We start from the raw sequence: 72,089 nt of genomic DNA on the forward strand, positions 1-72,089 counted from the left end.
CTGGATGAACCTTCTGTAGAAACCAGCATGTCCGAGGAAACTCATGATTCCTTTGACAGAGTTTGGAGCCTGTAAACTCATCATCACCTTTATCTTTGCTTTGTCCACTTCGATTCCTTTTTCTGAGATTTGGTGACCTAGAACAATCCCATCTCGCACCATGAAGTGACACTTCTCCCAATTTAGCACGAGATGCTTCTCTTCACACCGCTGAAGGACCCTGCACAAGTTTGACAAACAGACAGAAAATTAGTTCCCATAGACGCTAAAGTCATCCATGAAAACTTCCATTATGTCCTTAGTTAGGTCAGTGAAAATAAACATCATGCAACGCTGGAATGTCGCAGGAGCGTTGGAAGCTTGTACGATTGTAGGTGCTCTTTCCAAACTTATCCATAACCTAATGTAGAGAGAACAAGCGATCGATAATGGTAAACCACACTTAGAAGACTAGGTACTTAAATCATCTTGCCAATCAACAGATATCAATTCAATAGATCCCAAAATCCATATCTAAACAATCTATGCATGTGCAATTAAGAACATTGGCGCAAAGGTTATAACTTTCCAACTATCCTAATCGATTCATCCATTCTCAACTCAACTTCTATGAGCCATCCTAACAGCAAAGGAGAGGTCGATTTTGATTTAGAAAAACCCTAAAATCGATCTATCAAGCGCAGAAGAAGAGAAGGACATTTTTGGCTGAGAATCACATTGTGATTTCGCCTCTTACTATTCGATTGGTGATGGAAGAGTCCTGCAATTTAACCAAACGACTCGAAATCCAAGCAAGTATAAACCAAAAATCTCAAACAAGTTGAAGAAGTTTAAAGAGTTTTAGATTTTAAAGGGGAATAGAGAGAGGCGATGGAGGAGGCGATTTTGGTGGAAGTGGGAGAGAGATGGGAAAAGTTCCCTTTTTATAGGTTTCCACTTCGTGCCCCATTTCCCACTTGCTAGGGTTTTTCCTCAATTTTACAAAATAATTTTAAATCTAATTTAAAAAAATCCAAATTTTTTTTTTGGGTCCCGAGAAACTTTAGCGGAGCAGCTGTTCCGAATCAGGAATAGCCGGAGACTGTTCTGGTTGAGTAGTTCGGGGTTTTCTGATTTTTTTTATCCTGCAAATAAATTAAAAGAACACAAAACAAAATCTAAAAGAAATATTTACACTCACCGGTGGGTTGCCTCCCACCAAGCGCTTGGTTTAAGTCACTAGCTTGACTTGGTTAGCCTGTTAGGCTAAAGAAGGATCGATTAAGGGAATTTCTTCACCCTCTGCGATTGTTGTCTCAGCAAGATATGACTTTAGTCGTTGACCATTGACAACAATTTCCTCCCCTTTTGTGTCCAGCAACACAACAGCTCCGTAGGGACGGACCTCTTTGATGGTGAATGGTCCGGACCATCTTGATCGCAGGTTTCCAGGGAACAATCTTAACCTGGAGTTGAAAAGGAGCACCTGATCTCTAGGCTGAAAGTCTCGGCTGATGATCCTCTTGTCATGATAGGCTTTAGTTGGCTCCTTATAGATCTTTGAGCTTTCATAGGCGAGATGCCTAATTTCCTCCAACTCGTGGATTTGCATGGATCGTCTCTCTGCTGCTGGTTTGATGTCGAAGTTGAGTAGTTTCACAGCCCATGCTGCCTTGTACTCCAACTCAACCGGCAGGTGACAAGCTTTACCGTACACCAGGTTGTAGGGAGTGGTCCCGATTGGTGTTTTGTAGGCTGTTCTGTAAACCCAGAGAGCGTTGTCTAGCTTGAGCGACCAATCCTTCCGACTTGTGTTAACTGTTTTCTGCAGGATGCTCTTGATCTCTCTGTTTGACACTTTCACTTGACCACTTGTTTGAGGGTGATATGGCGTGGCTACCTTGTGTTTAACGCCATTCTTTTTCAATAGACCTGCAAAGATCTTGTTGATGAAGTGACTACCCCCATCGCTGATGACTACTGGTGGTACCCAAAATCTTGGAAAGATTATGGTTTTGAACATCTTAGTCGCCACCTTTGCATCGTTTGTGGGACTGACAATTGCTTCCACCCACTTAGAAACGTAGTCAACTGCCACCAATATGTACTCGTTCTTGAAGGATGGTGGGAATGGTCCCATGAAATAATCCCCAAACAATCAAATACTTCAACCTCCAAGATGAAGTTCTGAGGCATCTCATTCCGTTTACTGATATTCCCTTGGCGCTGGCATGAGTCGCACCGAGAGATGTAGGAGTGGGCATCTTGGAACATTGTTGGCCACCAAAAACCGGCTTGGAGAATCTTGGACACAGTTTTAAATGTTGCAAAGTGCCATGCATAAGAGGAGCCGTGACAGTGAAAGAGGATTCCTGGAATCTCAGACTCTGATACACACCGTCGGAATACTCCATCCTTGCAACTTCGGTACAAGTATGGCTCATCCCAATAGTAGTGTCTTGCGCCTCGTAGAAATTTCCGTTTATCATTGCCAGTGAATTTGACTAGTTCATTCTCAGAGGCCAAATAGTTGGCAATCTCAGCAAACCATGGAAGGTTGGGGTATTGCTTTTTGATCGCACAAACAAGGTGTTCTAGTATGCTGGAGCAATATGGTCGGAGCGATTGTTCTGTGATGCTTCTGTGACTGATCGAGTAGACGTGCTCGACTGGAAGGCTGTCGTCAAGGGTTGTGTCTTCATCTATCTTCATTCTGGAGAGGTGATCTGCGACACCATTCTTGATGCCCTTTTTTCCTTGATTTATAGGTCAAATTCTTGGAGCAATAAGATCCATCGGAGCAGCCTTGGTTTAGCATCCTTCTTTGTTAGTAAGTATCTCAACGCTGCATGGTCCTTGTGCCCTATCACCTTAGAGCCAACGAGGTAAGATCTGAATTTTTCAAAAGCAAAGACAATTGCCTGGAGTTCTTTCTCTGCAGTTGCGTAGCGACATTGAGCTTCGTCTAGTGTTCTGCTTAGATAATAGATCACGTGAAGCTTCTTATCTTTTCGTTGACCGAGCACTGCTCTGACCGCAAAGTCGCTAGCATAGGTCATGATTTCGAAGGGAAGCTCCCAGTCTGGTGGTTGCACAATGGGTACGCTGACTAGAGCTCTTTTGATCGTGTGGAAAGCGGCCAAACAATCGCCATCGAACTCAAATTTTGTCTCCTTGCAGAGCAGTTGAGTGAGTTGTCTTGCGATTTTGGAGAAGTCCTGGATGAACCTTCTGTAGAAACCAGCATGTCCGAGGAAACTCATGATTCCTTTGACAGAGTTTGGAGGCTGTAAACTCATCATCACCTTTATCTTTGCTTTGTCCACTTCGATTCCTTTTGTGAGATTTGGTGACCTAGAACAATCCCATCTCGCACCATGAAGTGACACTTCTCCCAATTTAGCACGAGATGCTTCTCTTCACACCGCTGAAGGACCCTGCACAATTTTGACAAACAGACAGAAAATGAGTTCCCATAGACGCTAAAGTCATCCATGAAAACTTCCATTATGTCCTTAGTTAGGTCAGTGAAAATAAACATCATGCAACGCTGGAATGTCGCAGGAGCGTTGCACAACCCAAACGGCATTCTCCTGTACGCAAAAGTGCCGTAGGGACACGTGAAATTCGTCTTCTCCTGATCGTCTAGATGAATGGGAATCTGAAAGAAACCTGAATAACCATCTAAAAAGCAGTAATATGGGTGGTTAGCCAATCTCTCAAGCATTTGATCAATGAATGGGAGCGGGAAGTGATCTTTTCGTGTAGCCGTATTTAATTTCCGAAAATCAATGCACATACGGTGACCGGTTACTGTAATAGTAGGTATCAATTCATTCTTTTCATTAGCAACCACGGTGATCCCCCCTTTCTTAGGAACTACATGAACATGACTAACCCACTTGCTATCAGAAATCGCATATATTACACCAGCTTCTAGAAGTTTCATTATCTCTTTCTTAACAACATCTTTTAGATTTGGGTTTAACCGCCTCTGATGTTCTACATAAGTCATCGATTCATCTTCTAGATGTATTCTATGCATGCATAAATCATGTGAAATACCAGGAATATCTTCTATGAATGCCCTATTGCCTTACGGTATTTTCTCAATTCACACAAGAGTTTAGCAGTTTTCACATTATTGAGCTCAGAGTTCACAATGACAGGATATGTGGAGTTAGGCCCAAGAAACGCATACCTGAGTCCTGTTGGGAGGGACTTTAGTTTGATCTTTGGAGCCTTGAGTTCGCTCCAGGAATCGTCGAGCAGGCTGGCCGGTTTGTTCCCTCGTTTAGGAGTAGTTGCTCCTTCTGTTGGAACCTGATTGCTCGTCTCCCCCAGACTCAGGAAAGCGACCATCTTCTCAATGCTTTTACTCGAATCAAGTATCTTCTCGTACCCATCAGCATCAAAGTTGGCGGCGTTCTCGTCGTCAATCGTGAAGTTCTTACCATCCAGTATAGGTCGTTTGAGCAGCTCGTCCATCTCAAACTTCATCACAATATCCTCCAGTTGGAGATCGATCCTCCCATTGCGGACATCAATGATTGCACCAGCTGTGCATAGGAAAGGTCGGTCTGGAATGAGAGGGTCTTTCGGTTCATCTTTGAGCTCCAGAACCACGAAATCCGCTGGAAGAGTGGTGTTGCCAATTTGAACTTGGATGTCTTCGAGAACACCTACTGGCAACTTGACTGATCTGTCTGCGAACACCAATGAAATCCTGCTTGGCTTGAAATTGGTTAGTCCCATGCGTTTTGCAACTGAGTAGGGCATGAGATTCACAGTAGAACGTAAATCACATAAAGAACAAACGTAGACTGTTTTTTTCGATCTGAACCGAGAGGACAAATTTTTCAGGATCTTCCAATTTCCTGAATGTTCTGCTTTGAAGGACTACGCTGCATTCTTTTAAGACCATCATGATATCGCTGTCTGCAGAGGTCTTCCCAGAGATCAGCCCCTTCATAAGACTGCACATTGAAGGAATCATCTAAATTGCGTCCATGAGAGATAACTTAACATTCAACTCCTCTAGCATCTTCTTGCACTTCATCTCTTCGCAATCCTTGCGTGATCTCTTAGCATGGACTGGGTAGGGAACTTTTGGAGTGTAGACGCGAGTCGGAACAGGCTGGTCTTGCGTCATAACAGCTACGGGTTCTATGACAGTTGGATGTTCCGCGTCTTGTTCGTCGTCGAGGACATCCTCAAGTGGAGGTTGTTCTCCCTCTTTCTGTTTTCCCTTCTCTTTAGCAGTGAGCTTCTTGAAGACAGGATCTGGGAGATGTCTTCCGCTTCTCAACTCGACTGCATTACAGTCTTTGGGGTTCTTGTATGTTTTCCTAGGGAGTGTTCCATGTTGCCTTTTGATTGTTTCAGCAGTTTGAGCGATCTGAACGTCCATCTTCCTTATGTGGCTTGCTACAGCATCATATTTGGAATTTAATTCCGCGAACATGTTGTCCATCCCAGTGTTGATCTCGTTGGTAACTTGGTTCAGTGCTTTTCCTTGAATCTGCTGACCCTGCAGAAATTGTTGCATCATTCCCTTCATCTCATCTGGTGGACCGTTTGCGGTTGCAGGAGCAGCTTGCGGATTGTTCTGCCTATTCTGAAACTGGTTCTGAGCTTGGTTGAGGATGAACATCTTTCCATTCTGATTCTGATTCTGAGGGTATGGCTTTTGTTATCCAGGGTTTTGGAACTGATTTCCCTGAGATCTGTCGATGGGGTTGTCTGGATTGGGCTTGTATGAGAACAAATGCAGGTTGTTTCTCACATTAGGGTTTGGATGGTAATTCTTGAACCGCCAACCCTGACCATTGACGTAAGTGACCTCTTGCTGATTTTCTTCTGATGTATTGGTCTTTGCTGTAGCATCTACAGTACCTGGTTTCAGATTGGCTTCTTCCATGACATTGATCTGATTCTGATTGTTCTTAAGCAGTAGATCAACCTTTGCGGCGTGGTCATCGATCTTCCTAGTATCCATGATGTTCACCTTCTTGGAGCGGTAGTCTCCTCATTTTTGTTGGATGAACTAGCTGCCATGTTCTCTATTAGCGCGTGACCTCCTTCAGTGGTTTGGGTCATGAAGTCTCCATTGCTCGCTGCATTTAGAGCATTGCAGAACTCCCAATCCACACCATCGTAGAAGATTCCTAGGACATGGTCATCGTCAAATCCGTGATGAGGACAATCTCTGAGGGTATCATTGAACCGTTCCCACGCTTCATTAAATGGTTCGTTAGCGAGCTGCTTGAAAGAAGAGATCTTGTTCCTTAGGGCAGCTGTTTTTGCTTTCGTGTAGAAGTGACCCAAGAAAGCTGCTCTAACCTGCTCCCAAGTAGTTAGGGAACCTGTAGGTAACGACTTAAGCCATCGTGAAGCCTTTTCCGCTAGAGAGAATGGAAACAACATGCATTTGATGAAGTCGGGTGGGATGCCGTTTGCACGAGTGAAACTGCAAATCTCTTCGAAAGCTTCGATGTGTTCCATTGGTATCTCAGCTGACAGTCCATGGAACATCTTTCTCTGCACTAGATTGATCATGCTGGGTTTGATCTCAAAATCCGCCCTTTGACATGGCGGTGGAGCAATAGCAGAGCGCGTAGCAGGGATGTTACGTAGTAAATTCCTCTCACCGATTGGAGCAAGTGGTTCATGTTGTGCAGCTTGTTGAGCAGCCAGCTGCTGTACTGCAATCGTTTGTTGCATCTGTTGCTGCATCTGTTGAAGAGAAGCAGCAATTTGTTCTGGAGTGCCGAAGTTGTAGTATAGTGGTAAGTATTCCCGCCTGTCACGCGGGTGACCCGGGTTCGATCCTGCAACGGCGCCAAAACTTGATACACGAAAATTGGATCTTTGTCTACTGTCAAGTTAACAGTGTAGTTGTAATATCTTTAGATTCAATTCCAGAGGACTAGTTCACACTTTATCTTTATGGGATCAGAATTAAGCTAAAACAAAAGTGGTTGGGGGGGGGGGGGGGTTTAAAAATAGTAAGATAACGTAAAGAACAAGTTAACAAGGTGAGGTTCTTTTTGAATTGATTAAAGGCGCTAGTCTAGGGTTTCTTCTTCAGGTAAGAAAATCGCAAACCAAGCAATTATTCAAGTCCAGTTTACACAAGTCTAAACTCGGATCACTCAGGTTGAAACAACCCACTGTCGTGGTGTTGATTCTTTTGCAGATCGGTCTTGATACCTAAACTCTCGTTTGTATCAAAACGCGATAGCAAGCTTAAGAGATCAAGTCCGATATGTTCACAATACACCCTAATATCTACTCTCGCTGACTAGAGATGCAAAGCTCATTCAAATCATATCAAGTTATCAACCAACGGTTAGCTAAATTGATTAACCCTAATTCATGCACTAAGTGATCAGTTCAATGCAAGCAATAAGAACAGATATGAATGTAGACAATCTTAAGATGACTTATTTATGATTCAGCTCGCGAATCCAAAACCCTAGAAGCCTAAACTAACTTGGTGACTACTCAGACATAACACAAGAACAGAGAAGCATGATTTCTGAATAATACTGCATATAATAGATAATAGAAATCAGAGGGTTCAGGATAATCTTCTCTAGGAGACAGATGAGACCTTCTCTCTTACAAGTAGCAATCGCTAAAATCACAAAGCTCTCTCTGGTCTTTCTTGCGTGAAAACTAACGTAGGTCACAAAGTAAATAAAAGAAGAATATATATAGGAGCCACAGGCGGCAAAATGGAAAAATAGGGAAAACTAGGGCAAATCCCGAAATAGAATCTTTTATTCCCTGAAGTATCGGGGAAAAGGCTGTCAGGGTGCTCCACTCATGCGAGAACAGTCTGCCTGACTGTTCCGGTTGTAAGAACCTTCAAGTCAGGCTCTTTTCTTCTCCTTTCGCTCCACACAATCATTCTTCTCACCTATTAGACTCTCATACCTGTAATGACTCAAAGGGACTAGAAAGACACAATAAAACCTTGAAAACTATTAGTAAGACATACATATAATGTGCCAAAAACACAATATATCACATCTCTACGGGGAAGGGACAAAGAGTACTGGATGGATTTGTTGCCAAGGCTTCAGAATGGTTTAGATGGGAAAATTGAAAAGACATTGAGAGTCAGCTACGATGGATTAAGAAGCGAAGAAGATAAAGCGTTATTTCACCATATTGCATGCCTTTTCAATGGTGCAAGAGTCACATACCTGAAGTTGCTGCTCGCTGATAGTGGGTTGAGTGTTAAGGTTGGGTTGCAAAACCTAGCTGATAAGTCCCTCATTCATATAAGTTGGGATTATGTGATAATGCCCAGTTTGCTACAAGAGATGGGTAGGCATATTGTTCGTATTGAGGAGCCTGAAATACGAGAATTTCCGGTGGACGCACAAGATATATGTGATTTACTCAGTCAAGACACTGTAAGTTATCTCTTATGTTCGTGCTCCTTTCAGTCAATAAATAAGATTTAGAGCATGCCATTTTATAAGCAAAACTATTACTTAGCATTTATTAATATTTTTTATCTTCTTATTGATATTATATAATTTTCAGGGTACTCATAAGATATTAGGTATATCGTTGGATACTGGCGAGATTGATGAGTTGTTTGTGCATAAGAATGCCTTCAAAGGGATGCGCAATCTGCGTTTCCTGGAAATTGACTAAAAAAACCGTCATATGTTTGGAAACAAAGAAGTTACAATTCACTTACCTGAAAACTTCGACTATTTGCCACATGAACTGAAATTATTGTGTTGGCCGAATTATCCAATGAGATGTCTGCCTTCTAAGTTTCGTCCTGAAAAACTCGTCAAGTTCAAAATGGTGAATAGCAAGCTTGAGAAGCTGTGGAAAGGAATTGTGGTAAGTTTTGAGAATAGTTTGTAATGTTATTAGCAGTAAGACTATAATTTTTATTTTATTTTTCGGATGACAATCTTGTTCTACTGAACTCATGTGTTTTGTTCCTTTTTATTGTTATGTTGAGTACAGGCGCTTCCATGCCTTAAGAAGATAAATCTATGGGGATCTGTCAACTTGATAGAAATGCCAAATCTTTCAAAAGCCACCAATCTGGAGACACTTAAACTTGTGGATTGCTATAGTTTGGTGAAGCTTCCTTCCTCTATTCCACATCCCAACAAACTCAAGTAATTATACCTGAGCAATTGTCGAAATGTGGAGACTATTCCAACAGGCATTAGCCTAAAATCTCTCGAAGTGCTAAATCTCAATGGTTGCTCACGGTTGAGGAATTTTCCTCAAATCTCAACCAACATCTCATATCTCAGTATAAACAGAACATCCATTGAAGAATTACCTTCAAATTTGAGTTTGCGTTTCGAGAATCTCAATACCTTTCAGATGCACAGCCTAAAGAAATTATCGGAAAGAGTGCAGGTATGTAGTTCCAAACTTTGTGTTTTCTCCAATATATTTTACAGTATAGATAGATATTGGTGCAAATGAAACTAAGGTTATAATGTAATTATCGGAGGGAAGAAGAGTAGCTGAATATGATTTTTGTGTAGTTGGTTCAGCTTCTTACTCGCCTCACCATGTCTCCCTCTTTGAGGTATTTGCATCTCTCGTATATCCCAACCTTGGTGGAGCTTCCTTCTTCATTTCAGAATCTCCATAAACTCGCCATTTTGGAAATTAGGAATTGCGAAAATCTGGAGACTCTTCCCACCAGAATCTATCTCCAATCTCTGCGGTTTCTAGATCTCAGTGGATGCTCAAAGTTGAGGACTTTTCCCGATATCTCAACCAACATTGAAGATCTCAATCTAAGCAAAACAGCCATTGAAGAGGTTCCTCCGTGGATTGAGAAATTCACCAATCTTCACAAGCTAGAGATGAAGGGATGCGTAAATCTGGAGACTCTTCCCACCGGAATCAACCTCCCATCACTCGAATGTCTTAGTCTCAGTGGATGCTCACGGTTTAAGGATTTTCCTGATATCTCAACCAACATTACATACCTCAATCTAAGCCAAACAGCCATTGAAGAGGTTCCTTGTTGGATTGAGAAATTCTCCTGGCTTCACGTCTTAAAGATGGATGGATGCAACAAGTTTTTGCAAGCTTAAACATTTCTAAACTTAAAAGTCGTGAGAGAGTTGACTTATTAGACTGCTTAAACTTGGATCAAGAAGCTCTGTTTCAACAGAAAACATATTCAAACTATTGACTGAGGTTGTCAGGTGAAGAGGCGCCTTCATATTTCACTCACCGTACTACTAAATCCTCCTCCTCTCTTACCATCCCTCTACTTCCTAGTTCTTTCTCACAACCATTCCTCCAATTCAGGGCTTGCTTTGTGTTTAATTGCGACGATTGGTTACCTGTTTTTGAATTCAAAGGCAGATTTTGGAACAGCTTTAATTCCTTTGGTCAGGCACCAGAGTTCCGGGAAAACGTATATCTGCATAGTAAGGGGCTGTTCGTTTCTCCGTCTGTCGTCCCCATCTCAATGATCCATCCAGATGATCCATCCAGATTTTAGAGGATGTTCGTTTCTCCATTCAGATGAGCCATCTGGATGGATTTAATGTTCGTTTCTTTTTTTTTATTTCCATCCAGTTGAATGTAACTAACAAATTACAAATATACCCTTCTTTTGATTTAATCATATGTTTGATATCAATTTTAACTATATTTATTTTTATTTTTTAGTCTAAAATATATTTGAACTGAAATTATTTTAAAATTATCATTTTAACATTTATAAATTGTTAATTCATATAAATATTTAAATTTGCATTTTGACATTCATAAATTCATAAATTTATAAGTTTCAAAATATTTCAGCATAGTATGATCTTCAATTCATATCAAACAAAGCACTCAGCACAAAATGATCTCAAACTCATAGCAAACAAAGCACTCAACACAGAATGATCTCAGACTCATAGCAAACAAGTAATTAGAACCCACATAACAAAACCACAATACAAGTTCTTTAAGAACCAGCATTGACTCTCAATCCAAATGTAATAGCCATGGAGTCAATCCAAATGTAATAGCCATGAACCAACAGAGCATGCGTTTTCAAACAGAATCGTCATTATCAACCTTCAACATAAGATTATCAAACCAGAATAAGCAAAACCCAGAACATAACTTTCCTCTAATTCGAAATCTAAAAAAAACCCAGATTGATTTGAAGCCTAACCAGATGCGGCGAGAGAGAGAGAGAGGCAGACAGAGAGAGGCACGAAGAGAGAGAGGCGCGGAGAGAGAGGCAGACAGAGAGCGGCACAGAGAGAGAGGGAGGCGGAGAAAGAGAGAGGTGTGGAGAGAGAGAGAGAGCTCAAGCTCCTCTCATGGAGTTTCAAGAGAGAGAGATTCGAGAGAGAGTTGAATGTCGACGGCAGAGAGAGATACTGGTTTAGGTTTGTGGTATTTTAATTTTATTAAGGGCAATATAGACATTTTATCATTTTTACAACTCCATATTCAGCCAGATGCTTCCTTTTAGTTCAGCCAGCCGAGTTCTTAAATTAAATCTATATTTTCAAAACTCATTCGGATGAGCCATCCAGCTGATTTGCACTTTTAGTGTATAAACGAACATAAGGCTCATCTTCAGCCAGATGGCTCATCCGAATGGAGAAACGAACAGCCCCTAACTGGTTCAGTGGGAAGGGTAGTCTGTCGATATTTGACTGTGATATCCCTCTAAGCAGAGACAGTGATATCCTAGCTGAAATGAATTACACCCATGTTGATTTGGAGATTAAGTTTTCGGAATATAGGGACTCTGACTCTGAGTACAGATTAAAAGAATGGGGGTATACGACTCTTAGAAGACCATGGAGGCAATGATGTAGTAAAGAAAAGAAGAATTAAAGAAGATTGAGACGTAAAGCATTCAGCACTAACTCAACATAGTACTATTTATGCCTCATAATTACTATTACTGAGCCTCTTTCTTTTTCTGCAGTTTGCGTGAAGAAACTTTGAATCTTTGGTCGTAAAGCAGGAGTGATTTCAATGCTGACCAAAGAGACTGGTGGTTTCAACCGCTGCTCTTTTTAGTCCCTCGTTGTTTAGTTATCACGTTTATATATTATACATTATGATCAAGAAGCTCTCTTTCAGCAATCGTTGTCAAGCTTATTGTTACTTTCAACCCAGTTGATGTACATTTCCATTCTCAAAACAATCTTCTGATTTTTTCTTACTTGTATTATTTCTTTTTGGTCACTTGATTCACAAGTGAGAAGAAAGGTGTCACTTTGATGCCCATTGTTGGTTACGGTTTTTACTAGACGACCTGTCACTATTTCCCCAATGGATTCAAAAAATCAGTTGTTGACAGCACTGCGGATCTTGAGTTACTCATGATGCACAACAGGTACATGCTTTCCTCTCATAAAATACCATCTCTGAGAGATTGATAAAGTCAAATTCTCAAGGTATGTTTTGCTTTTCCCTTCTCAGGATTTACTGTTTGTGGCTCAACAAGGAAGAGGAAAGCGATTCTCAACTAGAAATTACGAACAGGCTTTGTTTGGTTAGTGGTTGTGAGAGATGTTGTCTCGTGGTGGAATACGATGATCACTGATTGAGTGAATTGTGGGTTTGTCGAGATCAGAAAACTTCAATGAAATCTTGAGAGAAACTCTCTCAGGCCCGCATCCCAAGGCGCCGTTCCGATGGATCTCCCCTGCCCCAGCCAAGCCGCTCTTTCCTCTTCCCTCTGAAGTAGCTCTGCTCCTCTCTTTAACCATGATGGTGACTACCCCGTCGTGTCTCCGCCCCCCTCCAGATCCGCCGCGGCCGTCGATTATGTACGCTCCGCTTGAAGCTCTCTTTCCCGTCATCCCTCCGGAAGCACCAGACCCCCAGACATTCCTCTCCTCCTCGCTTCCACCATCACGTCTCAGTTTTGAAATTTTGTCTCCTCATCTCCGATCTGCCTCACCGGACGATTTGAAGGCGCTGGTGATCTCCGAGCCTCACCGTCTCAACCACGCGACGCTCCCCGCCGCGAAGCTGGCTGCCTCTACGCCGGCGGAAAACCTCACTCCTCTGATTGAGCGTGCTTCCATAGATGGGCTGAATGCCTCTTCTTCTTGGGCTTGGGTCTCAAAAACGTTTGAGTCCAACATAATCTATTTGGCTTCTGAGAGCCCAATATCAAAGATGAGCCACCATTGCCCACTAATTTAGGGATTGCAGATCTGAAGCTACGTCTTTCCAACAGCTCCCCTACGCCTCCGTCTACATCTTCATGGCTTGCAGCCTCACTGTCTCCTCTGCAGCACATCAAAGTCGCCGAGCTCAGCTCCACAACCTATGTACATCATGGTACTTGTTCTCTCATGCTTAACTTGTTAAAGTTTGATGAAGAGCGTCTCTGGTTGAATTTATTGGTTCCCTGGCCTCAACACGGTAATGTTGGAGGATGGAGTCCCTGTTTGAATTCAACCACCGCCTACCCATCAACTACCATCGAGCTTATGTATCAAGTCATAAAGGTCAATGTCAGCCATTCTTTAGAGCCGGTTTCAACCCACCTATCAACAAAGCCAAGAACTGTCACGATGAGTCTCGTTTATATGGAAATAACATCCGTTGTTCATTCCAGCGAGTGCTCTAGAACCGGTGTTCATGGCACAGTATCAACCGCCTCACCATCTGTCTCTTCGAACAATATGTTTTCCGGCACGGTTGAGATTCACCTAGTCTCCCGGTTTATCATAGTTGGTATAAGAGCTGATCTTGTTTGTTTAATGAACTGCATTGCCAAATCTAGCTTTCCAGGTGGGCTTATCATCAGTGTTGGTGTTCACCAACGATCTTCAAACCCGCTCTTCAGAGTCCCCTTTCATCGGTTGTTGTACCGACATTAGTATGTTCTTAGGAACATCAGTTTCAGGGTTTCAAGTGAAGCATGTCTACGGGTTTCTTCACCCCTTTAACACTTCTATCGCTTGTTGTAGTACTTTCCGCTTTCATTTAGCCGTCGAATTCACTTCCGGTTGTAACCGTTTAAGTCGTTTGGACATCTAATTTAATATAAGAGTTTCGTGACAAAAAAAAAAGAGACACTTGATCTCAGCCGTACTGCTCGAGTCTGGTGGAAGCAGAAATCTAAACACTCTTCCAACTAGTATCAAGTATCAACATCAAATCTCTTACTTGCCATGATCTCAATGGATGTTTACGGTTGAGGAGTTTTCCTGATTTCTTTCTTCACCCAACAGTGTTATAGGGATTCCCATCCAACTTGCTTCTAATGAATCTTGTGGATTTATGCGGGGAAGTAAGAGCACAATATTGTGGCAAGAAGTGCATGTATGTTTTCTTGACCTTCCTTCCTTTTATAACTAGAGAAAGTTTCTCACTCTTTACAAGCTTAAAAACATTTTTTTTGGCACCAAGTGTGGTATACGTTTTAACTGAGAGAAAAACTAGTTAATATATGGGTCCTAACGCCGTTAAATTGTTTTTGGTCTAGCCGATTAATCATTGGAGCTTCCTTTGTCTATGCAGCATCTGAACAAACTGACTTTGTTTAAGCTTCACAAATTGCATGAATCTGGGGAGATTCTTCCAGCAAACAGGGATCGAAGAAGAGTTCCTGTTGAAGTTACTAACGAAATGGTTTATTTAAAATTATGTTTGATGGTCATAACATTGTCGAAAGTTTAAATATTACAGACAGTTTTATGAACAATGTACATGGGATGCCATAGCCTACTGTTGTAGACCTGTAGTCCATTATCTTGCAAATAAACTCTGTTTAATAGTTACTTAACTATGGTTTAAATTTTAATAAAAGATCAATCAAAATTAATTAATTAATGAGAAAGAAAAACACATACGCGTTGTCGCTTTCACTGCATCCGGTCTCGAGCATAGGCGTGGGAAGTGACCGCTTAGGACATTAAGCGAAAATTTTAGTTGTATATAGAGCAAAACCGAAAATTAGTTATATTATTATTTTTGTATCAAATGTTATTTTATTTTTTATAAGTATTATATAATATTTCATATATTATTTTTTCAAAAATATGTTGCTATTTATTTTCCATGTCACTATTATGTATCATATATGTGTCATTATTTAACTAATCGTATTTATACGTACTATCATATAAATAATTATATAATTAATAGTGTTTTATATGTACAATTATATAAAAATCATACATATTATATTTTAAAATTTCAAAATAATATTATTTTTCATATAATTAATAGTATTTTATACGTACGATCATATTATATTTTCTTATATATAGTTAAAACATTTTTTAATAATGGTTATTGGAAAATATTTTAGTAAAAATCAAATTTTGAATATATGTATATTTTTAATAAACTTTTGATATAAATAAATTTTAAATTAATATTTTGATCTATACTATTATTTGAGAAGTGAATTTGCTGATTTGTCATCTTCTCCAGAATTTTTAGGTTTATTCAATAGTTTTTATAAATATTTTATTATATATTTTAATAATAAACAGTTTTGGAAACATGATAATTACAATATATCATCCATGCAAATATTTTATATTATTTTATATATTATTATATATAAAAATTTCTTAGGTGAGTCAATTATTTTAATAGATAATTTTAAAAATATTTATATTAGATAATAAACAGTTTTAAGAAAAATATGATAATTATCATCTACACAAATAATTGATATAATTTTAATAATATTTATATTTGATAATAAACAATTTTAAGAAAAATATGATAATTATCATCTACACAAACAATTGATATATTATCTTATTAATATTATATAAGAATATGTTTTTCTTATATGTCATGAAAGGATTATATCTGTATTTTTGGTATCAAAAATGTTATATATTTTTGGATTTTGTTAATATAAGCTCATCAATAGCATATACAACTTATAATTTTAATTTATTAGTGTTTAGTTTTAGAAAATACATTCTCGAACAATTGTAAATTTTTTGCTAATACCACCAACTGGTTACCACAAAAGCTCATATTTATGTCTCTAACATGTCCTTCGAGAAACATGCAAAAAAAATTTGCTAATTAAAAATGATGAATATTTTAAAACGTAAGAGATCTCCTAAACATTTTGAAAATATTGGTAGATTTATTTATTTATTTTAAATCATATTTGAAAAATAAGATAATTCTTATATATATACCTTGTGTTGTTATTTGAAAATAATATTTTTCTATTATAAATTTTAAAAATTAAGATAATTGTTTTACCGATACAAAAGCAGTACTCGATTACATGTCCTACGAGAAAAATACAAAAATCAAACCTGCAAAAAAGATGAATACTTTAAAACATAAGAGATCTCCTAAATATTTTCAAAACATTGGTAGATTTATTTATTTAATGTAAATCATATTTTTTAAAATAAGATAATTCTTATATATATATATATATATATTATGTTGTTGTTTGGAAATAATATTTTTCTATTATAAACTTTAAAAATTAAGATATTTTTATAATTTAATATTAATTAAATAATAATATTTGTATAAAGATATTTTCTGAAATAGTTTTAATATGTGAGAAATTTCAACCCAATAATAAGCATATATATTTTGATGAAATTGTTTTGTCATATATAAATAATTTGATGTTTGATTTAAAAATTTTGAGACATTGGAATTAATAAAATAAAAAATAATAAATATTTATAAGACGATTATGCCCATATGTGCAGACAAAACACCTAGTTTGAAATATGTATATAAAGTTTAAAAAAAATTTTATGATTATTTTAGACAAAAGATGTTTTTAGGTAATTAGATTGAGTCATTTTCGTATATTTTAAAGCTGGATTAGATATATAGTTTCTCATAATATAATGGATTTCCAGTTTTCTTAAATAACATAAATACATTACTTATTTTTCTTAAAATACTGATATTCATGTTTCTAAACAATATTATATTCATCTTTTTTACTGTTATTCATGTTTCCAAACATTTTCTAAATGTACTTCTACTTTAGTAAAGATAGATGCGATGATCGGTTCAAGTTTATGGTATATAATTTGTGATCCTCATTAAGATTTTTCTTAATTTAACATGCCTTATGTGCAGATATCATTCAATGAGGTAACAAATCTTAACTATATACTAGATTTTGGACCCGCGCGCCCGTGCGGATATATGTTTAAACTTATTATATGTTAAACATTGATGTTACTGTTCCATATTTTTTTTTGAGTTTTTAGATTGATGTAAAACCAGAAAAAAGCTCAGTTCATTTTATTACCAACATTAAACCCAACATGAAAAAGTAATTGTTTCTAAATTTGTTTTTGATTGTTTATATCGTGATGGGATATTAGACAAATCAAAACAATTTATTATATAAGATATTTGTCAATTAGTAATACTTAACTACATTATCCTATTTATAATGTAATTATATATTTATGTAAATTTATAATTCTAAATTTTCAAAATAAAACATCTTATGTAAATTACAAAATAGATGGGTTGATGTATAAACGATATATATTATATTAACAACAGCACAAATAAAACAATAATTATTTGGTAATTAGTTTATTAAAACGGGCCAAAACTTAATTACATTGTTAAAACTTATTTTAATACCATATAACTAAATAGGCTTTAATTATATTTTAGTGGACCAAGCCCATAAAATACTAAACATGTTAGTCCGGTTAAATGATATGATTTTAAACGTGATTTGCAAGATAAGAAACCAAAAAAATCTTGTGCTAGTTATGTGAATGATTTGATATCATGATTGTTACAAAAATTTGCTAAAATATAGGAATAAATTTAGGAAGGTCATTATTTAGGAAATTAATAAATGAATAGTTTTTATTTTAAACAAAATAATTTCGATGGATATTATCTTATTGTTTTGATGTTGAATTTTTTAATTTGTAAAACATGATATATATTATGATCGAAAGAATACAATTTTCAAGCTTTCTTAATCAATTACATGGATTTGTATCTATCTAATATAAGTGTTTTGATTCTCCAGACTGAGAAAACATGTGGTGTTATAAGATGAAGATGCGATGTAGACGAAGAGGAAGAAGGTACTATCACAATTAAATACAATGTTTTATCAATGGTTTTCTTCGATATGTAGGAAACCAGCTCATCTAGTTTGATGATTTTAATGGTTTGGTTTAATATCGGTTTCTAAGTGGTTTAATAATGTTGTCCAAAAAAAAGTATGGTTTAATAATAAGGCAAAACACTATGTTTTATTAATTGTATAGAACTATATGTAGGCAACCGAAGATGAACTGGTTTAGTGATGGTTTAGTAGTTTTCTAGTTTATTATTAAGGCAAATCGTGTATGTGGTTTAATTAAAAAGTCAAAACTCTATGTTTAATATGAGTGGCATAAAGAAGTAATTATTGAGCAAAACTAAGGGTTAAGTACAAAATGTACTTCCCTTTTAATAGATTAGATTAAACGCCTTAAGGAAATGGCGAGTAAGTATGTTAAATTCGTTTTCACTTTGTCGTTTTTTGTGTGTCTAACAACCTTCTGTTGCTTCTGGTTTCTTATTTCCTTCCTCTCTAACCTTTTGATTGTTTGAACGAAAGCCATGTAGTCTTCATACTGAAAGTTGATTCACAATTTGTTACCCAATCCAAAACTTGTTTCTGTCGTCTGTGTTTCATGATAGTAAGAGTTATAGCATGCACACTCACATATGATCATCAAGTAATAGTGCCAGCTTTGGGGTAGTGCTGGAGGTGCAAGACCACAAGGTCTTCATATTTTCATTAATATTCGTTTACTACTTAGGGTCTTTATTTTTGAAAGTATTTTACATTAAGGGTCCAAATTTTAAAGTCATTCACTAACATAGGTAAGAAAATATTGTATAGCACAAGGTCCACATCTATATTATTAAAAGAGAAATACCCATTTGAAAATGTTCTTACTTCATTAATTAAACTCCCTATTTTTTTGCTTGTCTTTTTCAGTTGCATTTATGAAATATCCTAAAACGAATAAAACTGCCTAATTTATTACTTGTCTTTTCAGTTACATTAATGAAATATGCTTAAATGAATTTAAACTTCCTATTTTATTGTTTGTCTTTTTCAGTTACCTTAATGAAATATCATTAAATAAATTTGGACATAATGTCATTTAATCAACAAAAAAAACTCATGAGTTATCCTTACGTTAATAATTTTAATAATGGAGATTTTAAAAAACGTGCATCATTAAAGCGTTATCTAAAACATACATCACTAATATATAACATGCATCAATAAAACTAGAATTTGACTCACTCAATTGTACGGATATTATTTTCAGTTGATTAAATTAAAAAATATTTATTTATTCAAAAAATATTTAAGAATGGCTATGTTTTTAAAAATTATATGGTATTATTTGCTCATAACTCATTTGTCATTTGCTAAATTGTTAGAAATAAAATTTTAGCATAATATAACTCAGTTGTCATTTGCTAAATTTATGGCTTTTATTTATATTTTTTATTATTTAATTATAATATTTTCATTTTATATTTGAAATAGAAATGAATTTTCTTTCAAAAAATATTTTTTGTAAATGTATTTTTTAAAAAAATAATCAATTTAAATTGTTATTATCATTGAATATAATTATTTTTGACATAATTTGAGTTTTCGTTTACATCAAAACTTATCATATTTTAGGATACTTTTAATTTAAAATTTAATTTTCATATTTTTCAAACAAATTCTAAAAATATTTTTTAAATATTTTGTTATAATTTTAAAAAAAATATTGAGTTGCATTTCAAATAAAAAGGTAAAGATATTAAAAATAATCTAATTAAAATATGTAAAATTTAATATAGTTTTAAGGAAATGGTCAAAATAAAAAAAATTACACATAAAAAAATCATGTTTTTGTTAACTGGGCGGATTATTATTTATATGATATCGCAAACGAAAGAAAAATTTATGTTTTTACAATTATCTAATTTATTTTTTTATATGATATCACACATTCGTAAAAAAATAGATAGTTTAAGATGCAAAAAAAAATATTTACTTAATGAATATAATATGAATGAAGTTTACAAATACATTATTTAATAAAATAAATAATTAAGAACTGAAAATTCATATCAGGATCTAGTACTTTTTAAGCCGGGCACGTGTTTCACATATGTGTGCTTTGTGATTGATACAAGGTTTGTTAGTTTGTTGATCCTTGATGTTGTCCCGAGTGAGTTTTCAAAGAATCAGCATAAAACCAATTGCAAGCTCTCTGTTTTCCCATGAAAGTAACCTTTTTAAAAGTTAGAAAACTTGCCGACTTGTATAATATAATCTATAAAAAAAGTTTCTGTTTAGGGGCACAGTTTTATAGAAACTTGTCTTTAGTCTTTAGAACCCTTTAGTGGAATCAATAATGGAATCAATATTCAGTCTTCAGTTTTTGGGTAGTGGAATCAAAATTCTTCAGTAAAGGTTGTAAAACCACTGTACAGTTATAAAAGAAAATTCTTCAGCGGCCTTTAGAAACCTCTCTTCAGCAAACTCGTGAGTATAGCAAGAATACAGATTAGTTGCATACATCTTAATAAGATTTTGTTAAGTAAATACAGCCAGAAAGTCTTGGAGCACTAGCAGAAGAACACAAAAAAGGAGAACAAAACAATTACATTGAAAAGTCTAAGCATTGACGGTCGATAAATATTCTCTAAATATTATACTGAAAAAAGCAGAGAGATAATAATGTAAAGATATGAGAAATATGTGGGTGGACGTGCAGTCAGCCAACAAATAGGAATCTTCCACCAAGTTTTTTTTTTGACTAGAGTCAACAGATAGGAAACTTCTGCTAAGTTATACTACTTATATGGTCTTAAAACATTCTTCAGTATATCAATCATCAAGTCTCTCCCTCTCTCTCTCTCTCTCTCTCTCTCTCTCTCTCTCTCTCTATGGCTCTCCCATTAGCTTTGTCTTCCTCTTCTCGCACTTGGGTGTACGATGTTTTCCCAAGCTTCAGTGGGGCAGACGTTCGTGTTACTTTCCTCAGCCACTTTCGGAAGGAGCTTAACCGGAAACTGATCATTGCTTTCAAAGACAGTGAGATCGAGAAAAGCCACTCCATCGGACCCGAGCTTAAACAGGCCATTAAAGATTCGAGGATCGCCGTGGTTATCTTCTCCAAAAACTACGCATCTTCAAGCTGGTGTCTTAATGAGTTGCTGGAGATAGTAAAGTGCGGGGAAGAGTGTGGTCAAATGGTGATACCTGTTTTCTACCGTTTGGATCCTTCCCATGTGAGGAAACAAACCGGTGACTTTGGACAGATCTTTGAAAAGACATGCCACGACGAAACAGAGGAAGTGAAGATAAGATGGAGTGAAGCTTTGACCAATGTAGCTAATATCCTTGGATATCATTCTGTCATATGGTACGATTTTATGAACCATTATTTTTCTCTTCTTCTTATATATCTTGATTCTTGAATCAACGTTGTTACTTGTGTTTGACATTATATTTTTTATTGTTAGGGGTAACGAAGCAGACATGGTTGAAAAAATTGCTAATGATGTTATTGAGAAACTACTTTTAACTCCAGCAAAGGATTCTGAGGACTTTGTCGGCATCGAAGATCATATTGCAAAATTGAGTATGTTGTTGCAGTTGGAAGCAGAGGAAGTGATGATGGTTGGTTTATGGGGTTCTTCCGGGATTGGAAAGACTACTGTTGCAAGAGTTTTATTCAACCGACTTTCTCGACACTTTCAAGGTAGTATTTTCATAGACATGGCTTTCGTATCTAAGAGTATGGAAATTTTCAACAGAGCTAATCCGGACGACTACAACATGAAGTTGCATTTGCAAAGAAATTTCCTATCTGAAATCCTAGGGAAAGGAGACATAAAGATAAATCATTTGAGTGCGGTTGAGGAGAGGTTGAAGAACAAGAAAGTTCTTATTTTCATTGATGATGTCAGCGATCAAGTTGTGCTAGATGCCTTGATTGGTCAAATTCAATGGTTTGGAAGTGGGAGCAGAATCATTGTGGTAACAAACGATAAGCATTTTTTAAGGGCACATGGGATTGAACACATTTACGAGGTCTGTCTCCCATCTGAACACATTGCTATAGAGATGTTATGTCAATCTGCTTTCAGGAAAAAGTCTCCACCTGAAGGTTTCGATGAGCTTGTTGTTGAAATTACAAGACTTGTGGGTAGTCTTCCTTTAGGTCTTACTGTTTTGGGTTCATCTCTACGAGGGAGGGATATGGAGTACTGGATAGATTTGTTGCCAAGGCTTCAGAATGGTATAGATGGGAAAATTGAGAAAACATTGAGAATCAGCTATGATGGATTAAGCAGCGAAGATAAAGCTATATTTTGCCATGTCGCATGCCTTTTCAATGGTGCAAAAGTCACAAACCTGAAGTTGTTGCTCGCAGATAGTGGCTTGAATGTTAATATTGGGCTGAAAAACCTAGCTGATAGGTCTCTCATTCATTTAAGAAAGGGCCATGTGGAAATGCACCGTTTGCTACAAGAGATGGGTAAAAAAGTTGTCCGCCTTGAGAAGCCTGAAAACCAGGAATTTCTGATGGATTCACAAGATATTTGTGATGTACTCAGTGAAGGCATTGTAAGTTTTTTCATATATTCGTAATCTATTCATTTATTTTAGAGAAAAACAAATAGTTAGCATTTGTAAAAACAAATTAATATTTCTTGTTGATATTTTGCAATTTTCAGGGTACTCAAAAGGTTATAGGTATAACGTTGGATATTGATGAGATAGATGAGTTTTATGTGCATAAGAGTGCTTTCACAAGGATGCGCAATCTCCGTTTCCTCAAACTTTACTCGAGACTGAGATTGTACAGAGAAGTTAAATTGCAGCTACATGGAAATTTCAACTATTTGCCTCCTAAACTTAAATTATTGCATTGGGATGAATTTCCAATGAGATATATGCCTTCTAAGTTTCGTCCTGAAAACCTCGTCGAGCTCATAATGGAGGATAGCAAGCTCGAGAAGCTCTGGGAAGGGATTTTGGTAAGTTTTGATAGTAGTTTGTTATGTTATCAGTAGTGAGATTACAATCTTTATTTTACTTTTTGGATGACAATCATCAATCATGTTCTACTGAGCTCATGTGTTTTGTTTCTTCTTTTGTTGACTACAGACGCTTCCATGTCTCAAGGAGATGGATCTGTCGGGATCTCAGAACTTGATAGAAATGCCAGATCTTTCAAAGGCCACCAATCTAGAAACACTTAAACTTCGGAATTGCTATAGTTTGGTGAAGCTTCCTTCCTCTATTCCACATCCCAACAAACTGACGACAATAAACTTGAAGAACTGTCGAAATCTGGAAACTATTCCAATAGGCATTAGCCTCAAATCTCTCGAAGTGCTAAATCTCTATGGATGCTCAATGCTGAGAACTATTCCCCTATTCTCAGTCAACATCTCACATCTCAGTATAGACGAAACATCCATCGAAGAAATCCCTTCAGTTTTGCAGCTGGAGAATTTTCGTCTCGAGAATCTCTCTTATTTAAGCATGAAAAACATAAAGAGTGAGAAACTGTGGGAAAGGGTGCAGGTATGTAGTTCCAAACTTGACGTTTTCTCCCTAAACTTTGACAATAAATTAAACAATTACATTAATAATATACTAAAAATTTAGATTTTTCTGTTATATATATTTTTTTAAATGATAATAAATTACTAAAACTGTTACGTATCATGTAAATATACATATCTTTTGATTTCGAAATTTGCATTGAATAAATATTGATAACTTAATTTTTGATTCAAAATTTGTCTTGAATTTTTAAAAATAATTATAAAATATTAAAACTATTTAAAGTCTCAATTTTTTTATCAATAGTTTAAAAAGATACAAATGATCACAAAAATATAAGTTTGAAACCTTATTTAATAGATGACCATATTAAAAATATATTATATATATATGTCAATATCATTTAAATTAATTTGACAAAGTACAAACCCTATATGACTAATTAAGGTTTTTTTTTTAGGGATAATTTGTAAACTACCCTATTTAAGATTGTAAATTTGAAAAATACATTGTTATAATAATATTTTGCAAACTACACTTATTTATGCACTACAAGACTCTTTTGCCCTTATTTAATTTTAAATTCAAGACGTTTTAATAATAAAACTCAAAATAATTTGTATTATAAATATTTTGAGATAATTATATTAAATACTAATATTTAAAATTATATATGGATAACAATTGAATATTTATTAACGTATCTCCGAAACATATCTGATATAAAGATTGTTCGTAAAACCATTCTATCATATTTTCTTATTAAATGCTTTGTGAATATAAAATATGTTGTTTACTCATGAAGTTTAAAAGAGTTGAGTACATAAAACCTAGCCTAGAATATAATAAATGATATGTTAATTGAGTTTTGAGAGAGTAAAAAAAGTCAAAGAGTTCGCGATATATAGCACATCCATTACATATATAGGTCAAAAGATTGCGAATGTTTTCAAGAAAACTGTGGTGATTATAAGTGTATTTAAGAGTCTAAATTATAACAAAAAAATCATCAAACCCCAAAGTTACATGTTGACAATGATACGATTGTGTATTCCTCCTAAGATACAAAAAAAAAGAACTACAACTATTAAAAAAAGTACGAAAACCAAGTTTAAAAAAATTACTAAAACCCGTAAGTTTCTTAAAAAATATTAAATTCCAGAACTTTTTGTTGTATAACTTAGAACAAAACACAGAAATCAGTATGTTTATTTGTTCTATTTCTATCTTATTTAAGTATTGAAATTATTATACTCTTAGTTAGGTTAATTAAGTAATTTCACTTATAAATAAGTGTAGTTTTCAAAAATTTAAAAATATGGTGTACTTTTCAAAATATATTCTCATTTGATGGTATTTTTCCAAATTTTCCCTTTTTTTTAACTAATTAATATGATTATTATTTATTTTTTTGTAATTGGTTCAGCCGCTTACTCTCCTCAGTCCTCACCACGATGCTGTCTCCCTCTTTGAATCAGTTGTATCTATCGGAAATCCCAAGCTTGGTGGGGCTTCCATCTTCATTTCAGAATCTCCATCAACTGATGCATTTGGAAATTAAGAACTGCATAAATCTTGAGACTCTTCCCACTGGAATCAACCTCCAATCTCTCTGGGAACTAAATCTCAGTGGATGCTCAAGGTTGAGGACTTTTCCCGATATCTCCACCAACATCGGAAGACTCTATCTAAGCGAAACAGGGATTGAAAAGGTTCCTAGGTGGATTGAGAAATTATCCTGGCTTAGAGTCCTATACTTGAATGGATGCATAAATCTGGAGACTCTTCCCACCGGAATCAACCTTCAATCTCTCTATGTCTTAGATCTCAGTGGATGCTCGCGGTTGAGGGATTTTCCTGATATCTCAACCAACATCAAAGTCATATGGATGAAAGGATGCAACAAGTTAGAATATGTAAACCTTAACTTTTCTAAACTTACAAGACTTGAGGAAGTTGACTTTTCAGACTGCTTAAATTTGGATAAAGAAGCTCTGTTTCAACAGAGAACATATTTGGGTTGTCAACTGTGGTTCTCAGGAGAAGAAGTGCCTTCATATTTCAATCACCGTACTACTGGAACCTCCTCCTCCTCCTATTTAACCGTCCATCTACTTCCTAGCTCTCTCTCTCAGTCAATACTCAGATTCAGGGCTTGCCTTGTGCTTTATGACAACTACGTAGCTAATTTCCGCTTCAAAGGCAGATTTTGGAACAGCTTTGATTCCTTTGGTCAGCAGGCACAAGACTTCTGGGGTGAAACAGAGTATTATTCGATCAAGCCATTTGTGAAGGGTAGTCATCTGTTAATATTGGATTGTGATATCCATCTAAGCATAGGCAGTGATATCCTAGCTGAAATGAACTACACCCATGTAGATTTGCAGCTTGATTTTCCCTCTGAGTACAAATTGAAAGAATGGGGTATACGACTCTGTTCATTAGCGGAGAACCAACTTGGTAATCCAAACACTCTACCACATGTTTTCGAAACCGATGAAAGCAATACGCTTAATCATGGCGGAGAAGGTGAAGAATGTGGAGGCAATGATGAAGTGACCGAAAGAAGCAGTAAAAGAATGCGGGTAAATCATTAAACATGAATTCAACATAGTACTATTTATGCCTCGTAATTTCTATTACCGAGCCTCTTTTTTTTTTTTCTGCAGATGTCGTGAACAAACTTTGAATCTTTGGTTGTAAAGCAGAGCATCTAATTATGAATTATTTTAATGGCTTCTTCCACTAAACCAAAGAGGCGTTTCAACTAGGAATGTCAAACGGAAAGGATGTTCATGGACAGCCCATGTCTAAATTATCTAAGATTAGACTAAATCTGCTGAAACGGGCGAAATCCAATTGCGTCCATGGGTAAAACTGGGCTGGACCATCTTAAAACTGTGCAGCCCAAATAGATAAAATGTATAGGTCTAAGAAATTGAGAAAAAAAAATATTATTTCACTTTGTCTTGCCAAAACTACATAATAGAATTTTTAGTCAAAACCACAAAATCGTGTTATCAAAATCGTAAAATTGTATTTATTTTTGCTATAATCACAAAATTACATTTTCCATAAAATCGAGTTTTCGCCTAAATAACAAAATTAAGTTTTCTCACTAAAATTGGAAAATCATGTTTCCGCCAAAACTATAAAATCGTGTTTTCTCGCTTAAACCGTAAACTCGTGTTATCCGCCAAGAAAATTGTATTTTTTCCCAAATAACAAAAAATTTCTTACCAAAATTGGAAAATGGAAAACCACATTTTTCGCCAAAATCATAAAACAGCGTATTCTCTCTAAAACAGTAATATCAAGTTTTTTCGATAAAAGTGTAAAATCGTGTTCCCGTCAAAACCGTAAAATCATAGTTTCCTGCATCAACAAGGTCTCTCTTTCTACCTTTTACAACTTAAGCCCGCATCTTTATGGAGTTGCTTATAATTAAAAAAAAAGCTGGGAAATATCCGAACTCAGCAGCTCATCTTTGGACTGAAGACAAGGCTCTCTTTCACTTTCGCTGTTGAAAATATCAACGTTTTTAAAACTCTGCATTTAGATCTCTGTTTATATTTTGTTTGTAACTTAATAATGCTTCATAAGCAGAAAATAATGTAAAAGTATTAGAAAGTTTGGAACTTTATCTCCTACTAATAAGAGGCTATAAACATTGTTGTGATTTGTTTGGCGGTGATTAAGTCAACAAATAGGAAACATCCAGTTGGCTTTCAAAGGTCAGTGAAACTTGTGAAATTGGATGTTGAAGACTTATGAAACCGGCCAAATAATCAAGTTGAAAATAAAAATATGATAGCAAACCCAAAATTTGTGTCCGATAACATCAATTTTTTTTTATAGGAAAAAAAAATTTTCAATCCAATGGTCAGAACTTTTTGTTTTTATGATCTAAAGGATATAAAATTGTCATTGCCTACATCATCAAGGAAATCGTTTTTGCCAAATCCTCTCCGAATGGTTTACCTATGAAACAACGCAACCCATATAGAGAAACAAACTTGTCTTTTCATAGGCGTCATACATAATAGAAAGGGAAGAAACCTAAAGTCACTATTATTATTGTTTAAAAGGAATGGTTGAGATTGCACACTTTTTAATCCAAGGGTTGACCATTTGTTTTGACAAAAACATAAAAAGACACTACCGAAACGAAGTAGCTTTTGATGTTCATATCGTCAGCGCTTTTGACGTCTTGATGAAGTGCGCTGCCATTGCGGCTGCAACTGAGATTAATTGAAAGCGCAGATATTAATGTAAAGATAAGACATATGTGGTGAGTTGATTTCAGTGTGGCCGTGATTAAGTCAACAAACGTGAAACGTCAATCAAGTTGCATCCGAAGAAACAACGGTGAAGTAGTTGCTAGTTAGCAATTTTCTTGCTGATGCTAACATTTCATTCATAACGACGACAGTGAGCACTCATTTCTCCTCTATTTTTCTTCTCAATTGGTCTTCTTGAGATTTGTATCCTCCTCTCTTTAATTATGGCTTCTTCCTCTTCCTTATCTTCTCGCAACTGGTCATACGATGTTTTCACGAGCTTTAGTGGGGAGGATGTTCGAAAAAACTTCCATAACCACTTTCTTGAAGAGCTGGAACGAAAATGGATCATTGCTTTTAAAGACAACGAGAAGGAGAGAAGCGAGTTGATCGCCACCGAGCTTGTCCAGGCCATAAGAGATTCCAGGGTTGTAGTGGTGGTCCTCTCCAATACCTTTACTTCTTCAAGCTGGTGCCTCAATGAGTTGCTGGAAATTATGCAATGCAAGAGAGATTTGGGCCAACTGGTGATACCAGTGTTCTATAGCTTGGATCCTTCTCATCTTAACAAACAGTCGGGCGACTTTGGAGAGGCATTTAAAAAGACTTGCCATAACCAAACAGAGGAAGTGAAAAATCAGTGGAAGCAAGCGTTGACAGATGTTGCTAATATACTTGGATATCATTGGTAAAACCTTCTTAATTTTTGACTATTCCTACTTGTTGTTATGTGCTTGTGAATTGAATTTTTTTTCTCCTGTGTGTTAGGGACAATGATGTTAAAATGGTAGAAGAAATGGCCATAGATGTTCTGGGCAAACTGAATTTAAGTCCATCACAGGATTGGGACGACTTTGTTGGCATCAAAGATCATATCCAAGAGATGAATTCATTGTTGAATTTAGACTCAGAGGAAGTAAGGAGGGTTGGGATCTGGGGCCCCTTTGGAATTGGCAAGACTACAATTGCAAGATCTCTATTTAGCCTAATCTCTTCTCAGTTCCAAAGTAGCAATTTCATAGACAAGGGGTTTGTATCTAAGAGCATGGAAATTTATAGTAGATCCAACCCGGATGACTATAAGGTAAAAGTCACGTTTGCAAAAATCATTTTTGTCTGAAATTTTAGGCAACAAGCACCAGAAAGTGCTTATCGTTATTGATGATCTAGATGATCAATTGGTGTTAGATGCCTTGGCGGTTCAAACTCAATGGTTTGGAAATGGGAGTATAATCATTGTGGTTACACACGATAAAAGTCTTTTAAGGTCCCATGGGATTGATCATATCTACGAGGTGTGTCTCCCATCTGAAGAGCTTGCTCTTAAGATATTCTGTCAATCTACATTTGGGCAAGACTATCCACCTGAATGTTTTAGAGAGCTTGCTTTTGAAGTGGTATCGTGTGCTTACCATCTTCCTTTTGGTCTTCAATATTTTGGTTGGTATTTACGGGGTAGGGGCAAAGAGAAATGGATAGATATGATGTCGAAGCTTCATATGTGTCTAGATGAAATAATTAAGAGAACACGTAGGTTCCACTATGATGTGTTACTTAACGAAAAACATAAATTAATTTTTTGTTACATTGCATGTCTTCTTAACTTTGAAAAAGTTCGTGACATCGAGTGGCTTCTAGCAGATAGTGATTTAGGAGTTAAAACCGGGCTTAAAATTTTGGTTGATAAATCTCTTTTACGTGCAAGAGAAGATACTATTGAGATGCAGTGTTTGCTACAAGAAATGGGAAAGGATATTGTCCGTGCACAGTCCAATGAGGCTAGAGAACGAGAATTCCTTGTGGACACAAAAGATATATGTCATGTACTTGAAGACAACATTGTAAGTTTTGGGGATCTTTTTATCGAAAGCATGTCAATTGATAAATGATGAATTATAGGCATTTGGTAAATTAACGTGTTTTTTTTAAAAATTATAATTCAGGCTACTACAAAGCTTTTAGGTATATCATTGGATATGGATGAGATTGATGATTATAATTCAGGCTACTACAAAGCTTTTAGGTATATCATTGGATATGGATGAGATTGATGAACTGCATATACATGAGAGCGCCTTCAAAGGACAGTGTAATTTGAGTTTTCTAATTTTTTACACTAACCACAAGAAAGAAGTAAGGTGGCACATACCTAAAGAATTTGATTATTTCCCCTATCGGCTAAGACTACTGAGGTGGGATAATTGTCCTTTGAGATGTATGCCTTCTAAATTTTGTCCTTCAAACCTTGTTAAGCTCCAAATGTTGGGGAGCAAACTTCAGAAGCTTTGGGAAGGAGTTCAAGTAAGTTTTATGTAAAGTCTTAAGCGTTGATAGCAAAGCATTAGCAAAATAATTATTCTTTTTATTATCCTATAAACAGTTATTAGAAAAGCATTTACAAAAGTAATTTAAAAATACTAACATTTTCAAAATGTTCTTTGTTCAATGCTCTCATATATAGTTTCTGGAAGAATATTTACATTTATAATATAAAAAATCACTTTAATGTCCAAAAATAATTAATATTTTTAAAATAAATTTACAGTTAGAATATTTTTAACTTTGAAAATAATAATTTAACATTTAAAAAATTTTCAATTAAAATGTAAATTAATATATATATAGAGAGAAATATAAATATATCTATATTATTTAGAAATAAATAAATCATATAATAATTTTATGATAATTTATATATGAATCATTTACTGCTTTACTAATCACTTTGTTAAATACAAACATCTTCATCGTATTGTTTCTATTACATATTTTATTGTTTTATAAAAAGCTCTACCAATCAAAGTTTTAATAAGATTAGGAATGGAATCCTTGCAATATTTTATATAGAAGATAATGTTTTTTATTTATTTTCATATTAACTTACTAAATAACATTGGTTACTGATAATGGAATATAAAGGCAATTTTTAATAAATTGGCACGAAACAAAGAAATATTCGGCAGTAATTGAAAATTTGAGAAAAATATATTATTATAAATTACTGCTTTATATTATTAGGATCTCTATAATATTATTTGAGAAATAATTATTTGAGAAATAATTTTCTATATGGCGTAACTCTATAATATTATTTGAGTTTATAAAATTGTCATTGCTAATATTTTATTTATTTTATTAATGCATTCCTTTAAATAACCAAATTATTATCAAAAAGAAATTTCATATAAAAGGCAATATCTATAAATAATTCTATTTTATTTTCATTTATGATGGTTTATTAATTACTAATTGAGTTTATTATTACTGACATTATTAATATTTTAATACATTCCTTTTATAACAAAATTTTTATCAAAAAGGAAATTCATATAAAATACAATATCTATAAATATATTTTATTTTTATTTTCGTTTTTATTAATAAAACCATATTTTTATGAAAAAGCAAATTTTGTATAAAAAGGAAACGTTTTTACTATTAAAATGCAATAGTTTAATATACTTCACATATGTGATTTAATAATACAAGTTTTCCTTGAATATAATTTCAAATTTTTGTAAACCTTTTCTTTATATTTTAAAAAATTTCTTAGGATATTAATAATCAAATATATTGGTTCTTAATAAAAAAAAGGAAACTATGTGATTATACCTTTTAATAGTTATACAATATTTTATTTCTGCAAATATATTTGCACAATTTTATGTAACTTTCTTTTTTTTCCATTACAAATTCTTAATCAAAATATTATTTAAATGCTCTCAAAATCACAAAAAAAAACTTATTCTCATAAATCTAAACTAATAAACTATCGACATGTATATAAACTACTAGTTAGTTTCGAAAAGAATATAAACTATTAGTCAATCATTCACCATTCACAGAAAGTCTTTCTTATTCATACGAAACTATGTATTTTCTTTGTAACAAAACAATTCCCAAGACTTCCATCAGAAAATTTCGTTATTTTTTAAATATATGCAAGATCAAAATAAACATTATGAGGTTTTTGGAAAACAATATATTAAAGGTATGTCTTGGTTATGAAGTTCGAAGAAAAATGATAAAAAGTGAATCAAAAATAATTAACACATTTAAGTTCAACTTCTACATTGGTTATTTTAAAATTTTAGAAATAAATATTATGGCAAAGTTGAATATATTGCACAAAGAATTATAAAACTGCAACCAAATAATTTACCAAATGCTAATGTTCTCCAAATGTTTTTTTGGTTAATGCTCTCATATGGACGTTTTAGTAGAGCATCTCCATTTATAATTTATAAAATTAAGATATATATATATATATATATATATATATTTATTTATTTTATTTAATAATATCTTAAAATTATTTTTATATCAAGAAAATAAAATTACATTTTTAAAATTAATTTAAAATAATATTTAAAAAAATAATAATTCACATTTAAAATATAAATTAATTTTATTTTTAATATATATATATTTTTTAACTGTAACATTTATTTTAAAATAGTACTTTTTGATATAAACATAATTTTGATATTATTAAATAAAATAAATTAATTATGTATCTTTCTTAATTTTATATATTAATATATATTAGAAATATATTCAATAGAAATAAATCTATTATATATGATACTAATTTTTTATAATAATTTTATATAGCATTTCCATCTTGCTCTACCAATTATTATATTAAATCTCTATAATATTATTTGAGAAATCAGTTTCGTATGTGTCGTGCTCACGTTAATTCTATCGTTGAGAAATCAGTCTCTATAACATAATTTTAAACAGTACAAAAATATATACTTTCAAAGTAATTGAAATATTTTTTGTATATCTATTAATTTTCTTAGATGATTACATAAAATAATTAAGTAACATATATATATATATATATATTTATATATATATGTTTAATTGACTAAAATTAGTTTAGAATTAGTATTATAGAAATGTTTTATTAATTTTTCATATATTTAGTTGACTATAATATCTTTCAACTACAGAAAAAAATCTATAAATTATATTTTATTTATATAATATGATTTCTAAAATAAAATCACACAATTTTTTTAACTGCTTAGTTTTAAGAGATATTAAAAAAATAAAATAAAATTTAACAATTAACATCTCTTGGTCAACTAATTATGAAATATTTTAAAATAACATAACATAATATACTTTAACGAGATGAATATATTATATTTATCATTATTAAAATTATTTATTTTCTTAAACTTCTTTTAAATTTTATGTTTTTATGTTTGTTTAATTTAATATAACCATTCTCAAAATACCAAAGCAAATTTTTATTTTCATTTTTAAGATTATTTAAAATAATTTTTAGTTTACCATTTAATAAATTTAAGGCATAAAATTATTTAGAATTATAAAATATTTCAATTATTGTAAATATTAATATATGTTCTAGAGCTTCTAAAAATGTATTAGTTACTTATGTATGTAACTTCCTATAGATCATCGTTTTATTTTCTAATATTTTTTTTTTAAAATCAACATATAATTTGAATAATAGTATGAAAATATATGCACATTTAAACGATAAATAAAATTAATTTGATTTTACGTAATTAAAATAAAAATAATTTACTTCAGTTTTAATTTCAAAGAATATATGTAACTCAATTTACTTACAACATGAGTGACTTGACTAATTCAATTTATATCTAAAATCATAGATTTAACTACACTAAAAATATAAAATTTTATAATAATAATTTATTGTATAAATGTAAATTATAGGATGACTCAAAATATATTAACAAATGAAAATAAAATATTAACCAACTGTTGTAATTTAGTTCTTTTGTAAAATTTATATATATATGAATGAGACTGTATAATATTATCGTTATATTAATTTATATAATTTGAAATCAGACACTTTAGTTTATTTTTTTATTTCATTATAAGCACAATATATCTTAAGCTATACATTCTTCAAATATATTTACATATCTAAGACAATAACCAACGTAAATACAAATAAGAAAAATAATCATAATTTTAATATATTTAAAATAGAAAATATTAGTTGAATTCAGAGAAATAGATGCAATCCAATATACTCAAATGATAACTAAATCTACTGTAAAAACAACAAAACCAACTAGATAAAATATATCTAAAATCATATGTCTAATTAAAATAATATAATATTATTAATACAAATTCTGTATACAAATTATAAATTTATTTAAAATTAAATGTAAATAAACAATCAATTATTTTAATATAGTTACTTTTATTTATAAATATTTATATCCGTGCATGAGCACGGAAAAAATCACCTAGTAGTTTAATAAGAACATACATCTTCTACAACTTACTGCTATTGATTTATCATCTGCTATACCAGTCAAAACTTTAATTTAGTATAGTTCTATGTGAGAATTCTGTAAATGGATGACTAACTTATTAATACTCCAGCCACTTGAAGGACTCAAGATTATGGATTTGGAGGGATCTAAAAATCTTCAAGAAATCCCAGATCTTTCTAAGGCTATTAATCTCGAGATACTTCATCTCAACAATTGCTCGAGTTTGGTGGAGCTTCCTTCCACTATCCAGTATCTCAATAATCTGGAGGAGTTGAACATGCAGTTCTGCGAAAACCTAGAGATTCTTCCACAAGGTGTCAATCTTGAATCTCTAGATCGCCTTGATCTTAGTGGATGCTCACGGTTGAAGAGTTTTCCTGATATCTCAACCAATATCACATGGCTCGATCTAAGCGATACAGCAATTGAAGACATCCCACATAAGTTGCATATAAAGAAGCTCGCTTGTCTTTTCATGGAAACAATTACGACTGCTAAACTGTGGGAAGGAATGCAGGTATTTACTTAATCTCATATCACTCTTGCTAGGTGAATTTTTAAACGTTATGAAAACAAGTTCCTCGAGAAAAACTAGTAGCTATTCGTTTGGGTCAATTTGTGATATAGCCAACTTCTCAATAAGCATTAAGAATATGATTTTTAACGTTAAAACCCCTCAACTATGTTTGTTTTGGGTAAAAACCCTCAAACTAAGTATTTAACGTAAAAGCCCCCAAACTAACTTTATTTAATGAAGTAAACCTTAATAGGTCATAATTACCAATATTACCGGTAAATCTTTAGTTTGGGGGTTTCTACATTAAGTAAACATAGTTGAGGGGTTTTACCATTAAAAATAAAAAAAAATCAATTTTATAATATTATCTAAAAATTAGTAACTTAAATTTTCAAAATTAGCATTTTTAATTTTTTTTTGTAAATATATGAGTTTGATGTGTTTTAACATCAACATTATATATGTATAAATTAAAAATGTAAAAACCGAGAAAATATAACAAAAATTATATAAAGAATTTAGACGCAGTAAGACTTTCTTCCCTAACTTCCGGATCAGACATATTCCAAGAGCACAAAATACTATGGCGGACAAGCTTGCAAGTGGTGCGAGGAGTTCTCCTTCAGCTATATTATATGTCGATTCAATACTTTCGGTTTGGCTTTCTGAATCGCGCGGTCCAATTACATAGTTCTCGCTTATGTTGTCAAAAAAAGTTACTAATTTTTAAATAATATTATAAAATTTTGATTTTTTTTAAAAAAATTAATGGTAAAATCCCTCAATTATGTTTACTTAATGTATAAACCCCTAAATTAAAGATTTACCGGTAGAAATGGTAATTATGACCTGCTAGGGTTTAATTCATTAAATAACGTTAGTTTGAGGGTTTTTTCATTAAATACTTAGTTTGAGGGTTTTTACCCAAAACAAACTTAGTCGAGGGGTTTTAACGTTAAAAATCCTTAAGAATACATCAAACATAAACGTATAATGCATTTTTGGTAACATCCCCTCTGTATTAAAAAAGAAGCATTATCATCTAATGCTTTCACACTACTTTGGACACGTGGCAGTTCCATGTCAATTTCAATTTGAGTATGTTGACATGTTGGTCTCACAATCATTTAACAATTAATGCATTCACACACGAATTTTTTTAACTTCACCGCAGACAATTTAATGTGTTTAGACTAAATTTTTTAATCAGTTTATTTTAGTTCCTGCATTTTTTACATTTTTATTAGTGAACTTAAATTCTCTATGTACAACTACTGAATAATATCATTTTAAAAGAATTTTTTTAAAAAAAATCATTAAGATTCGCATCAACTAAAATGCTTGAATGAGAATGTTTTTAGAAGTTGAAAGTTTCGTATGTTACCGAACTTAGTCATGGTTGGGGTTTCTATACACAAATGCAATAAATAATTATGACTGATTACGAATTAAGGAAATTGATGTAAACAACACCACACACAAAGTCGGATCTTTAGTTTAGCCACATATTTTTTTTTTTTACAGATTTTTCATATCACACCAAGAAATAGAAACATAATCAGATTGTTAGAAAAAATCAGAAATCAGAAAAGCTTTAAAAGAAAAAAAAAGTTCATGAACTTGATTGAAAAACAGAATTCAGGTGCCGACCGAAGGGATCACATTATTTTCCACCAAACTCTTAACATTTTTCACTCGATTATATCGTGTTTTTATTATATTTTCCAAGATTTTTTATAATAAAATACATGTTATTGGTTATAAACTACTTCAGATTTGAAACATGCTCAACAATATTGACACGACGCCAAACCATTTTTATTGGTATTATTAAAATATGGTCCAATAAGTATGTATGTTAAATAAGCTCAGAATATTTGTTTTACATTTATTTTATTTTGCTTTATATTATTAGAAGAAAGTAAGTTTGGGTAAAATATCTGATCCGAAGAACCGAAGCGAAGTAGATTTGAAATTAATACTAAAAAAAAATTAAAATTGATTAAGTACTCATATGGATCTAAAAGTTTAATATCCAAATTACCAAATCCGAATCTGATCCAAATTAAAATATTTTGGATACCAAAAATATCTAAATCACAATTATATAATTAATTTGTTAATTATTTTAAATTTATATCTATTAGATATTAAAAAATATTAAAATATCTACAAATCATCAACATTGAAAAAAATAAATATCTAAAAATAACATAAAATGTTCAAAATACTGAAAATATTTATTTGTTCTCCATCTAAATATTTAAATTGAGCTAATGTTTATGTAAATTTAAATATTTAGTCTTACATTATTCAAAAAATTTATGTTTATATTATTTTATTTTTGGATATTGAGGATTTAAGTATATTTTTTTTAAAAAAATGCATAATTAAAATGGATATCCGAAATCGAATCCGAACCCGTAATGATTCAACCAAATCCAAACCAAAAATTTTAAATATCCAAATACGATTTAAATTTCTAACTAAAATCCGAAATCCGAATAGCTCAACTAAATCTGAACGGATATATGAATGTCCATCTCCAGAAAAAGCTATAGAACAAATCTTTTAATACAACATACAGTAAATAATTTAATAAACTATTTCATTCCGCGCACTAGCAGCGGTTACTACCTAGTTTAAAGTTTAAAGTGGACAACTTTCTATTTATGCGCGTGAATGAAGAAAAGCTTTCATGTTTATGCTGTATTTGTTACATGTTTACATTTCGAAATTGTTTTTTTTCAGCCGTGGACATCTCTCATAACAGTACTGTCTTTTTCCTTAAAGAAGTTGTGGCTCTCGGGTAGCCCATGTTTGATGGAGATTCCTTCGTCGTTACAGAATCTATATGGACTCGTGGAGCTGAGCATTAGGAACTGCACAAATTTGGAGATTCTTCCCAATGAAATCAACCTTAAATTTCTGGATCAGCTTGATCTCAGTGGTTGTTCACAGCTGAGGAGTTTTCCTGATATCTCAACCAACATCTCAATCCTTATTTTATGCCGCACAGCAATTGAAGAGGTTCCATGCTGGATCGAAAATTTCTCTCGCATCAATTACATTCGCATGACTGGGTGCAACAATTTACATTGTGTATCCGTGAATATATATAAACTTATACATCTTGAGACGGTTGACTTTTCAAACTGCGAGGTACTGACTGAAGCTAGGTTAGATGGGAGTCCAGATAAGCAGAAAATGACAACGGACAATATTAACTCTAAGCTACCAGATGATTATGTCCCTAAAGTCATGATTAGTCTAATCAACTGCTTCAGGTTGGATCAAGAAATTCTCTATCACAAACAAGCGGTTTTCTTCAAGTCCATAGAGTTGCCAGGTGAGGAAGTGCCTTCATATTTCACTCGCCGTACTACTGGAAACTCACTGACTATCCCACTACTACGCACCTCTCCCTCTCAACCAGTGTTAAGATTCAGAGCTTGTGCAGTCGTTAATTCTATACCTATTTCGAAAGGTTATCATCCATCTGAGATCAAGATATGTTGTCTCTTCAAAAATAGACTCGGCAACCAGTCCTATTTTTCTGACTTCTCAGTAACAAGGTTGGATTGTCATATGGTTATATTTGATTGTTGCTTCCCTCTGAATGAAGACAACGCTCGCCTAGCTGAAGTTAACCACTATCAGGTGGAAATCCAGTTTCGTCTCATAAGTGATTACCCTCAATTCAAATTAAAAGCATTTGGTATACTACTCCTCGAAGAATATGGAGACAGCGCTGTAGAGATGTCGGCTTCACGCAATTGGGTATATGATCTCTTCCCAAGCTTCCGGGGGGAAGACGTCCGGAAAAAATTCCTTAGCCACTTTCTCAAGGAGCTTGACCGGAAAATGATCAATGCTTTCAAAGACAACGAGATCGAGAGAAGCCAGTCCATATGGCCTGAGCTTGTACAAGCGATTAGGGATTCTAGGATCATGGTGGTAGTGTTCTCCGAAACATATGCCTCTTCAAGTTGGTGCCTTAATAAGTTGCTGGAGATCGTGACATGCAAGGAAGAGTTTGGTCGTTTGGTGATTCCCATTTTCTACCATGTGGATCCTTCCCACGTGAGGAAACAGACCGGAGTACTTTGGGAAAGCTTTTGAAAATACTTGCAAGCAAACCAAGTCAGAGGAATTGAAAGTTCAGTGGCAGAAAGCGTTGACTGATGTAGCGAATATGGGAGGATATGATTCTCAAAACTGGTAATGTTTATGTATATTGAATATCGTTCTGGCCTCACTTTGATATTAACTGTTTAATGTTTTTTCATTGATCTTTCTTCTCGACAGGGAAAGCGACGCTACAATGATTGAAGACATCACCAATGATGTTTTCCGTAAACTACTTTCAACTACATCGAAGGAGTGTGAGGATCTTGTTGGCATTGAAGATCATATCGCAGAGATAAGTACATTGTTACGTTTGGAGTCTGAGGAAGTCAGGATGCTTGGTATATGGGGTTCCTCTGGAATTGGCAAGACTACCATCGCAAGAGCTCTGCTGAACCGATTTTCTTCAAGGTTTCAACGAAGCATCTTTATAGACATGGCTTTCGTATCTAAGAGTAAGAACTTGTATCCTAGTGCAAATGCGGACGACTACAACCTGAAGTCGCATTTACGGAAAGAATTTCTATCTGAGATTTTGGGCGAAAAGGACACTAAGAAAGAGCATGTGGGTGCACTGGAAGAGAGGCTAAAACACCGAAAAGTTCTTATCATTATTGATGATTTGGATGATCCAATGGTGCTAGATGCCTTGGTTAGTCAAAATCATAGGTTTGGACGTGGGAGCACAATCATCATGGTCACAAAAGATAAGCATCTCTTAAGGGCACGCAAGGTTGATTGTATTTACGAGGTTGTTCTCCCATCTAAAGACCTTTCTCTTAAGATGTTATGTCGATATGCTTTCAGTAAAGATTCTCCACCTGATGGTTTGATGGAACTTGCTTCTGAAGTTGCACTGCTTGCCGGTAATCTTCCTCTGGGTCTTAAAGTTTCAGGTTCACATTTACAAGGTAGGAATAAAGAGGACTGTATTGATATGTTACTGAGGCTCCGAAGTGGCTTGGATGGACGAATTGGGAAAACAATGAGAGTCAGCTACGATGGGTTAAATAACAGAAAAGATAAAGCAATATTTCGTCATATTGCATGCTTTTTCAACGGTGCACATATCAATGACATCAAAGAGCTTCTAGCAAATAGTGACTTCGATATCAATATCGGGCTAGTCAACCTCATCGATAAGTCCCTGATACAGGTAAGATCGGGTAATGTAGAGATGCACTGTTTGCTACAAGAAATGGGTAAGGAAATTGTCCGCGCAGAGTCCAATGATCCTGGAGAACGAGAATTCCTTGTGGATTCAAAAGACATTTGCTATGTGCTTAGTAATGCCACTGTAAGTTTATCCGTAAGTTTTTCACTTAAATATAAAACTTTTCATCTGACGAAGATGATTTGTGTCTCTCTGTTAAGCTGATGGGTTTGGTCTCTTTTCTACTGATATTATAATTTCAGGGTACGAGGAAGATTTTAGGTATATCACTTGATACCGATGAGATTGATGAGTTGAATGTATACGAGAAAGCCTTTGAAAGTTTGCATAATCTCGTTTTTCTAAACATTTACACGAAGAAAAGGATGATGGAGGAAGAAGAGAGATTGCATTTACCAGAAGGCTTCAACTATTTTTCCCCCAAACTCAGATTATTGTTGAAGTGAACTTGAAGTAGCTTGAGGAGTAAGCTATATCTTTCCTAATGAGTTAAGGAATTGGAAAGATAAATATGATTGAGAGTTATCTGTTAGAGAGTTATCCTAATGAGTTTAGGAACTTATTTTATATATAAGGATATGCAAGAGTGTTTCATAACTTGTGAGTTTAGAGAGCTTTAGTTTTTGAGTTATTTTCTAAAGCATTGAGAGAGCTATAATAAATAGTTTGAGTTTGATAAGTTCTTGAGTTCTTAATTGTTGAGCTACGATTACAGTTTGATTCAATACGTGGTATCAGAGCTTGCATTGATTCAAACAAGTTGACAATATGAGCGACATTGTTGTGGCGTCATCAAGCACCGCAAAGAATGGTGGATCATCATCTATAAAGTGTCCTATGCTTAGCGACACTAATTACACTGTGTGGGTAATGCGCATGAAGGCAGCATTGAAAGTTCATAAGGTCTGGGAGGCCATTGATCCAGGAGAGGAAGATGGAGAGAAGAATGATATGGCAAGAGCTCTACTCTTCCAATCCATACCTGAGTCCTTAATATTACAAGTCGGCAATCTTGAAAGCGCGAAGGAAGTCTGGGAAGCAATAAAGATGAGACATATGGGAGCTGATCGTGTGAAGGAAGCTCGCTTACAAACCCTAACAGCTGACTTCGACCGGCTAAAGATGAAGGAGTCTGATTCAATTGACAGCTTCGTTGGGAAACTCTCGGAGTTAACAAGTAAATCAGCATCTCTAGGAGAAACCATTGAAGAACCGAAGCTTGTCAAGAAGTTTCTTAATAGTCTACCTCGAAAGAAATATATTCACATAATAGCTGCACTGGAACAAGTTCTTGATCTTAACAAAACAGGCTTCGAAGATATCGTGGGAAGATTGAAAGCCTATGAAGAAAGAATCTGTGATGATGAAGAAGAGAAGGCTGAAGATCAAAGTCAAAACAAACTGATGTATACTAATACAGACTCGCAGCAGAACCAAGAAAGATATGATTCAGGGAGAGGTAGAGGTAGAGGAGGAGGACGGTATGGAGGAAGAGGACGAGGGCGAAACAGCTACCAGAATGGAGGATACTATCAACAAAACAGGGGCTACTACAGACAAGAGAGAGATGCTTCTAAAGTTGTGTGTTTCAGGTGCGACAAGTTAGGACACTTTGCGATGAATTGTCCTGACAGATTGCTTAAGTTACAAGAAACTCATGAGAATGAGGAGGAAACTACTCAGGAGGCGGATGAGTTAATGATGCACGAGGTTGTGTATCTCAACGAACGTAATATCATGCCAAACAAGCTAGTTGACGAGTCAGACAGAGACAACTTATGGTATCTAGACAATGGGGCTAGTAACCATATGACAGGAAACCTTGACTTCTTTACGAAACTTGATGAGAGAGTAACAGGAAAGGTTAAGTTTGGCGATGATTCTCGTATAGACATTAAAGGGAAAGGATCGATACTCTTCATAACCAGGAGTGGAGAACGGAAGATGCTATCAGACGTCTATTTTATTCCTGAACTCCGAAGTAATATAATAAGTCTAGGGCAGGCTACTGAGTCCGGATGTGAGATTGGGATGAAGGAAGATTACTTATATCTATATGATCAAGATGATCAGTTACTGGTAAAAGCAAAGAGGGCACGGAACAGATTATACAAGGTTCTTATGGAGGTCGAGAGCACGATGTGCCTACAACTGATACATCTCAAAGATTCATCAAAGTGGCACGCACGACTAGGTCATGTAGGACTGAATAACCTAAAGTTAATGATCAAGAAAGGCCTGGTCGTTGGCATGCCAAGATTTGAAGTAGAGAAGGAGACATGCGCCTCTTGTTTGCGCAGCAAACAAGTCAGAAAACCATTCCCACAAGCGAGCTCGTTTCGTGCTTCAACCATACTGGAACTAATACATGGTGATCTATGTGGTCCTACTACACCACCTACTGCTGGAAACAATAGGTATGTGTTTGTCATAATCGATGACTGCTCTAGATACATGTGGACTATACTTATGAAAGAGAAGAGTGAAGCTTTCACTAAGTTTAAACGGTTTAAGACGATGGTTGAACAAGAAACGGGTACTACAATCCAGACGTTCCGAACCGACAGAGGTGGAGAATTTAATTCTCAAGAGTTTCAAGATTTCTGTGATGACTCAGGAATCAAACGACATCTGACAGCACCATACTCACCACAGCAGAACGGAGTGGTGGAGAGGAGGAACAGGACGCTTCTTGAGATGACTCGGAGTATCTTAAAACATATGGAGGTTCCAAACTGGCTTTGGGGGGAAGCTGTAAGGCATGCAACGTATCTGATAAATCGCATAGCAACAAGGACTCTGGTGTTACAAACTCCTTACGAGAGCTTCAAGAAGAGGAGGCCCAACATCGAACACTTGAGAGTGTTTGAGTGTGTCGGGTACGTAAAGATCACAAAACCACACTTGAAAAAGTTGGATGACAGGTCACGAGCACTTGTTCATCTAGGAACAGAGCCGGGGTCGAAAGCTTACAGGCTCCTTGATCCATCAACTTGACGAATAATAGTAAGCCGAGATGTAGTGTTCGATGAAAACCAGAGTTGGAAGTTGACTGAAACAGAAGCTAAGGAAGTGAATACAGAGTCATGTGTAGTAGACTTTGGCCTCAGAGATGTCGAGAGTCCAAACATACAGCCAGAAGAAGACACTCAAGTCGGAGAAGCAGTTAAAACTTCGATCAAAACTGAAGAAGACAGTGAAGAAGAATCACCTGTACCCTTGCGAAGGTCTTCCCGCGTTTCAAAGATTCCAAGCTATCTAGAAGACTATGAGCTGATATGTGAAGATGACGATGAGTACGAGCTATTGTGTGAGATCGAAGTTGAACACCTTCTGTTGCTTGCTAATGAAGAACCTTGGAGCTATGAAGAAGCAAAGGAGTTGAAAGTATGGAGAGACGCCTGCGAGGATGAAATCAAGTCTATTGTGAAAAACAATACTTGGTCTTTAGTTGATCTTCCTCCAAACTACAAAGCGATTGGTTTGAAGTGGGTTTTCAAGGTCAAAAAAAATTCTGATGGTTCGAGACACAAATATAAAGCAAGACTTGTGGCTAAAGGTTATATACAGAAGCATGGCGTGGACTTTGATGAGGTGTTCGCCCCTGTTGCCCGTATTGAGACAGTGAGATTGATCATAGGTATTGCTGCGTCCCGGGGATGGGAACTGCACCACCTTGATGTCAAGACGGCGTTCTTGCACGGTGAGCTAAAGGAAGAGGTTTATGTCTCTCAGCCTGAAGGCTACGTGATCAGAGGAAGTGAGGTAAAGGTTTATAAGTTAAAGAAAGCGCTTTATGGCTTGAGACAAGCACCGAGAGCTTGGAATGAGAAGCTTAATGCGGTCTTGCGCGACTTGAAGTTTGAAAGATGTCTAAATGAACCTTCTCTCTACCGAAAGGAGAAGAAGGGACATCTACTAATTGTGGCCGTCTATGTTGACGATTTGCTGGTAACTGGTTCAAGCTTAGAAATGATAAGCGAGTTTAAAAAGGGAATGGCAACACGATTTGAGATGAGTGATCTTGGCAAGTTAAGCTACTACCTAGGGATTGAAGTAATTCAAAGAGAAGGGTTTATAATACTAAGCCAAGAACGATATGCAACTAAGATCCTTAAAGAAGCAGGAATGATGGGGTGTAACGCGGTCCACATCCCGATGGATGCAGGTCTGAGACTTTGTCGTGCAAGAGAAGAAAGAGGTGTTGATGAGAAGGACTATCGACGCAATATCGGTTGTCTGAGATATTTGATAATACAAGACCTGATCTAGCCTATAGTGTTGGAGTATTGAGTCGATATATGCATGATCCTAAAGAGTCACATAAGGCTGCTCTTAAACAAGTTCTCAGATATCTTCAAGGCAGTTTGGCGTGTGGTCTTGTTTATGAACCAAAATCGCAAGGAGGTTTGATTGGGTACAGTGATAGTAGCTACAACATTGATCCAGATGATGGCAAGAGTACAACTGGTCATATCTTCTATCTTGGTGGTAACCCTATTACTTGGTGTTCTCAGAAGCAAGAGATCGTAGCTTTATCATCATGTGAAGTCGAGTTCATGGCTGCAACAGAGACAGCGAAACAAGCGATATGGCTGCAAGAACTGCTTGGAGAAATCTTCAAGCATGCGTGTGACAGAGTAACAATACAGATTGACAACAAATCCGCCATAGCTTTGACCAAGAATCCTGTGTTTCACGGACGTAGCAAACACATACATGCGAGGTTTCATTTCATTAGAGAATGTGTTGAGAAGAACATGGTGAGCGTGGAGCACATAGCGGGTGTGATGCAAAAGGCTGATATTCTCACTAAAGCGCTTGGGAGATTGAAGTTTAAAGAGATGAGAGATCTCATAGGAGTTCAAGATGTTTCAAATGGAGACTTCAAGATCAAGGGGGTGAATGTTGAAGTGAACTTGAAGTAGCTTGAGGAGTAAGCTATATCTTTCCTAATGAGTTAAGGAATAGGAAAGATAAATATGATTGAGAGTTATCGGTTAGAGAGTTATCCTAATGAGTTTAGGAACTTATTTTATATATAAGGATATGCAAGAGTGTTGCATAACTTGTGAGTTTAGAGAGCTTTAGTTTTTGAGTTATTTTCTAAAGCATTGAGAGAGCTATAATAAAGAGTTTGAGTTTGATAAGTTCTTGAGTTCTTAATCGTTGAGCTACGATTACAGTTTGATTCAATAATTATTGTGCTGGGACAGATACCCAATAAGTTACATGCCTTCCAACTTCCGCCCAGAAAACCTCGTTAAGCTCCAAATGCAGAGGAGCAAACTTGAGAAGTTGTGGAAAGGAGTTTGTCTAAGCTTTTACTCTAAGAAATGCATCTTTTATTTTCTCAAGTGATAACCATCTAAATTATTGAGTATCTTACTTATACTTCAGGAACTTAAAGGACTCAAGATTATGGACTTGGGGGGATCCAGAAATCTTATGGAAATCCCAAATCTTTCAAAGGCCACTAATCTTCAGATACTTCGTCTCAACAACTGCTCGAGTTTGGTGGAGCTTCCCTCCACTATCCAGTATCTCAATAATCTGGAGGAGTTGAACATGCAGTTCTGCAAAAACCTAGAGATTCTTCCAAAAGGTGTCAATCTTGAATCTCTAGATCACCTTGATCTTAGTGGATGCTCACGGTTGAAGAGTTTTCCTGATATCTCAACCAACATCTCATTTTTGAATATAAGCCAAACAGCGATTGAAGGAATTCCCACAAATTTGCATTTTGATAATCTCGTTAAACTTTTCATGTATGACATGATGAGTGTTCAACTATGGGAAGGAATGCAGGTATGTCTTTAATCTCATATTTAATAAGAAGTTACTGCCGCTAAGTTGAGTTTCTTAAACATTATGACAACGTATGTCTGTAGTACTGTTATGATTCTTAGAATACTATCTATTTTCTTATGTGAATAATAGTGAATAACACTAAAATCATTCAACATCTCTATTTTTTTTTTTTTGGTACAGCCGCTTACACCCCTCATGACCATGCTGCCTCCCACTTTGGAAATACTGGATCTCTCGGATATCCCAAGTTTGTTGGAGCTTCCTTCCTCAATTCAGAATCTATATAAACTGGAGGTGTTGCACATTATTGACTGCACAAATCTGGAGACTCTTCCTGTCGAAATAAACCTTGAATTTCTCAAGATCCTCCATCTTACTGGATGCTCACGGTTGAAGAGCTTTCCAAGTATCTCAACCAATGTCTCGGAGCTCTTTCTAGAACGAACAGCTATTGAAGAAGTTCCTGGATGGATCGAGAACTTTGCTCACCTCACTTATCTACACATGCGTGGATGCAACAAGTTAAAATATGTTTCCTTAAACATTTATAAATTGGAACATCTAGAGATGGTTGACTTTTCATACTGCGGCTCGTTGACTGCAGCTAGCTGGATTGAAAGTCCACGTCTGCTGGCAATGGAAACAGAGAATATCCACTCGAAGTTACGGGTCCTCAAAGAGGCTTCCTTTCTTCTTCCAGATAATTATGTCCCAAAAATCCAGCTCAAACTGATCAAATGCTACGAACTGGATGAAGAGGCTATCCTTCGGCAACAACCATGGTTTTTCAAGTCCATGATGTTTTTAGGTAATGAAGTGCCTCCATATTTCACGCACCGTAATACTGGAACCGTTCTCATCGTCCCTCTACTTCAGACCTCTCTTTCTTAACAGTTCTTCAAATTCAAGGCTTGCGCAGCGGTTGCATCAAAAATTTCAACATATATTCCATTCGAAATCCAGGTAAATTGTTGGTTCATAGACAGCCTTGAGTGTTATTTCCATCGTTTCCCTCTAAATGAAGACAATGCTCCACTAACGCAACTTAGTTACGATTACGTGGAGTTAGAGTTTTTCACGGACTACTATGAATTCCAAATTAGAGGATGTGGTATACGACTCCCCGAGGACGGTCCATATCTAAAAAGTGATTGTTATGGAGCCAGAGCGATAAGAGGAAGAAGAGCCCTGGGTAGAATCTTGAGCAATTCCTTGAGAAAAAATTCCAGTGAACTGAATATGAATCGAAGATGCAGGAAGCAAATGAGCGTCGTAAGCAAGCATACTTTAATTCCTTTTTCAGGATAAACTAGCAAATGATTCTATATTACCTAAAATATTCAACTGAGGTCGTTTTCTTCTCTGTTTTGTTTTGTTTTTTTTTAATATTTTGTTCAGCCGCGTACACCCGTCAGGACGATGCTGTCAACCTTTTTGACGTCTCTGGAACTCTCGCTTATACCAAGTTTGGTGGAGACTCTTTCTTCATTCCAGATTCCTAATAATTTGAAGAAGTTAAGGATTATATATTGCATGGATCCGGAGACTCTTCCAGAAGGCATCAACTTAAAATCTCTCGACTTATACTATCTAACTAGATGCTCACGGCTTCAAACCTTTCCTGATGTCTCAATCAACATCTCAAAGCTCTATCTAAGTCATACAGGGATCGAAGAGGTTCCTTGGTGGATCAAATACCTGTCTCACCTAGTCTCCATGGAGATGTGGAAATGCAACCAGCTAAAATACATATCACCAAGAATTTTCCAACTTGATAATATTGACGTGGTTTCCTTCTCAGACTGTGAGCAGTTGGCAGAATTTGAAGGGACAAAAGAAGCAAAAGGCATCAACAATCCTCTCACCATGTTGATCATGTTCACCAACTGCTTCAGACTGAATCAAGTCGAAGCATTCGCTCAACAATCAGCTTCCATGCATCGCATATTACCAGGTGTCAAAGTGTCTCCATGTGTTACTAACCGCTCTACTGGTAGCTTCCTTACCGTCTCTCGACATAGTTCGCCTCTCTCAACACAATCACCTTCGGACTTCAAGGCTTGTATCTTGCTTTCTGAAGTAACCGCTAGCCATCATCAGCTTTGCTTTATAGACATCCATGTACATTATCGTTTCATAGATAGCCACGGGAACTACTTTGAGCCGGCTGAACCAAGCTGTTTCTCCTTGGATCAGAAAATTAATCACCTGATTATGTTTGACTGTCACTTCCCTCTAAACCAAGAGTGGAATCAAGTTGAGATAGAGTTTCGTCATAATAGTAACCGACTCAGACTAAAAGAATGCTGTATGCCACTCTCGGCTCCATTTCTGGTAACTTGGAAAGAAGCCGATGAAAGCAAATTTGATGATAATGAAGGCTATGCCACTGCACTTAGTAAAGAAGAGTGGGGAGGCGACAGTGATGATATAGGTTATGAGACGGCAGATGATGAAGAAGAGTGTGGAGACAATACTGATAATGAAGACTATGATACTGCACTTAGTGAAGAAGAGTATGGAGACAACCAAAGATCCTATTGATTTGCTTCGCAAAGGTACAACAATTGTTAATTGATTCTAATAGCTTAATAGCTTACACGTTTCTGTATCCCTTGTAATCGATCTTGCATATTATAGTTACACTCATGAACAATACATTTATATTTATGTATGATAAAGAAACAAACGTCAAGAGCAAATCTTTACTACTGTTTCAAAATATTTGATTATGCCTGTGAATGAAGCGAATATGGTTTCTTTGTAAGAAAAACAGGCACTCACCTTTACAACTTTTTTTTTGGTAAAATGTTAAATTTATACTATTTTTGAGATTTATAAATGTTCTGTACAACTTATTTGAAAAGAAATTAAAGAAAAGAAGGAACAAGTACAACCAAACTCAAGCGCGGACAGACTTCAGGGAGGTTAAGTACACGAGAAATAGAACTGCAGCATCGAGGGCGAGCGATCTGAAGTTGGGAAGGAGATGAGGTGGTCACGGATAAGACGGTCCCACGCAGGACTGAGACCTGCAACTGATGTAGTTGTTGAGGTGAAGATCCTGGCATTTCTTTCCCGCCAAATAAGGTAGATGGCTGACTGAAGAATTAGCTTGAACAGGGCCTCTTGTTCGGTCAAGGTGACACTGATTAATTAAAGCTGCTGATGAGTGCAGATCCGAGGGTGTTGCAGCGAGGATTTGCTACGCAAAGTGCTTCCATATGCTGGAAAATAAATCACATTCAAAGAAGAGATGGTGATGTGTTTCGACACCGAAAGAGCATAGAACACAATCAGCTGGTACATTGAGGCCCCATCTTCTCAAGCGATCGCAAGTCACTAGTCTACGCAGCATAGCCATCCAAGTAACAAATCCATTACGAGGTATGTTTTCCTTGAACCAGACAACCTTCAACCAGAAGACTGAAGGTGATTTGTGTCTTATGTGTTCCCAAGTAGTCTTGGAGGAAAAGAGAGGGCCAAATCTTCCATCTGCCTTGCCCCATAAGTACTGATCAGGACCCTTATGAGGCGACGGAGGAGAGACTGTTGTCAAGACTATTCAAAGAGTCTCAGCTGCAGGAGATCTCGCTTGAGGAAGGTGCCAGGCGCCCTGGCATGTAGCTTCTGAGATGAGACTGTTGCGCATTTCCTGAGACGTAACATTTTGGGCCCGCCTTCACCAAGTACAAAGATCAGTTGATGTGATCTTGGGCTCATATGTGAAGTTATGGACATGAAAGACATTCAGAAATTGACCCATGATGTTAGCTAACATGTCAAGTCCATTTTTATCAAGTTACAAGCCCAAGAAAAATCAAAATCAAGTGGTTCTTTTGCTGTCCAAGAAAAGTGACGAAAATCAGAAATTAAATTGCATGGAAAGTTTCTCTCTCTTACATGCAAGGAATGCTTGTTTCAAGAACATTCTCTCTCCTCCATGCATTGCTTTTGTGATTTCCTAGAATAATAAATATCTAGCATTGTTTGCAAGTTTTGATTTCCTATAAATAAGTTGTAATCTCCATTATAATAAAAGGAGCTATGAGTATTATTTTTGAACCTTGAGAGTTATTCTCACTTTTCTTTCAATGGTGTGTAATAACCATTGATCTTTTCGATCCGTCTTGGTGCGTCATATCCAAGGGATCAAACCGATTTGTCTTTGTGCGTCATATCCATGTAATATACCTCATTCTCGTCTAGGTGTGTCATATCCTAGGGCATTGAGTTGGAATATCAGAGGTCTTCTGCATCCTCTGTGCGACATAACGATCCACAATAAATCAGGAGCTTTCTTCATCTCTTATGTCACCATTCAATCTAACGCCTTGTTTCTTCGGAATTTTACGTTCCATTGAAGTCAAGGATTATCCATGCCAATTCAGAGTGCCGAATCCTTGGGAGATTCTCATCAATTGGTATCAGAGCAACACTCTGAGTTTGGTAGTCACTTCGGTTATCCACCATTCTCATCTATCCATCTTCTAAAAAGAAAAAAAAAACGGAGTTTTATTATTTATATTCTACAAATATGATGGATCATTTGGAAAGTGTGTGTTCAAGTTTTTCTTTATTTGGAGAGCAAGATTTGAGGAAAAATCTTTTTGAACAGGAGGAGTATGATGTGATCTTGGGCTCATACGTGAAGTTATGGACATGGAAAACATTAAGAAATTGACCCATGATGTTAGCTAACATGTCAAGTCCATTTTTATTGAGTTACAAGTCCAAGAAGAATCAAAATCAAGTGGTTCCTTTGCTGTCCAAGAAAAATGACGAAAATCAGAAATTAAATTGCATGGAAAGCTTCTCTCTCTTGCATGCAATGAATGCTTGTTTCAAGAACATTTTCTCTCCTCCATGCATTGCTTTTGTGATTTCCTAGAATAATAAAATAGAGAAAATTACTAGAATGTATAAGAAAAGTTGGTTTATTACTAGAGTGTTAAATATCTTTTAAAAATTACTAGAATGTTTTCCTCCGGCCCATAGTAAATGACAATAAGGGCCTTTGGTTAGTTTTTTTTAATTGAAATTATTTTTAAACATTAAATCCACATCACTAATTAAATATACACATCATCAGAATAGAAACCAAACCGTCTCTTCTCCGACATAACTACATAGAAGTAAAAAAAAAAAACTAAGAACATTGTCTTTGTCGTCTCGAAGAAGGAATCGTCGAAGAAGGAACCGCGAGGATACTCCCACTCTCTGTCATCGACATTGTCTGTGTTTACTTCCTCTTCCTCGAACTACCTCTTTGACGTGATACTCTATTTTCTCTGTTATCGTCGTGCCCGAAATCGTCGTCTTCAATCGTTTGTACGAAATCGCCTTCGCCTTCTTATCTACGAGTTCGTCTTTTCCGGTAGGATATCGCGACGGTATATATTATATTTTGTTGCGACTAAGATAGGGTTATGTTGTGGCTGTGATATGGTTTTGTTGAGGGTTTTGTTGCGTCTGAGTTAGGGTTTTGTTGCGTCTGAGTTAGGGTTATGTTATGGCTGAGTTATCTCTGTGTCGTGACTAAGTTAATGTTATGTTGTGGCTGAGTTACTTTTATGTTGTGGCTGAGTTACAGTTATGTTGTGACTGAGTTATTCAAACATTTTGTTGCTGAGTTATTGTTATAGTACGGATGTGTTATTGTTATCTTGTGGCTGATTTATTGTTGGGTTATATGATCAGATGGATGTTGCTGAAGTTAAATCACGGGATTACCCTCCAAGACTTTACCCTGAAGGGTCTTCTAACCTGGAAAAAAAAGTAATTAATCACAATTTCCGTCCAGGAAATTTCCCCCACATTAGAGAAACAATTGGAAATGATGTGTGGGAAGAACTGGTGAACTCTCCCATTGGAGTAGTTGCTAGGCTAGCTGGACGCGAAAACATATGGTCTGGTAGGACCGTACACTATCTACTATGAAGACAGCTGCGAGTACATAAGAAGGAGATATGGTGTCTCATGGTTGATGAGGCTATCAGGTTTAGCTTGCTCGAGTTTGGTGAGATCACTGGGTTAAACACAGGTTCATTGCCAACATAAAGGTTTGAAGCTGATCAATACAAAGAGTTTTGGGAGGAGTTGAAGGTGCCTCTTGGGATGGGACCCAAGTTAGATGAACTGAAGGAACAATTAGCGTTCTATCCGCTTTGGATTTTTGAAAAGTGTAAGTGGTTGGGGCTGCTATTTCTTTAAGCCATGGGAGTCTATTGTTTGCATCACAATTCAAGGATACCTTTTGAAAGTGCAATATGGGTATTCGACGATGAAGCCATGGGGTCATATCCATGGGGTCGGACTGCATACGAAGTTCTCATTGACTCTATTAAAACGTTGGCTCCAGAAGGAGGGTCATACACAATAAGCGGCATAACCGTCGCGTTATTGATTTGGGCATATGAATCTGTCGCCTGCTTCGGTGAGAATTTTGGGAGGGTGGTGAATAATGAAGACGTTCCGCTTTTGCGATGGGGTGGAAAGCGTACACGTGCAAGTTTTGATAACTTGTTGGCTGCCGAAATCAAAGAGCATGGCGAGGTAAGGTTTAACGCTGAGTTTTTATTATTTGATGGCTGATTTATTATATTTGATGGCTGAGTTATGTGTTATTTTGGTGGCTGAGTTTAATTATAACCTGGTGTTGCAGGTGCGTCTGAGGAGAATGGTTTTGAAGGACTCAATTGAAGAGATGTTTCCTAAATGGCCGGGTGAACCTGACGACCCACAACTCGTTAGCTTGATAACAGACATACATGCAGGTAGATTTGTGAAAGGTTTTTGGGAAGTGCATGGGAATACGCAGGGTAATGCGCAGGGGAAGGGGAATAAGAAGAAGAAGAAAATGAAGGGTGGAGTTTCGTCAGAAGCTGAGCCACCCACTAAGAAGCAGAAGAAAGTTAAGACACAAAATGAGTCTGAAGCTGCTGCAGCGGGAAAGGGTTCTAGCGAGAAGGAAGGTAGCAAAGATTTGGAGTTGGAGAACAAAGCGACTCTGACGACCATTGTGAGTACTCTGGATTATATTTCCACGAAATTTGAGCAGTTTGACTCATGGTTGGAAGCTTACGAGTTAGACCGGAACAGACCATTGATGGACCAAAAGACCATTGATGACAGGGTGAAAGCTTTACTGGAGGAGCGTCTGAAAGTTCTGGGAGTTGGGAAAATTCCCGAAAACAATGATAACCCTTCTCCACCATCAGCAGATAAAGCTTTATCGTTGGCATCACCGTGGGTTAAAACGCAGCAGAAGTCTGTCAATAGTCCAGCGTTAGCTGCGACTTCTGGTAAGATTTTTGGACCGAAAAAGAATTTGGCGAAGGAGCTTGATAAGGAATCAGGGGTGAAAAGGACTTTGGCTGAGGAGTTTGGCAGTGTCGCAAAAGCTACTGATCTTGATAGTCAACATATTGATTTCGTATTAGTTTCTCCTTCAAAGGCTACTAAGGAAGATAAGGATGCTAAGGTTCCAGCCTATGGATGCGGCTGTAGGGGTAAGCGTATTGTTAAGGGTGAGGAAGCCGATGAGAAAAAAAAAACAGCGCAGGCAGATGCTGCATTTAAGAGGAAGGAGAAGGCTGAGGCTAAAAAAAAAGCGGCTGAGGCTAAGAAAAAAGATGCTGAGGCTAAGAAAAAAGAGGCTGAAGCTAAGAAAAAAGAGGCTGAATTAAAGAAGAAACAAGAGGCTGAGGGTAAGAAAAAACAGGTTGAGCTAAAGAAGAAACAAGAGGCTGAGCTAAAGAAGCGAAAACAGGCTGAGTCAAAGAACAGGCTGAGAGGACAGTGTATTTGCTGATGTGACTGACGAAGTTGTTGGGGAAGAGAACAAATTTGCGCTGGAGTCTGATGTCGAGAATCAGGAAGTGATTAGATCTGCCGTAGTAAGGGAATATCGGGAGAAACGTGTTCAATTATCTCCAAAAGGGTTTGCATTGACGGCAGTTTCTTCACCACTAGTTTTTCCGTACGTTGGAGACGATGGAACAACGTGCCTGAGGAAGAATGTTACTCCTTCATTAGTAATATATGACCCTCTAGCACCTATTGATCCGGTGCTATTAGAAAAACTGATGCAACACATTAAGGGAATTCCACCCAAACCACCAGCACCAGCAGATAAACCAGCAGTCTTCTCCACTGATCATGAGGGTGATTTCTACAGCATACTCATCCATGAAAGACCGTGGCCGGAAAAGGAATATGGATGGATGTTTGATAATGTAAGTCTTTAGTGCGGCTAAGTTATATATTAATTTTATTATATTGCGGCTGAGTTATATATTTGATTACGGCTGACTTACATATTCTTTTAGTACGGCTGAGTTACATATTCTTTTATTATATCACGGCTGACTTGTTAATATTATTTGTGTAGCATGTCGTTGCGTATTTGAACGTCCTCATTAAAAGGTCCATGCGAAATCCCACTCCATTCTGGTCCAAGCAGATTGACTTCGTTGCCGTTTGATGGCAAAGTTTTTTGATTCACGATTTCACTCAGTTCAAGATAAAACCTAGTATGTTCAATTTCAAAGGCAATGGTTATGAAGATATGTTAAAGGGTAAGCTTCCCGATCACTGTCCAACAAAATTGAAGTGGTATGAAGATGTGGATCACTTGTACGGATGTCTTCAAACTGGCAGAAATCACTGGGTTGCGTATCATGTGGATCTGAAGAAGGAGAAGATTGATTGCTACGATCCAATCTTTGGAGAGGCAACACCCGAAAGTGAGCAGAGAATTCTAAATTCATTTAAACCGCTGACGCACATGATTCCGTATATGTTGAGTGATCATATTCCTGCCAATATCCGAGCCCCTAGTAAGAAGAAGTTCTCATTCATAAGGAGGAGCAAAAGATAAACTCCACAAAACACCCAGATTGGCGATTGTGGGGTGTATTCGTTGAAGTTTGTGGAGTGTCTAGTGCTTGGTGTAACGTTTGATGGGATAAACGATAAAAATATTCAAGGTTTACGGATGAAGATGGCAGCAGAGATCCTCGATGAAGGAGGAAATTCTGTGATGAGCAATTTGCTGGCTAATTGAACATGTGTTTGTTATTTTGTACTTGACTTATGTTGTTGTTTTGTACTCGACTTATGTTATTTTGTACTTTATTAAGTATTTGACTTAGTCTTATCAGTTTTATAACCCAGCCGTGTCGTATATGTGTAACTCAGCCTTACCCCAAACATACCCTAGAATCGTAAAATGTTTATATAACTCATTCGTATCGATTAGTATAAGCCAGCTGTTACGATATTATAACTCAGCCATACCTCAAACATACCCTAGAATCAAAAAAATTAAATGGTTATACTTTAAAATGTTAAATTGAAACTCCAATTATAAATTTGAAGTGAATATATAATCAACTGAATGTGTCTTCTTTATTGAATTTACGAGTTTAGAATCAATCATGATCTTGAGGTATATGTTGTCTTACAATTACTCATAAACTTAACTGATATATATATAAGGTGTGAGCATAATTCAAAACTCATAAACTATTATTGTGTTATTTATTATGAATTTTTGTTTTTATAATATTTCTTGCACCATAAATCCAAATTCCAAACCTAAAAACCCAAAAAAGCAAACCTAAACCCTAAATAAGAAACCCTAAACCCGATTTACTAAGTCAGCCGTAAATGTTAAAGTAACTCAGCCGCAAAGTGTAACTTAATCTTGACGTTTGGCGGGAAAAAGATAACAGATTCTTGGGAAATTTTAACTCGAGACGTTTGACGTTCTGTACCTCTCTATATATTGTCTCCTCTCTTACACCTTTCTCTCTCTAGAAAAAACCTAAACAATATCTTTCTATCCCCATCAAAAGTTATGCTGATTGTTCCTGGTTATTCAACGATGTTAGAGAACAGTTTCAATGCGATATTAAGCTCTGCAAATGGTTGACACAACCAGTACTATCTGGTTCAAATTTTTAAGTGATCTCTCCCTCGTCATCCCGTCGATTCTTGCAGAAGGATGGGTTCATGATTGGCCGACATAACGCGCCATTCCCGATCATTTTAAGGAACTCTGGTTTCTTCAACTCGCTGTAAGAACAGTTTGTCCACTTAAAATGGCAGCATAGCGTCGCTGAGTTATTTTTATTTTGTGTTCTCAACAGTTTTGTAATCTTTTCTGTTGTAGCGCAAAAACACGTGGGATCGAAGACATAATTTGACACTTTTGACACATTTTAATCTTGTGGCCATAACACTATTTCGTTGCCAGATGCGCCATTTGAAGAGAACTTGGGTAAACGGAGGCGACAAGCCTCCTTGGATGTTAACAAGAGTTTGGCGTGATCTCGTCTACATGTTTGAAGAGTTTGGTCCTGACAATTTTGGTTTCTGAAAGTGATGCCTTGTCTGTATTTTGAATCTGATAATTTCGGTTACTGAATGTAAACATGTCGAATTCAAATTTCTTTTATATTAAGTACTATAACTCAGCCATAATGTGAATATAATTCAGCTGTATCTGTTAAAATAACTCAGCCAGAACGTATAAGGTAACTCAGCTGTGAATGTTGGCTCAGTGACAACTTAAAGATAACTCAATCAAAACGTATAAGGTAACTCAGTTGTGAATGTTAATTAAACATAAACCCAGCCATAAGTGACCGAAACTCAGCCGTTATTAAACTAATGATAATTCAGCCATAGTAAAACATAGCCAAAACCCAGCTGTGAATGTTAATATAATACATTTCTAATGGGACGTTTCCGCTTGCTTGATTGGACTGAGTTGTCGATTAATTATGGCGCGTGTGGAAAATTTGGCTCAAACCTAATATCGAGGCTAATTATTAAGAGTTTGAAATACACGCCTGCCACGCATGTGTCGAGGGATTTACAATATCGCGACATTTAAATATTATTATATTTAATAAAAAGGAAATAAGTAAATGACGCCGTTCTATTTTGTTTCTGAAATTGTTTTGAGAATCAAAATGTCTTCTTCATCCTGCGTTTCAGGAAATTCTTACAGACGACGGTTGAACGCGGAAAGAGGAACGCCGAAACAATGTTGGTGTGGTGAACCCTGTTACATTTCTACATCTGGAACCGCTACAAATCCAGGAAGATTGTACTATCGCTGCGGAAAAGGATATAATAATGTTCGTTTTGGTTTTTATTTCGCATGTTCTGTAACGTAATACTTAGATCTGGTTATATTGTGAAAACATAGTCATTTATTCAAATGGGCGGATGAGTGTTTGGTTGAAGAGGTTGAGGATATAAAGTCACTGATAAGTGGCATGAACAATGACATCTCAGAATTCAGACTTAACGTTGATCGGTTGAAGAAAGAGATTGAAGTAATGAAGATGGCGTCTGAGGGAAAAGGAGAAGAATGTATGAGTCAAGGTCGGTGTTTGAGGAATGTGGTTGTTTGTGGGGTTGGAATGTCGTTACTTTGCTACTACTACTACTTCTTTGTTTAGTAATGTTTTGTACATGTAAGTCAGCCTATGTTTTATGTAACTTATTACAGTAACTCAGCCGTCAAGTAATCTGAATGTTTCCGAAACGCAGCCATAATAAAACATAGCCAAAACTCAACCAAAACGTATAAGGTAACTCAGTCACAACTTTAAGATAACTCAGCCAAAACGTATAAGGTAACTCAGTCACAACTTTAAGCTAACTCAACCAAAACGTATAAGGTAACTCAGTCACAATTTTAAGCTAACTCAGCCAAAACGTATAAGGTAACTCAGTCACAACTTCAAGCTAACTCAGCCAAAACGTATAAGGTAACTCACTCACAACTTTAAGCTAACTCAGCCAAAACGTATAAGGTAACTCACTCACAACTTTAAACTAACTCAGCCAAAACGTATAAAGTAACTCACTCACAACTTTTAGCTAACTCAGCCAAAACGTATAAAGTAACTCACTCACCCACTTTCATTTTTAATGGAACGTTTCCACTTGCTTGATTGGACTGAGTTGTCGATTAATGGTGGCGCGTGTGGAAAATATCGATGTCTTTATAATATCAAGAAGATTTATACTTTAACTCCGCCAACAATATGAGAATATCAAGGCTAATTATTACTCCCTCCGCTTGCTTGATTGGACTAAGTATTTAATTGACGTTTTACATGTTTGCACGTAAATTAAGAAATCTGAACGTTTTGCAATGCACGTAAATTAACCTCTTTTCATTGGTGTTTAATGCTAATATGACTTCATATTATGTGACCAAAACTCAGCCTAATTAAACTAATGATAATTCAGCCATAATTAAACATAAACCGAGCTATAATTCAACTATAAATCATCCAAAAGAAAAAATAAATCAGCCGTCATAAAACAATAACTCAGCCATAATTAATAACGTTGTTAATAACTCTGCATGATGTTTGTTGATGTTTGCATGATGTGTGTGCTTGAAAACAATAAATCAGCCGTGATAAAACCGTAACTCAGCCGTAATTAAACTATAAATCAGCCAAAAGAAACAATAACTAAGCCTTCATTACATTAATTTGTAGTCAGACATACATAATGGCATAGCAAAAAACTTAAAAAGATAAGATTCCGATAGATTACATCTTCACCACTTCCTTGTGTCCCTAATAACGCTTATCGGTTCAAAATCACGTAAGAACGTGCAAATTTCTTTGATCCAGAAACAGCGCTCACACATGTTGTCATTCTTAGTCATATCAATGTGCCACAAGCAGAGACATTGTCGCTCCACATGTGTTGCACATTGGCATCTGTAGAACGACGGAACATAAGCTGAAACGAACACGGCCATATTTTCGCGGAACTCGTCAGAATGCCACAAACCCCATCCCCATTTCACAGATCGCACTAGTTTCCCTATCTTCTGAACTGATTCTATTGGAATACCAGCAAAATACTGCCCATCACAACAAAAGATTGCTCGAGTCATTGCGTATGTATACACATCACGCTCATATCCTGCATCTGATGCACGCTTCATGAGAGAAAGCCCTTCTTCTTTAAGGCCGAATGAGAAGAAGAACTGTACACCCTTTATATAAAGTGTGCTTGGATTTCCCTCAGCGTAGTAAGATTTCAACAACGAAGAAGGCATATTGAGTCCCCAGGGAACGGATAACACATCGTAAAAATGGTATACACCACGCCGCTCTGCTAACGCCTTCATCGACTTGGACGATGCTTTGAGGCCATAGAGATCTTGGAAGGAGTTACGGGCCACACGTTCAACCACCAACACCTGAATTTCTTCAGGCAATTCAAGAAGAGGGAAATATTCCATTTACTGTGAAATTGATTTAGAGAGAGAGAGAGCAATTGTATAAAAAATAGAGAGTTGAACATATAATTGTTCGAGAAGTGCCTTATTTGTTGACAGTAAAACGGTTTTCATATCGCGACGTTTCTTATTTTGGGCGGGAAGTTATTCCATAACCCAGCCGTAATACAAATTCATTCAATAAATCAGCCGTTTGAAAACAAAAACTCAGCCGTAATACAAAAACATGAAAATCCCTAATCCAGCCGTAATACATTTACATGAAAACAAAAACACAACCGTAATACAAAAACATGAAAATCCCTAATCCAGCCGTAATACATTTACATGAAAACAAAAACACAGCCGTAATACAAAACATGAAAATCCCTAATCCAGCAGTAATACCAAAAACATTAAAACAAAAACCCAATGGTAATACAAAAACATGAAAATCTCTACAACACTTGCTTACATCAGACAAGTTTTCGCATTATGTCCACTCTGTCTACATCGAGAACATGTGTGTTCTTTCCTAAGACGTTTTTTATTAAGTGCAACTTCTAAAGCAGATTTCATCATATTTTTCTTAGGTCTTCCTGATTGTTGACGAATAGACGGGGGCAAGCATGGTTGGTTAGCCACGATTTCTGGAACAGGTTGCGCTGAGTCAGCCGGCAAGACTGATTCAGTGTATGCGCTCACCAAATATGCACTGTTATAGTAAGGACTGCACAGGGATATACGACAAACATTGTTGTACTCCGCAGCTGCGATTGCGTGTACACATGGTAATATCTCGCGTTCGAAACGCCGACATGTGCACTTTCGCTCTACCAAATTAACAACATTCAAAGACTCGCTAGAAGATCCATATTTAACTTCAGTGTGATGATCATCAATCCTTTGGACCGTCAAATCTCTGGCGGCAGTTACACGACCCTATTAACAAAAAAAGAATAAATATGAAACGACTGACTTATTACATATTACAGCTGATTTAAGAACTACAAAGGCTGACTTAAGAATTTTATGAAACGACTTACTTATTACATACTACGGCTGATTTAAGAACTACAAAGGCTGACTTAAGAATTTTAAAGACATACTTATTTTTACTGTTACGCCTGACTTACATATAGTAGTTTCTCGACACCACGCGTAAGCGTTATTGGCTGCGATCTGGCGTCCTCTCTCCGTTCAGGAAACCATCTGGTCATCATAACCCGTATCGATTCTAATATTAGAACAATGTTTAGACCTCTAGAATTCGACAATGCTCTGTTCATTGATTCTGCTATGTTTGTAGTCATCAAATTGTACCTCTCGCCCGGGAAATGAACGCGCGTCCACAGTCGGACATCAGCTCTTTGGAGGTAGCCGTGGAGTGCAGGATTAATCGCTTCAATCTCCTCGAAAATCGCAGTAAAGTCAGACATCCTAAAACATCTCGCCGCTTTCTTCACCAGACGGAATGCATCTTTTCCTTTGTACCGTCCCAATATGTTCTTATATAAATGGTAGGTGCATATTCCCCCTAGCAGCTAACGGATACACATTTCTAATTGATTTCCCCATCGAGTTATGCCTATCCGAGATTATCGCAAGACCCTCGTCGTCAGGAATCAGAAGTTTTCGTTGCGTAAAAAACCAATGCCACAAATAATCATTTTCTGTGTCAACCACTGCGAAGGCTATTGGAAAAATCTGAAAGTTACCGTCCTGAGCTAGTGCTGTGAGTAGCGTCCCTTTGTATTTACCATTGAGAAACGTACCGTCAACTACAACAACTTTGCGTATGAAAGGAAACCCATTTACGCTAGCACCAAAGGCAAGAAACACATACATGAATCTTCCAAGCTCATCGATTTGAAGACGCGTAACTGTACTTGGATTTGCCCTTCTTATCATGTATAAGTAAGAAGGCAAGCTTTTAAACCCACACTCAGGTGTTCCCTCATCGATTTCCCTTGCAAATTTTAGCGTCCGGTGTGATTTCCAATAATCCACTTGTTCACATGAAAAAACGATCCTCATAACTCAGCCGCATCAAATAATTAAGACAGCCACAACGTAAAAATAACTCAACCCTATCTTTACTATAACTCAGCCGCATCTAACATTATAGTAACCCAGCCTCATTGTATGAATATGTCAGCCGCTACATTTGATATTACTCAGTTGTATCGTTAAAATAACTTAGCCACAACAAAGTAATTACCTTTATACCAAACTGCTTGTGGGAACCAAAATTCGAACTGTCGATTTCCGTTTAAATTAGGAAACTAGGAAAACCCTAATTTCCCAGAGTTCCCGGAGATCTGTTAATACCACACGCTAAGCAATCATAACACGAGATATCAACGACAAAGTACAAAAATCGTAAAAAGAGGGAAAAATAGATCTTATTCCGAATCTCTGTTTGAGCGTTACAACAAGATATAAGCCTGGGCTCGAGAGCTGTCGGCGAGATTCCTAAGACGGCTAAACCTAATTGAGTCGCAGCTCGAAATAACAAAAACAGAAATATGCCTAAATCGCTCTAAGTGCTAAGTTTTCTCCGAAAAAAGTCTCTCCCCATGCCTCTCGCCTAGGACTCCTTATATACTGGCTCCTAGGTCGGTTTACGCTTTTCTTCTTCTGCCCTTAAGCCGTCATAGCATAAAAATGGAGATATTCCATTTTTTCCGATCTTCGTAATTATGTTCAAAATTTCGTATTTATCCGCGGAAACTTGACATTTATCTTTTCTTGCGAACCAAGCGTAAACCGTCATGCGGCTTACGGGCTGTTGGTTAAGAAACCGTAAGTTGGGCTCAAGTCATGTCTTAGGACCCTTTGGGCCGTCTTCTGACTCGAAGCGTTTATTACGGCTTCTTTCGATAAAGAACGAACTTTCCGCGGTTTTTACCGTAAAGTTTGATCGATGACTTAGAATGGTGGGAAACATGAAATGGGTTTGCTACGGTCTTCGGGAGATAGCATCGAAGGGTAGACGAGAATACATGGACTAATGTCGTATTGACGTTTCGGAAGAGCTTGGTCGCTACGTAGCTACCGAGCGGAACGGACGCTCGGTCACTACGTAGCGACCGAGCTTGGCTCGAGCTCGGTCGCTACATAGCGACCAAGTAGGACGGACACTCGGTCGCTATGTAGCGACCGAGCTTGGCTCGAGCTCGGTCGCTACGTAGCGACCGAGCATGGCTCAAGCTCGGTCGGTACGTAGCGACCGAGCTTGGCTCGAGCTCGGTCGCTACGTAGCGACCGAGCAAAACGGACGATTGGTCGCTACGTAGCGACCGAGTTTGGCTCGAGCTCGGTCGCTACGTAGCAACCGGACAGCGTGCATGTGCAGTAGTTGCGTAATGACCGAGCTTGGTTCGTCCGTGTTCTGATCGTCATACTCGGACCTATCCGTAGTTGGTCTGGGTATGTTTCCGATGAATTATGTTTGATCTAAATGGAATTTGAACGAAGCTTTATCTCGGGAATAAACGCTGCGACGTTTTCTTGACCGAGCATTATTTGTTGCGGAAAGACATACTTGTATTCTGCGGGGATTTAGACGTTAACTTCGTCGTAACCGTTTTCGACCCCAACAGTTAGCCCCCAGCTCGTTAAAATCGTGGATTTCTAGTGAGATTCTAACGCGCGGTATGGCGAGTTCGGACGAGATTGGTGTATTTGGGCGAAGATCGTGTCCGAAAATCCGCAAGTAAATAGTAATTTCTCATGCCTATAAGAAGGAAGGTAACTTGTTCACAACCTTTACACTTACTCATTCTCATAGAGAGGTCTCTTGAATTTTTTTTTTCTCTCTACCCTTTTCTTCTTGATTCTTAAAAGGAAAATACGAAATGTCGAGTAAGAAAAGGAGTTCGAAGTAAGGGTCCTTGCCCGCGAACGTTCCTGAAGAGCTCCTTGTGCCAAAGATAGAATTTGTTCCTCATTCGGTAGACCCGGCCGAGAACGAGGCATGGTGGGTCGCGTGTTATGGTTCGATCACACCTCCAAAAGAGAAGTCGTTCCCGGTCATGAACCGTCGCCCGATCGAGGAAGGTGCACCAAGTAGGAGTACTAGCGAATTCCTCGAGATCTTGCGGTCGTTCTATCAGATTTTGGATGCGGTGGAGTTCCGGGTTCCTTGTCAAGGAGAGCGCGCTAGCAGTCCCCCGGAGGGCTACTTTACTTGTTACGAAGCATTCGTAGTGCGCTGTCGCTTGTGGTTCCAGATTCCCAAAATTATTGTCCGTGTGTTTGATCATTTCGAGGTGGCGATAAGCCAACTGAATCCCCTTGGCATCCAGCACCTCATTGTAGTCCTGATCCTGAGCTACGAGCATGGTCTCTCCCTTACCGTCGATCACTTTGAAGCGCTTCTTAGGTTACAGATCGTCAAGGATACTGACAAGTATAGGCTGGTCCCTCGGAACTTCATGTCAGTGGTTAAAGGGTTTACTTCCAACTTCAACTCGTGAAAGAAATTTTTCTTCTTCGTTTGTATATACGCTGCATCTGTTGAAAAGAGTTGTATCCCATTGTTCCGAAGGTTGCCGAACGATCGTCCCTTCATCAATCCTCTTGCTCCGTTCCCTGAGGATATTATCGCGGCGAGGGATCTTTTCAGGAACGGTTCTTTTTTCTGGACTTCCTTTACGCCGACGAGAGTTCGAAAGGCGTTGAGGTTTGTGCATCCTAGTCCTGCTTTGGGCGGGGAAACATGGAGTGACTCCGGCCCGATGACCAAGGTCCCGACGCTGCTCCCACGGTTGCGATGGGGCTGAATTCTTCGAAGGGGAAAGATATTGACCTTGGTGACATAGAGTTTTCGGTGGACGATTCCATGCTTCCAGGATGGGATCCAGACCTTGCTTTCGGTGATGGAAGCGGTACGAGCGAGGTCCCTATTCCGGACTTCGATGATTTCTTTGCTGGTCTTCCCTCGGGCTTCGATGCTCCTCCGGCTACGAACGAGTCGGGGAGGCCAAAATTCGTCGTGGAAGCATCTCGTATCATGAACGGGGTATAAGCTTTAAGAATTTTTACGATCGTTTCAAGTATATATATATATATTTTTTTTTGCTTATAACGTGTTAATCGGTTTTGCAGGGCTTGAACTTGCTTGGATCGGCCATTGAGGCGAGCCATAGAGTAGCCATGATCTATCGCATTAAAGCGGAGAAAGCGGAAAAGGATCTTGCTCGCATGCGAGATGAGATGTTCGCGCGAGATGCGCAACTCGCTCGTGATCATGCGAGGGCTGTTCGTAAGGCGGAACGAAAGGGCAAGAGGGAGATTGTCGAGGTGATGAAGACTCGCGCCTCTCAATTCCAGGTCGAGTACATGAACCTCAAGGATGCTTTCACCTCGCTAGGCGATTTCTGTGAGTGTCTCGGTTCAGTCGGGAGCCTTTGGAAGACGCGGGCGGACGATTACGTTTTCGAGAAGGAGATGGAGTTAACGAAGGGTGGCATGAAGGATCATGCTCGCGCTGAGGTGCTCATTCCTCCGATCAACGGGAGGATTCAGGAATTTTGGGATCCCATCCCAGTTTCTCCTGACACCGTAGAGACCACGACCGAGTTTCCCGGTGATTGCGGGGAGGTGGATCGTCCCGCGTATGCGTTTGGAGCTTCGTTGTCCGGGAACTTTTACTTTGAACCTTGAGAGGTGGAGTGAAAATCTAGAGGGAGGAGGTTGTTTATTTATCCTGCGTTTGTTGCCGAGTATGGCTTTTATTTGTCTTTTTCTGCCGAGTGTGGCTTTGATTTCCCACGACTTTATGCAGTCTTTATATATGATGGGCGTTTTATTTTGAATTGTTTCTAGTAAATTTGAAGTAAATTTGAGTTGTCGTCTCATATTTAATTCCGTTGGGACGTTCAATCTGTAGGTTCGTTCGTGACTTTTCGTAAAAATTTCTTATTCTTACAACTTTCGGGAACGTTGAGATGTGAGCGGAGAGACATGGTTTAGGATCTCGTATCGTTTAGATATCATGTCTTGAGATGTTGTGGGAACCGAAATTCGCACTGTCGATTTCCGTAAAATAAGGAAACTTAGGAAAACCATAATTTTTCAGAGGACCCGGATCTCTGCAAGAGCCAACGACAAGTAACCAAATAAATGCGGAAAATATGAGAAAACATGATAAAACAAATTTACAAAGAAAGTAGATCTTATTTCGAATTCGCGTAAGAGCGTTGCGATCATTACAAGAGAATACAAAGGCTTTGGCAGCAGGTGCCGTCAACGAGTTACCTAGTTCTAGCAACATAAAACCCTAATCCTAGTTGAGTCGCAGCTCGATAACAAAAGACGAAAAAGATATCTAAAAGGCTTTGATTGATTACGGACTGAACCTTATGAAAGGCTGCCTACGTACCCCTTTCGAGGATCAAGCCGAACGTAGTTCAATTGGTGGAGCTGGACAAGAGATCGAACTGCCTAGGCGAGTTCATCTAGTGATTGAGTGCCAGTCATAGAAACCGAACTTGTCGAGAAATAAGCCAAAGTTTCTAAGTGCAGAGAGTTCTGAGTCTAAAAGAGTTCCCCTCCTCATGCTCCTCGCCTAGGACTTCTTATATACTAGCTCCAAGGTCGGTTTACGCTTTTACTCTTCTGCCCTTAAGCCGTCATAGCATAAAATGGAGATATTCTATTTTTCCCGATCTTCACAATTATCTTCAAAACTTCCATATTTATCCGCGGAAACTTGACATTTATCCTTCCTTGTGGGCCAAGCGTAAACCATGCTGTGGTTTACGGGCTTTTGGTTAGGAAATCGTAGGATGGGCCTCGAGTCGTGTTTTAGGTACCTTTGGGCCGTCTTCCGACTCGACACGTTTACTACGAATTTTCCACGGTTTGTAATCCGCGAAGTTTGATCGATGAGTTAGAATAGCGGAAAACATGGACTGAGCTTGCTACGGTCTTCGGGAGATAGCATTCGAAGGTTTGACGAGAATGCATGGATTGGTGTCGTATCGATGTTCGGAAGGGTTCAATCGCTACACAGCGACCGACCTTTGGCTCGAGCCCGATCGCTACGTAGCGACCGAGCGGGACGAGCGTTCGGTCGCTACGTAGCGACCGAGCTTTGGCTCGAGCTCGGTCGCTACGTAGCGACCGAGCGGGACGAGCGCTCGGTCGCTACGTAGCGACCGAGCTTTGGCTCGAGCTCAATCGCTACGTAGCGACCGAGCTTGGCCGAGCTCGGTTGCTACGTAGCGAGCGGGACGAACGCTCGGTCGCTACGTTGCGACCGAGCTTTGGCTCGAGCTTGGTCGCTACGTACCGACCGAGCGGGACGAGCGCTCGGTCGCTACGTAGCGACCGAGCGGGACGAACGTTCGGTCGCTATGTAGCGACCGAGCTTTGGCTCAAGCTCAGTCGCTACGTAGCGACCGAGCAGGACGAGCGCTCGGTCGCTACGTAGCGACCGAGCTTTGGCTCGAGCTCGGTCGCTACGTAGCGACCGAGCGCTCGTCCTGCTCGGTCGCTACGTAGCGACTGAGCGGGACAAGCGCTCGGTCGGTACGTAGCGACCAAGCTTTGGCTCCAGCTCAGTCGCTACTTAGCGACCGAGCTTGGCTCGGGCTCGGTCGCTACATAGCGACAGAGCGAGACGAACGCTCGGTCGTAGCGACCGAGCTTGGCTGAGCTCGGTCGCTACGTAGCCTGGTTTGTTTGGTTTGAATCTTCAAGGATACTTCTTCGTAAAAACATCGTATTGGTTATATTTTACGAAAGTTGTATCCTTCTTTTTACTATCTCTTTCGGAAATACGATCTCCGAGGATTTTCGGATGGTAATTCCGTCGTAACCGTTTTTTACCCCAACAGATGTCTGAGACCAATGCGATGGGTTTAGGGCAAGACCTAGGTTTACTCTCGGTTTTAAGGTTTGTGCGGTGACTAGACATCTAAAAACTCGATTACATAACGCGTCTTTTCCTATGTGGGAGTATACGAGTATACGCACCCACTCTCCCCCCCTTTTTAGAGAGGGGGATAGCTGAACTCGTCTTTCGACGAGCTGCCTACGTACCTCTTTCGAGGATCAAGCCATCTCGTAGTTCTGTTTTATGCCGCGAGCGTTTTTACTCGGCGGTTGTCGCCGTGCTAACCGCCCTGATCGTGATGACCGCGGCCAGGTCAGCGTTCTCTTCCGGATGTTCCGGTTGAGATGTAGCGTCGGCTTCGGACTCGTGTTGAGTTTCGACGTCCGAAGCGTTTGCGTCAGCAGACGATGTTAAATCGTCTTTCCTTGAAGCTTTTTTGGCCAAAGATTGATCTATCTTCGTGCGCTTGCGATTTGCCGTTGCAGAAGTCGTCATTTGCCTTAACTTGTGCTCCGCGAGGAAGCATAGTCGCGACTGTTTCTGACATCCCCAGATAGCTGCGACTCCGTTTGGGGTCGGGAATTTTACACCTAGGTGGTATGTCGATAGAACGGCTTGCATGGCCTTGATCCATGGGTTTCCCATGATCACGTTGTAGATGGCAGGATGATCGACCACCGCGAATTCGACGATTTTCGTGATCTGCTTGGCCATGACTGGCAGATGGATTGACCCGAGGGTCATCGATACTTCTCCTGAAAAACCCGTGAGCGGTTTCGGCGTTGGAGTTACTTCTTCAAGTTCGATGCTCATCCGATTGAGAGTGTCGCGGAAGATTACATTGATCGTGCTTCCCGTGTCAATGAGTACTCTTCCGACTTCCAGATCTCGTATGACGAGATCTATGACGAGCAGATCGCAGTGAGGTTGGTCGATCCCGCCAGCTTCCTCCTTCGCGAAGGTGATTGAGCAATTTTGACCATCTCGAGTAAGAGACCATGTAGGCCAGTTTGCACTCGACTCCGCCTTTCGCTGGTAAGCCTTGATGGCCGAAACCGTATCGTTGTAAAATTGCGATCCTCCAATGATCATGTTGACTATGCGACGATTGTTATCGTTCCCCTTGTCGTCCGGCCTTTTGCCGCGTTTACCCCCGGATTGGTTTCTTTGAGGAAATTTTTCCGCGGGTGAATTTCTGTCCGTCTTCGGGGGGCGACTGGTCTCGAGGATGAGATCTTTCACGCTGGTCACTTCCGAGAGCTCTCCAGCTAGTAGCTTCGCGGCCAGCCTTGCTCCCAAGACTTTGCAGTTAGTCGTGGAGTGTCCTCGGGACTGGTGGAACTCGCAGAAGGTGTTTTCGTAATATCCTTGATTGCGAGTCCACGTATTACCCGTGGTTCGGCCCTGGTCCGAACTGATCGCGTAATTGTGCGCTCCTTGGAAATCTTCCCCCTCGTGATGGACATACTTGTCGTTACGAGAGTTCTTCTTCTTCTCTTTTGGATCTATATCTTTCGAGGATGGTCTTGCCGACTTATGTTTTTGCGATAAGACTTTTGTTTCTTCCTCGATTATGATGTAGTCAGTCGCCTTATGGAGGGCGTTCTGGATCGTCCGCGGTTTGTCGAGAGTTATCCATTTTCTGAATTTCGACTTGTACCAGAGCGTCTTTCTGAGCGCATCAATGGCCACCTTGTCGCTTATCCCGCTGACCCTGGACGTTACCAGCTTGAATTGGCTGATGAACTCGCGGAGGGGTTCGTCTTCCCTCTAGGACAGACTCCAAAGATCGACATCGGAAGTTTCTCTATCTATGAACATAGAGTATTGCTTGAGAATTTCCGATGCGAGCTGTCGGAAACTCCCGATAGAGTTTCGCTTAAGGCGTGCGAACCATTCGAGGGCTGCTCCTTCCAGATTCTCGACGAACAGGTGGCAGTAGCCGGCGTCTTTTTCGCCGTCCTTCAGTCTCTCTCTTCCATCCGTGATGTGGAAAGCCTGAAGGTGCGCCTTCGGATCGGTCATACCATCATACTTCGGTACTTTAATTTTTCCCGGATCGGATACCCTCATATCTGAGATGCGAGTGGTGAAGGGGGTCTTCCGAGCCCCTTCCAGCAGCCTGTCGATCTCGGGTGCAGCGCTGGTAGCGTGATGGATTTGGGATTTCACGGCTCTTACTTTTGCCGCAGTCTTGGTGATATAGTCACGAAGATCGCGGACAACCGACGTCTCGCCAGCAGATTTCCGAGCCTGTCGGCGTTTACTGCAAGTGAGCTCGGTTTGCTTTTCAGCCAGCTCTTCTTGTTCGTTCCAATAGAGGACTTCCTCCTCTTCCGTCATTGGTTTGTCGAACGGAGAGCTTTCCCGAGCAGATCGGCTTCTGGCCCTTCTTGGATGTCTGTCGATGTCCTCATCGGTATCGTTGGAGACATCGCTAGGATCCAGGTCGACGTGCTCGACTTTGTTATCCTCTGAATCTTTCGCGGGAGGCGGAGGACTTTCATGGTTCCCCTTTTCGACGGGAGATTTTTCGCTAGGGTTTTGACCCGAAGGTTGTTCCCGCGCGGCTCCAGGCTTATTGAGTGGGGTAACGAATTTGAGTCTTTTCCCGCGGACTTTAGTGGTTCCGCGGGGATGGATTGCTCTGGTCCTTGCCGTTAAGGTTTCAACCTGTTTGGTCAAGGTGCTCACGAGCCTGTCCTGTTCTTCCGACATTTTTTCGTAGGCGGCGAACATCTTTTTTAACTCCTCTAGCGCTGCGGCGTTGGCTGGTGCGTTGGCCGCGGATACGTCCGCTGCGGGAGTGTGGAGATCAGTGCCACTGCTTCCGTTAAGAGGAGTCTGCACGTTATCCGCGTCGTCAGTTGACATGTCTGGTTGAGCGTGATGTGGTTGAGAGTTAGATTAATCCGTACCCCCCCCCTCCTTCTAGCTCCAAACTGTGGGAACCAAAATTCGTACTGGCGATTTCCGTTTAAATTAGGAAACTAGGAAAAACCTAATTTCCCGGAGATCTGTTAATACCACACGCTAAACAATAAGAACACGAGATATCAACGACAAAGTACAAAAATCGTAAAAAGAGGGCAAAATAGATCTTATTCTGAATCCATGTTTGAGAGTTACAACAAGGTATAAGCCTGGGCTCGAGAGCTGTCGGCGAGATTTCTAGTTCTAGCAACCCTAAGACGGCTAAACCTAATTGAGTCGCAGCTCGAAATAAAAAAAAACGAAAATATGCCTAAATCGCTCTAAGTGCTAAGTTTTCTCCGAAAAAAGTCTCTCCCCATGCCTCTCGCCTAGGACTCCTTATATACTGGCTCCTAGGTCGGTTTACGCTTTTACTCTTCTGTCCTTAAGCCGTCATAGCATAAAAATGGAGATATTCCATTTTTTCCGATCTTCGTAATTATCTTCAAAATTTCGTATTTATCAGCGGAAACTTGACATTTATCTTTCCTTGCGAACCAAGCGTAAACCGTCATGCGGCTTACGGGCTGTTGGTTAAGAAATCGTAAGTTGGGCCTCGAGTCATGTCTTAGGTCCCTTTGGGCCGTCTTCTGACTCGAAGCGTTTATTACGGCTTCTTTCGATAAAGAATGAACTTTCCGCGGTTTTTACCGTAAAGTTTGATCGATGACTTAGAATGGCGGGAAACATGAAATGGGTTCGAAGGGTAGATAGCATCGAAGGGTAGACGAGAATGCATGGACTAATGTCGTATCGACGTTTCGGAAGAGCTCGGTCGCTACGTAGCGACCGAGCTTGATTCGTCCGTTTTCTGATCGTCATACTCGGACCTATCGTAGCTGGTCTGGGTATGTTTCCGATCGCTTATGTTTGATCGAAATAGAATTTGAACGAAACTTTATCTCGGGAACATACGCTGCGACGTTTTCTTGACCGAGCATGATTTGTTGCGGAAATTGGACGTTAAATTCGTCGTCACTGTTTCCGACCCCAACACTGCTTAGTGATAGCTATTCCGACGCTCGTAAGGCGAACGTCCTGACCAACGTCGCCGAGAAAGTTCTTGTACAACTCTCCTAAAATATCTGGTGTTTCTTGTCGAGATCGATTAGAACGCTCTGTACAGGAACATGTATGCTTCGAATCGTAAATACGAACATAAAACGCCGGGGATTCTCCTTGGGTAGAAGCACGAACTCTCAAGAGACTTCCATCAACCCAACACTTAACAACGTATGATGTCGGGGTTGATGTTTCTACATCAAAATCAAATTAATGCCTCACTGTAAGAAGTTTCAGTTGTCTCTCCAAATCGTCTTTACTCTCGTATCGTTGACCTACCGTAATGTCTATCGACGACATCTCCAACCTTAAAACCTCCAGATTCCCTTTAGATCCGCTCATTGAGAAGTTCTGATATCTCTTCTTGGGAGGTAGCGTAGGTGAATCTTCGTCTTCTGTAGGAGACTCACCGTATGAGCTGAAGTTATCATCTTCAGATGATGCACCGTCCGAATCGTCGAACATATCAAATCGGCTTTCAAATTCATCATCTTCTTCGTTTTCTTTGCCTATTTCATCTTCTTCGACTACGTCGTGTTTTTCTCCTTCCACATTACTAGAGCAGTCATTTTCATTGTCCTCTTGTTCCTTCTCCAAACTGCAACCATCGTAACTCCCACTGTAATTTTCGTCTCTGGACTCAACTACTGAAGCTTCTACTTCTGAGCTAAAGCTGAAAAATGTTTTACTTTTCTCTCTTTCTCAGTTCTCCGTAATCTACACACAGAGACGTAGTTGTTCAATTTTCTTTAGGCTTAGAAAACCTTGCAATTGTCGATTATTGGACACGTAAACTGGTGGAGTGTCGTGCGCTATTGTTTTCAATGCTTTATTCGAGAAGATGTAGCTAAGCTGAATATGATCCCTCAAATCATTCAATCCGTAATCATCGAGAACAGTCTTTTCGAAATCTTCATGTGTTGTTTTCTCATCTAAATGAAGAACTCTACACCTTCTTCTGTCGACGTTGAATACATATTTGTTTTTCTTAATCCAGTTACCGGAAACAATAACTACCGGACCCATAACCAACTGAGAAAGATGAAAACGATAGATAAATAACCTGCAGAAGAAAATGAACAGTCTCATAAACCAAGTTGTAAATTTCGTTCGCTAGTGATGACATGGCAAATCCGAGTTGATGACATGGCGGATTCCTTGCTCCTATCTTGGATTTTTTT

The 72,089-nt window shown here is 37.7% G+C and overlaps 3 protein-coding genes, 2 long non-coding RNA genes, 1 other non-coding gene and 2 pseudogenes across 7 annotated transcripts; 6 read left to right on the forward strand and 2 right to left on the reverse strand.

Annotated features, from left to right (window-relative positions):
• Positions 1 to 6,166: 6,166 nt before the first annotated feature.
• LOC125582749 lies at positions 6,167 to 6,273 on the forward strand. Its single transcript, XR_007320203.1, has one exon. It is a non-coding gene; the product is annotated as a small nucleolar RNA R71 (small nucleolar RNA).
• A 4,487-nt stretch (positions 6,274 to 10,760) lies between these two features.
• Positions 10,761 to 11,456, reverse strand: LOC106381760. The gene is made up of 2 exons (XR_001276709.3): positions 11,165 to 11,456; positions 10,761 to 11,064 (listed from the first exon to the last, which is right to left on the reverse strand). It is a non-coding gene; the product is annotated as an uncharacterized LOC106381760 (long non-coding RNA).
• Positions 11,457 to 11,745: 289 nt separating this feature from the next.
• LOC106381757 lies at positions 11,746 to 14,030 on the forward strand. 2 transcript variants are annotated; one of them, XR_007319583.1, is made up of 3 exons: positions 11,746 to 11,854; positions 11,936 to 12,349; positions 12,436 to 14,030. It is a non-coding gene; the product is annotated as an uncharacterized LOC106381757 (long non-coding RNA). The 2 variants fall into 2 exon arrangements; XR_001276708.3 differs by lacking the exon at positions 11,746 to 11,854 and having other exon boundaries at positions 11,899 to 12,349.
• Positions 14,031 to 20,439: 6,409 nt separating this feature from the next.
• Positions 20,440 to 26,637, forward strand: LOC106381756 (annotated as a pseudogene).
• A 587-nt stretch (positions 26,638 to 27,224) lies between these two features.
• On the forward strand, positions 27,225 to 38,890 carry LOC106378453 (annotated as a pseudogene).
• On the forward strand, positions 38,796 to 40,395 carry LOC125575351 (disease resistance protein RPS6-like). Its single transcript, XM_048749135.1, has 2 exons — positions 38,796 to 40,072; positions 40,192 to 40,395. The coding sequence occupies exons 1-2, from the start codon at positions 38,972 to 38,974 to the stop codon at positions 40,393 to 40,395; spliced, it is 1,305 nt and encodes a 434-aa protein (XP_048605092.1). The 5' UTR covers positions 38,796 to 38,971.
• Positions 40,396 to 51,976: 11,581 nt separating this feature from the next.
• LOC106378452 lies at positions 51,977 to 54,827 on the forward strand. Its single transcript, XM_048749136.1, has 5 exons — positions 51,977 to 52,315; positions 52,425 to 53,469; positions 53,588 to 53,997; positions 54,279 to 54,507; positions 54,706 to 54,827. Exons 1-5 carry the CDS (start codon positions 51,977 to 51,979, stop codon positions 54,825 to 54,827), a joined length of 2,145 nt encoding a protein of 714 aa, XP_048605093.1.
• Positions 54,828 to 59,498: 4,671 nt separating this feature from the next.
• On the reverse strand, positions 59,499 to 60,466 carry LOC106378451. Its single transcript, XM_013818575.1, has 3 exons — positions 60,351 to 60,466; positions 60,164 to 60,239; positions 59,499 to 59,969 (listed from the first exon to the last, which is right to left on the reverse strand). The coding sequence occupies exons 1-3, from the start codon at positions 60,464 to 60,466 to the stop codon at positions 59,499 to 59,501; spliced, it is 663 nt and encodes a 220-aa protein (XP_013674029.1).
• Positions 60,467 to 72,089: the final 11,623 nt, after the last annotated feature.

Source organism: Brassica napus, chromosome C2 (assembly GCF_020379485.1).
Source record: "Brassica napus cultivar Da-Ae chromosome C2, Da-Ae, whole genome shotgun sequence".
Lineage (NCBI taxonomy): Eukaryota > Viridiplantae > Streptophyta > Magnoliopsida > Brassicales > Brassicaceae > Brassica > Brassica napus.

Excerpts from the sequence above, each read along its gene's own strand:
- LOC106378451 (XM_013818575.1), bottom strand. The coding sequence starts at position 60,466 with ATGTCTGACTTTACTGCGATTTTCGAGGAGATTGAAGCGATTAATCCT. Across the intron at positions 60,240-60,350 it reads GTTCATTTCCCGGGCGAGAG|ATGGTTTCCTGAACGGAGAG; the intron begins GTACAATTTGAT and ends TATGATGACCAG. Across the intron at positions 59,970-60,163 it reads GTGTCGAGAAACTACTATAT|GGTCGTGTAACTGCCGCCAG; the intron begins GTAAGTCAGGCG and ends TTTTGTTAATAG.
- LOC106378452 (XM_048749136.1), top strand. The coding sequence starts at position 51,977 with ATGGGAGTCTATTGTTTGCATCACAATTCAAGGATACCTTTTGAAAGT. Across the intron at positions 53,470-53,587 it reads GAAGAAACAAGAGGCTGAGG|TTGTTGGGGAAGAGAACAAA; the intron begins GTAAGAAAAAAC and ends TGACTGACGAAG. Across the intron at positions 54,508-54,705 it reads TGGAGAGGCAACACCCGAAA|TGCTTGGTGTAACGTTTGAT; the intron begins GTGAGCAGAGAA and ends TGGAGTGTCTAG.
- LOC125575351 (XM_048749135.1), top strand. The coding sequence starts at position 38,972 with ATGATTGAAGACATCACCAATGATGTTTTCCGTAAACTACTTTCAACT. Across the intron at positions 40,073-40,191 it reads ATGTGCTTAGTAATGCCACT|GGTACGAGGAAGATTTTAGG; the intron begins GTAAGTTTATCC and ends TTATAATTTCAG.